Source organism: Electrona antarctica (assembly GCF_951216825.1).
Source record: "Electrona antarctica genome assembly, chromosome: 21".
In the NCBI taxonomy this organism is placed as follows: Eukaryota; Metazoa; Chordata; class Actinopteri; order Myctophiformes; family Myctophidae; genus Electrona; species Electrona antarctica.
Window position 1 is genome coordinate 5,473,337 of NC_136802.1, and position 72,089 is coordinate 5,545,425.

Consider the following 72,089-nt stretch of genomic DNA (forward strand, 5'->3'; position numbering starts at 1 on the left):
TACTGTACTGTACTGTACTGTACTGTACCATACTGTACTGTACTGCAATGTACCATACTGTATGTTACTGTACCATACTGTATGTTACTGTACCGTACTGTACGTTACCGTACCGTACCATACTGTACTGTACCATACTGTGCTGCTGCGTGTGTGTGTGTGTGTGTGTGTGTGTGTGTGTGTGTGTGAAGTGAAAAGGGGAGGGGTCGGTGAATGTGGAAATTGTGATATAATTTGCGTCACAGCAAAATGTTGCACAATAACAGTATGGCACACAAAAGCAATATTTGTACAATACATATGACAGGTGAGCGGAGGCAATGTAGTGCAGATGGATTCCTGTGGCATGTAGAATTTGTTTGTGCTTCTTCTGTAGTATATGTCGTTAGACCTTCAGCTCCATTGCAGCAAGCCAGTCCAGTGTGTCATTGTCTAGGTCAATTAAGCCTTGATCACTATTTGGTGGCCGGTATGTGGGGAAGCTGGTCAGCACGTGTTCAACAGTCTGTAATGGATCCCCACATTCTCAGTGGGCACTGTCTGTGAGACCCCACTTGTGCATGGATGCACCAAAGCGTCCCACACCCGTCCTCAGGCGGTTGAGGGTTGTCCACTCCCTGCGGGGGAGGCGCTGGCCAGGAACATCTGTGAGATCCTCGATGTAGTAGTGAAGCCTGGAAGGATCTGCTGCCTTCCACTGGTCCCTCCATCTTGCCTTCACCCAGGAAGCCTTGGAGGTGTCGGCTGGTGTTGTGCCGAGCAGTTCCTGGGCCTGTGTGGCAAAGGGCCGCCGGGACTTGAGATGCGTACGCTGTGGTGTCTCCGTGACGACCTTGTGGAGGAGGTGAGATTTGCTCAACTGTGCCTTCCGAGTGAGGGCCAGTGTGGCTGCTTCTCGCCTGACCTCCTTCAGGTATGAAGAAAGGGTGTTCAATTCCTCCGAGAGGCCTTCCCCTATACTGCTTCCCAGGATGGCTTGCTGAGCAGAATTGCCAAGTTTCGTAGGAGAAGCCGGACGGATAAATATATTGGTTTGCTCCCCCTTTCCATTATAGTACAAGGATATGCATCATAGTGTGAAACAAAGCTGTGCTTTCTGCCTAGCTGTCACAGTTGCATTTGCAAAGTGGGGAACAGTCCAAATTTGTATTACTGCATTTTCAGGTACTACACTACAGTCACCTTTACAGGTGCATCTGATCAGCTCTCTGCAAGCTCTGGAAACCTCTGGAATGGTCAGCCAAACTGGCACCCATGACCCTTCTTCCTTAACCCACCCATAGTTCTGTGGAGAAGGAATCACTTGGTGGCTTCGTGTGCTGGTGGCCCAGATGCCCGCTTGGTAGACTGCAATAGCCTAGGCCCTAGGGGAACCCAAATCTCAAGCCCTGCCTATGTTTCACGCATATTCCGGTTGTGACACAACATATGCCTTAATAGCCGGGGAGCCAGTCACCCAAAATTTGAGAGGACCTGTGATGTCATAACATACTTTTTATTTGTGTTTTTTTTCTATTCATTTGGTCAGAGCAGACCTCTCATTCTGTGTTCCTTAATGACCAAGTTAATAGAAAAAACACAAATAAAAAGTATGTCATGACATCACAGGTTCATCTCTATTCCCGCTCCCCGGCTATTAATGGAAAGGGTAAGAAGTCAGCTTGGCGGACCTGGCAAGCCTATGATGCTGCCTGCGACAGAAACATTCGTCAATCTGGCAAAGCATCCCTTCCAGCAACTAGATGTTGACTGCCAGCACTTCCGGGAGCTTGAAAGACTGACAGTAATTTTGTACGACAAATCCAGTCCTTTGAGCTCCATCAACGAAAAAAGAAAATAACTCTTCTGTGAACAAAATCGAACAATAGAGAAATTACCTCCCACCCAGGGTGCACTCACATGTGAAACGAGCAGTCTACCAAGCAGGCATCTGGGCCACCAGCACACAAAGCCATCAAATGATTCCTTCTCCACAAAACTATGGGCCAAGGAAGAAGGGTCATGGGTGCTAGTTTACTGACCATTCCAAAGGTTTCCAGAGCTTGCAGAGAGCTGATCAGATGCACCTGTAAAGGTGATGTATACCTGCCAATGCAGCAATGCAAATTTGGACTGTTCCCCACTTTGCAAATGCAATTGTGACAGCTAGGCAGAATGCGCACAGCTCTATAACATGTTTCGCACTATGATGCATATTCATTTGTATTCTTCATTGCAATAAAGGTGTTATTGATGATATTTCATGTTCTGTGACTTTAATAATGTCAAAATAAGTCAACTTTATCACATTTGGAAGTAATCTGATCATTTTATGATGTATATAGTCTGAAAAATACTAGGCGGATTTTCACATATTTCACATATTTCATTGATATTGATAGTCTTGCAATTTGATATTTAAAATAGATATTTGACAAGGGCTCCTAGGCTAAAATCCTTTAGCATGACATAAAGAAGCCTCATACAAAATTTGGCGCTTTTATCCGCAAGTGCACTATTCTCCTAAAAAAGTGCACTAAGCCTCTGGACTAGAATGACCTGATCCAGACATCCTCTTTAAATTACCCATGATGTGAAGCTATAAACTAATTGCTCCTATTTCCTGCCACCAATAAATGTGACCTGAACGTCTCGGTGACAAATTGGAATTGATTTCAGTCTTGGCAGACCATTCTGCAGGGGTTGCGACCCCAGATGCTAAAAAAGCTTCTTTTAAAACATAAATCCATATTAGAATTCTGCTCATTGCAGCTTCTGGCTCACAAGTTTCTCGCCCATATAGCTCGCCGTGTGACGCGTCTTTTTTTTCAAATAGCTATTTGTGAGCTGTTTTCTAATAGCTGTATAGGGTTGAAGTGGTGTAATAATAATCAAAATCAACAAAGTGGAAAATATTGCATTTATATAGTGCCTTTATCCAAGGTGCTTTAGTTTAGTTTATTTGCACATATGTACATAATAACAACAATATGGTAAAATAAAAGAAATACAAGCAAATATTTCAATAAGAAACAAGATTAGTTACATACATGATGTGCTGGAAGTGCCAAAAAACCCCAAAGGGGCTTATCGAGTGGCCTTCCTATAGAAGGGCTTATCGAGTGGCCTTCCTATAGAAGCTACCAGTTGAGCTTTAGAGAGCTGTTTCAGTGTACAATGTAAGTCAACCAGGAGCATATTTTGAATGATCAACTTCTAATCACTGGAGCAATTGTTTTTTATTTCTTGTCCACATTTGGAGTTCCATCATGGCAAGGTAACTACTACACAACCCAAATATCATGGCAAGGTAACTACTACACAACCCAAATATCATGGCAAGGTAACTACTACACAACCCAAATATCATGGCAAGGTAACTACTACACAACCCAAATATCATGGCAAGGTAACTACTACACAACCCAAATATCATGGCAAGGTAACTACTACACAACCCAAATATCATGGCAAGGTAACTACTACACAACCCAAATATCAACACAGTGGTCTTACTCTTTAAGGACGTTATTGAAAAGTGCAGGACAACGACATTATTCAAGGTCCTTCTGTTTTGGCACAAGTATGAACTGAGCAAATCTGCACCATTCTTAAGTCAATAAAGTAGCACCCTGGGCAAGACCTACACTGAAAAGACTATCATTTGTTTGGGCGGAAGTCGCGGGATTTTAGCGGAAGTATCGCCCAAGGAAATGACGTTGATGCTTTACAAATCAGTTTACATTCTCCGCGAATGAAACAAGTGTTGTGATTGGTCGGGAAAATATCGTATCCGGGGTGATTACATCTGACGGATGTTCCGGAGGATACATCCGCCGATAGCTTCTCTGCCTTACGTTGTGACCAGGCTTTACTTTTGGCAGATAAGTAAGCCTGGGACCGAGGCTAATAAAGATAAGTAAGCCTGGGACCGAGGCTAATAAAGATAAGTAAGCCTGGGACCGAGGCTACATCAGATAAGTAAGCCTGGGACCGAGGCTACATCAGATAAGTAAGCCTGGGGCCGAGGCTAATAAAGATAAGTAAGCCTGAGGCCGAGGCTAATAAAGATAAGTAAGCCTGGGACCGAGGCTAATAAAGATAAGTAAGCCTGGGACCGAGGCTAATAAAGATAAGTAAGCCTGGGACCGAGGCTAATAAAGATAAGTAAGCCTGGGACCGAGGCTAATAAAGATAAGTAAGCCTGGGACCGAGGCTAATAAAGATAAGTAAGCCTGGGACCGAGGCTAATAAAGTAGTATGGAATAGCATGGAAAAGTCACTGTTTACAAGCTCCGTCATGTCACTCTAGCAACGTGATTGATCTGTGTCTGTCAGCCCTCACTTGCTCCATACAGCAGGGCTCTGCGGGCTCCCAAAGGACAAGTTAACGCCCTCCCACCAAATTCTGCTGGGCCCTGTAGTCCACGGGTGGGTCAAGGAATAAGAGATAAAGTCCAAGTCAACTCGTTTTTAGCCTCGGTCCCAGCCTTGAAGTGGTTGCACATTGGACGCGTTTTTCGGGAAACCGATGGAGAAACGCCGCCAGAAATCCGATAAAAGCGCTGGGTGTGTGGAGACATAGCCGGTAGCGTCGGTCCGGAACATCCGTCAGATACATACAGTAAACACAACACATTACATTCACGGAGAATGTCATCAGATTTATAAAGCGTCAACCTCATTTCCTTGAGCGGTACTTCCGCTCTTCAACGATGCACTCTACCAGTGTTGTTTTTGGCAGCAAATTAGTTTTAGTCGCAGTCTCTTGAAACGTTTTCATTTAGTTTTAGTCACATTTTAGTCACCTGGAATGTTTTAGTGTTTAGTCTAGTTTTAGTTGACTAAATATAAGATTTTTGTCGACTAAATCTACAGTTGATAAAATGTATTTTGGCGGGCCTTGATGCCGTCGTAATGGCTGATTTTACACTTGCTGAAAATAGCCGATCTACAAGCTCACAACGCGTCGCAGCTGACTATTTTCAGCATGCAACCAAGTGTAAAATGACTTAGTTTTAGTCACCATAGCTTAGTTTTCATTTAGTTTCTATTTACTTTTCGGCAGTGAAAAAAGGTAGACGACGAACATTTTTCGTCATAGTTTTAGTCGAAGAAAACAACACAGCGTATATTGTGGCCCTGCAGCGTGACTCGTTCTGGACATACAAGGTTTCCAGCCTCTACGTTATACATAATGTAGTGAAGTGGAACTTGTGCTGATCTGGTCGTCTCAAAGCATGTAATCACAGGTGAATTATCTTCACCTTGATGTAGTCTACTACAGTAATTAATTATCCATGCCGACATGAATAAAAAGCATAAATGTGTGTGCGTGCGTCCGCGTGCGTGCGCGTGTGTGCGTGCAAGCGAGTGTGTGCGTGCTTGCGTGCAAGCGAGTGTGTGCAGTGTGTGTGCGAGCGGGTGCGTGCGTGTCTGTGTGTGCGAGTGTGTGCAGTGCGTGCGCCGTGCGTGTCTATGTGTGTGTGCACGTGACGTGTGCATGCAGTGTGCCTTTTCCATAGGTGCCGTAAGCTGCCATAAGCCTCAACCAAGCACCACATGTAGTCCAGTGTCCTTTTGTGATGTCTGATGGGGGGGGGGGGTCAAGGGCGTGGGGGTGGAGGCGGTGTCTCTCTTTATCTGCTTACCCAGCTGGTTGCTTCAGAAGACTCAGCACTGGTTTTGCCTGCGTGCGTGCGTGCGTGCACATGCGTGCACAATGTGTGTGCATGCGTGTACCTGCTTGCTTGCATGCCTGTGTATATGAAGCGCGAGCACTAGCCCATTTTGGGACGGGAACCCCTTTTGGTGTTTTAAGCATTATGTTATACTTTAGCTATTGAAAAATAGCAGATCTACAAGCTCGTAGCGTGGCACCGAATGCTGCGCTACGAGCTTGTAGGTCTGCTATTTTTGAAAAATCGTGTGGCGCAAATTTGGAATATATATAGGCCTATATATATTCTTTCAGAGCGAACATTTTTAACTCAAATCTTTGCTTCTGGAACAACATAACATATTTTCAGATTGGAGTCGGAGGCCAAATACATATTATTTTTAGGGGTCCTTGATGTGAAATAGTTTGAGAACCACTGACATGGAAACATAGGGTTTTCCAGAAAAATATTTAGGAGACCATTTGTAGGCTTTGTGTATCATTTCGCCTCTAGTGGCTCCAATGAAGTTCACCCATCTTCATACATAGACCATCTTTGCTGGTACTACCCACATTTTGAACAAACATGGGAAAATACTCATTCCTAAAAAAAAAAATGAAGACATTTTGTAGAATCGAGCTCAGGTCTAAACTAAGGCATATATGAATGATCACAGGCCCATATAGTTATGGATGCGGTTTACATAAAGACATGTTGGACACAGACCTCAGTGAAGGTGTTTCTGTTCTGAGTATCAATGTCATATTGATCTGTGTGAACGCTGGTGAAGCCACAGCTGATTCTAAAGTGTGTCCTTGGGGCGTCCTCTCTGCCCTGCGTGCACGCGGCGGGAGGGACATGCATGGAAATTAGATCTTGTTTGGATATCATGTAAACTGGACTGGATGCAAAAATGTCAAGGCAGGGAATTGCGAATTCTATTGTTGTTGAAGGAGTGGTGTGCGTGCCGAGTGTGCGACTGTGCGTGCGTGCGACTGTGCGTGTGTGCGTGCGACAATGAAGATGATTTAAAACTTGAGGACCCGATTCTAAATATCGTCTGAATCTTCTTAAAAATAAAACTCAATGAGAATAGTATGTTGCTTCATTAGTGGCTTTTCATTTTTTTGACACTTTTTCATTTCAAGGATTTGAGTTAAAAATGTTTGCTTTAAAAAAAAAGTAGGCCTATATTCAAAGATTTGCTCATTTGCACATTTTTTTTTAAATAAAATAGCAGATCTACAAGATCATAGCACATAGTAGTCCGCTATGAGCTTGTAGAACTGCTTTTTTCTTAATAGCCAACCAATTTAATTAAATTAAAACAGAAGTAAGTAAATAACGTAGGTGAATCTAAACTTCCCCAAACTATACTATATATCTACAATTCTTCATTTACTTTCAGACATCTGTCTTTGTCCTGTTTTTCTTCTCCTTCTTTTTGGAAGACTTTTCCACCAGGCTGTTTCTTCCATGTCAGCTTGACGTCTCCACTCACCCCTCGCTGCTTCAGTTTCTCTTTCATCTGAGAGACAGAGAACAGACATTATAATAATAAACTTTATTTATATAGCACCTTTCGTACATAAAATGCAACCCAAACTGCTTCACATAAAACAAAAAATAACAAGCAGCGGAGTGCCGAAAAACTAAAAAAGCAGGTCAAATATATACAAATTAGCAAATAAAAATAGCAATACAAAAGGAAAATGGGTTCATGTGTTTGGTCCGACGGAGCATTGGTCCGAACGACAACCTTCCTCAAACCCTCACCCTAACCCTAACCTCCCCCGGGGCAGCACACCTAAACCTAACCCCAACCCTCTCCCGACCCCCAAAGCACCTCGGACCAATGCTCCTTCCAACCAATGCTCCGTCGGATCATAGTATGCGCTCGGTGCTTCGCAAGGAATCTCGGGGAAAGTTTTGCCCTCCCTTGAGCACATACGCTCCAGAGCCGGAAATATGTCTACGCTAAAGACACTCACCTGCTTCAAGATGGCCTCCATCACGGCAGGATCATTCAGGTCCACAGTGGGGTCGTCCAGGGTCACCTTCAGTTTCAACACCTGCTTCGGCTCTGTGGGAACGACGGGGGACTCTGTGGGAACGACGGGGGACTCTGTGGGAACGACGGGGGACTCTGTGGAGACGAGTGTTTAGTTAAGAGACGAGACGAGGGGGGGACTCTATGGAGGCTGTGTTGATGATGATGCTAAATCTTCTCTACGTCAAGCATCAGCATTTCTGAACTAGTTGTAATTTGAGCAGACTTTGTTGAGAAACACACGCGCACACACACACACACACACACACACACACACACACACACACACACACACACACACACACACACACACACACACACACACACACACACACACACACACACACACACACACACACACACACACACACACACACACACACACACGTGTACAGTGACGTGCACTAATCCAGACTGGATGCTACTGATGCTCAATAACAGAACAGTAAACGGTAAGCCTGGGAACGTCCACATCTACTGTAGCTAAACTCAGTTTCTCTGTAAACAGTAACAGCTACCTGGCCTGGGAGCGTCTTCACATCTGGGCACCGGGCAGTAGTCAAAGCGTGCGTCTGTTATGGTGAAGCACCATGGCATACTCCCACCGTCTGGATTACGGCAGTAGTTCCTGTCCAGGCCGCTGACAAAAATGTAGGTACAGTATTACTGACAGACAGACAGACAGACAGACAGACAGACAGACAGACAGACAGACAGACAGACATTTTGGCAGGGTGTTCTTACTCGCGTGGGGACTTTTCAGGCAGGTAGCCGTGACTGTGAGGTGTCTGGGCCGACCAGTTCTGGCACGTTTCGCCAGAGACCGTCTGGGCAATGGTCCCCCGATAGTTTTTACCATTGGAAGTGTAGCAGGTCAGCTCGGGTTCGATGGTAGAAGTCTCAGATGCTGAGGACAGGGGAAAAGTAGACGGATGGAGAGGGAAGTCAAGGACCACTAGTGTTGTGGGAGAGAGGCTAGTCTGGGAAACAGAAAGGTGTCCAGTTCTCACCCTGGCCGTGGTCTGTGTGTCAATAAGACCCTTAACCACTAACTGCTCCCCACTCACTTTATTAATAGTGCTCACTGCTACTAATAGTTGTGATGGTAAATGACAGTGCCCTCAATACCCTCATACCTGTCTAACTAGTTCTACTTCTCCAAAGTGAGTGACAGCCAGACCCACAACACTAGGGAGCGACCATGATCTGGTACCACCCGACTTTAGAATGAAAATGAGTTTTCATTCTACTAATCTGCCACCAACGTGGAATGCTGACACAATCTTTTTATTCTTTATACCTTGGCGAAAGGAGGGTCCGGCCGAAAGGAGGCTGAGTAATGTGATACCTCTGTAATTGGCACACACCCTCTGATCCCCCTTTATAAACCGTGGGACCACCACCCCGGTCTGCCACTCCCTCGGCACTGCCCCAGACTTCCACGCAATGTTGAAAAGGCGTATCAACCAAGACAGCCCCTCAACACCCAGAGCCTTCAGCATTTCTGGACGACCGCATCAACCCCCGGAGCTTTGCCACTGTGGAGCTGCTTAACTACCTCAGTGACTTCCTAGCGGGAGATTGACGACGATCCCCCATCATCATCAGGCTCTGCTCCTGTCAGGGAGGGTGGGTCTGATATCTAATGTAATCCTGGGTGCTACACTCCCTATGCCAACCTGGGGAGAGCAACGGACTGACCTCATGCCTCTTTCTATGCACAAGGAGTCCAAGCCGCTTCTTTTCACCCAATCTGGGACCCATCTGCACATTTTTTTAAGGAAAAACTGATCCCAGTGTGAGCTCCCCCAGAGTTAGTGTCGAAGTGTCAAGCAAGACACTGAACCCCTAATTGCTCCCGATGTGCAGGTGCCTTGCATGGTTTCCTCTGCCGTGAATGGGTGAATGTAATCTATTTAAATCGCCTTGCATAAAGGCGCTATATAAATGTGCCATTTATACCACCCTGGCTGGCTCCAATGAAGTTCACCCATCTTCATACATAGACCATCTTTGCTGGTACTACCCACATTTTGAACAAACATGGGAAAATACTCATTCCTATACTCTGCCACCTACCTATGTGGAAGGAATGCCCCGACATTATCCTTTAGTTTAAAGGATATGTTTCATTGGATTTCTTTCAAATTTGTAAACATCGATTGCATCTCTAAATTCAAGTCTGATTTTGAGTTTATGGAGACAGTATTGTAGGATCTTTGGAATAGCACAATGTCAGCTAAAATCTGTTTTTGGGGTGGATTTTCTCTTTATGTAAATAAATGGCCATGAATGTTGTAGCCTCTATGCTAGCTACTTACCTGACGAAACACTGAAGAACAGAAAGAGCTGGCAAAACATGATGCACGATGCCGCCACTGAGAGGCGCTGTTTGTCTTAACTTGTAGAACTGAAAATATAACAAGATTCAAGAACATTGCATGCAAATAAACCTCTGGTCCTTTTACTTTCCTCAAATACAATAATGAACACCAAGCAATGACATTTTACTTAAACAACAACAACATGGTTAAATGGATAGAATGTTTTCATGAGTGAATTTCTATGTTTTATGTGTGTAGTAGAAAAAGTGTAGGCCTAATATGCAAATATGTCTATTTGCATTACCTGCTTTTAAACATCCTTAGCCTGCATAGGCCTATAGAGGCTATGCGCATGCATAAAGTCAATGGCAAATCGAGTGGCAAAGTGAGTTTAACATTGTTTAACATTGTTTGACAAATATTGTTTGACAAAATACAGTCAAATGGGCTAGTTATTTACAGCAGGGTGAAATCCACCCTGACCAGGCTGATATTATACACAACACATTGATATTATACTTTAGAAATGTGGGCCACACAAGATAGGCCTTTATTTGATTATTATTTTCCCAACATTTTTAACAACTCATTATTTTTTGAAAACGTTTAGGACGACTAGTTTTAGGCTGTATTGTTGCACAATGCCGTAAATCTCTTTGAGGTCCATATACACATGAAATAATAGGCTACTTTATTCATTATTATTATACTTATTAGCCTATTACTATTATAGTACTACTACTACAAATAGAAGCATTCTATGACAGAAGTGGGCTGTGTAAGGCCAATAAACCAACTATTACCTTGTTTAAAGCGTGAATTTCAATCAATCATTTGCCTTGATTCCTTGATTCCTTGCAGCTTGATGTAATCCCTTTACATGTCTTAACCCATTTTGACCTGAGATCAGATTCTAAAAATGTCTTCTACATCCTGACAGTTTTGAGCTTGTAGATCTGCTATTTTTCAATAGCTAAAGCATAACATAATGCTAACACCAAAAGGGGTTCCCGCCCAAAATGGGTTAAGACTCTTTTTTTAATCTTCCTCCTTCCCTTGTCTCTCATGTAAAACGATCTCAGAGCATTATGTAAAACATCAGAAGACCGTCACGCATGCGTGCATTTTAATCGGGGGTTGCATCATGCTACATAGGGCTCAGGAGGTACCGTTTCAGTCTTGGACTCGGAAGGTTCCCGATTTCAAGAAGTGTCCTTGAGCAAGACACTGAACCCCAAGTTTGGTGCCTTGCATGGTTTGGGGGGAGAACATAGGGCACTTGAGATAACTCCATTTAGGCAGGGTCGACGTGCAGAGAGCACTGACGGGGCAGGGGCCCAAACACAAGAAAAGGGCACGTGTGTGTGTGTGTGTGTGTGTGTGTGTGTGTGTGTGTGTGTGTGTGCGCATAGTGCTCGCCGATTCTTTTGGGGATGGTCTTTTTGTGGGGTCTGTCCCTACGTGCCATTTCACACATTTCCTAGGCTAATGGAGCAAGATGTTTCACAATAACTTAATGGGCCATGTCATTGGACAGTCAATTAAGCAATAATTATGTTCTCATTACAATGTAATCGTTAAAATATATAATATTGATAAAGGCCATGGATCATATGTGGTCCTTATTTTTTCCCCCCCCACAGCCTGTCATTTTGTTTAGGGGGGTGAAAGGGGCACTTTGAGGCAAAAGGGCACATGCCCCAAAAGAAAAGAAAAATCTTAAAAAAAAAAGAATAATGAAGAAGAGAGGTCGGTGCTGTCAGGGTTTTAAATACAGTTAAATGAACATAGAAAACAAATTGCATAATACTAAAGTGTTCCTCAGTGCAACTGCTGTAAATAAACGTCAAAAAAGAAGAAGAAAAGAAGTCTTCTGAAAGAATATATATATTTATTCAAAGATTTGTGCCGCATTTTCACAACTTTTCAAAAATAGCAGACCTACAAGCTCGTAGCGCGCCACTCGGTGGCGCGCTATGAGCTTGTAGATCTGCTATTTTTCAATAGCTAAAGCATAACATAATGCTAACACCAAAAGGGGTTCCCACCCAAAATGGGTTAAGTAAAACTTCCCTGAACTATACTAATATATCTATTCTTCACACATAAGAATTTATTTTCTGTTCTTCTCCTTCTTTTTTAAAGACTTTTCCACCAGGCTGCTTCTTCCATGTCAGCTTGACGTCTCCACTCACCCCTCGCTGCTTCAGTTTCTCTTTCACCTGAAAGAGAGAGACAGTCTTGTTATTCTCCTCAACAGACAGATTAGTCCTCTGGTCTGTGATGTTGGACATGGACTTGAACCCAGAGAATTTAATCTAGAGAATCTTCAATCTAGAGACACTGACCTGCTTCAAGATGGCCTCCATCACGGCAGGATCATTCAGGTCCACAGTGGGGTCGTCCAGGGTCAGCTTCACTTTAAACACCTGCTTCGGCTCTGTGGGAACGACGGGGGATTCTGTGGAGACGAGGGGGGGACTCTGTCTCTACGTCAAGCATCAGCATTTCTGAACTAGTTGTAATTTGAGCAGACTTTGTTGAGAAACACACACACGTGTACAGTGAGTTGCACTAATCCAGACTGGATGCTACTGATGCTCAATAACAGAACAGTAAACGGTAAGCGTGGGAACGTCCACATCTACTGTAGCTAAACTCAGTTTCTCTGTAAACAGTAACAGCTACCTGGCCTGGGAGCGTCTTCACATCTGGGCACCGGGCAGTACTCCCAGCGTGTGTCTGTTATGGTGTAGCACCATGGCATTCTCTCACCGTCTGGATTACGGCAGTATTTCCCATCCAGGCCTCTGACAAAACATGTATGTAGATACAGAGAAAAGCAGGTATAGGCAGTCATGGATGGACAGAGTGACCAGTGTTGATTTCGTCGACTAATACTATGACAAAAAAATGTTTGTCGACTACCTTTTTTCACTGCAGAAAACTGAATGGAAACTAAGCTATGATGACTAAAACTAAGACTAAATATATTGACAATTTTGTCAACAAATAAAAACTAGACTAAAATGTTAGGAAGGGACTATAGTGGACAAGAGATCCAGTATAAGTCATTTTACACTTGGTTGCATGCTGAAAATAGCCGATCTACAAGCTCACAACGCGTCACAGCGTAGTGTAAAATCAGCTATTACAACGGCATCAAGGCCCGCCAAAATATATTGTAGTCGACTAAATCAACCGTAGATTTAGTCGACTAAAATCATATGATATTTAGTCGACTAAAACTAGACTAACACTAAAACATTCCAGGTGACTAAAATATGACTAAAACTAAATGAAGTTTCATTCTAAAAGACTACGACTAAACTAAAATCAAAATTTGCTGTCAAAAACAACACTGGGACAGACAGACAGACAGACAGACAGACAGACAGACAGAGAGATATTTTGGCAGGGTGTTTCTTACTTGCTCGGGTGGGATTCTGGCCTGTTGGTGTGTACGTGAGGTGTCTGGGACGACCAGCTCTGGCAGGTTCTGCCAGAGACCGTAATGGCGACGGTCCCCCGGTAGTTTCTGCCATCGAGAGTGTAGCAGGTCAGCTCGGGTTCGACGGCAGATGCTGAGGACAGACGGGGAAAAGTAGATGGATGGAGAGGGAAATCAAGGACCAGGGTCATTATTGACCTGGCATCATGTCTACATAGCATGCATCTAATTCTAAATATGATCTGGTCCGACCCAAATTTAAAACAAATGTGGGAAAATTCTCATTCTACTACTCTTCCACTAAAATGTGGACTGCCCTCCTTTAAATGTTTTTTTTTGGCTGGGAACCCCCAGAAATGCGTTGGCCATGTCTTGTGCCCGGCGCCCCCTCCCCACCCCCAAATTCCCAATACAAACTGACCACTACGAGCTTGTAGGTCTGCTATTTTTGAAAAATCGTTAAAATGTGGCGCAAATCATTGAATATATATATTTCAGAGCGAACATTTTTAACGAAAATATTTGCTTCTGGGTGGGGGGGGGGGGGGGGGGGACCCTGGAACTACATATTTTGAGATGGGGGGTCCGGGGCCCAATAGAGATAATTCTGGTGGTCCTTGACATGAAAAAGGTTGAGCACCAGAAGGTTTTTCAGAAAAATGTTAGGATTTAGAAGCCTTTTTTTATCGACCTCAGTCCAAAATGGGTTAATAATTATGAGTAGCCTACTGTAGAGTATTATGACTTATTCTTTGACTAAATAAGTATGGGCTAGATCACAGCAGGGTGAAATTACTAGAGAGAGGATCCGGGCACTCAAAGTTTAAAACGCCTTTATTAAATTAAAAAAGGCAACTGCCAACATGTTTCGACCAACAAGGTCTTCATCAGGGCAAGAATGGCCGCTACAATAACCTTAATAATAGGCTAGAGAAAATACATCATAAATAAATACTGAAACCAGATATAAATATAATCATTAAGGAAAGTTTATGCATGTACTATGTGTACTGTATGTAAACTCTTAATTTCCATTTCCCATCCATTCAGATGCAAAAAATTAAAAAGATAATCCCCCCAAAATAATTTGGCAACAGACCCCCCGAGGGGTCGCGACCCCCAGGTTGAGAACCCCTGCTTTAAAGCACTGTTTCCCAGACAGTGAGTCGGGACCCATTTGTGAACGTTGTGGGCCTACTTACCTGACAAAACATTGAAGAGCATGAAGAGCTGGCAAAACATGATGCACGATACCGCCACTGAGAGGCGCTGTTTGTCTTAATTTGCAGAACTGAAATTTCAAGATTCAACAAGTGCAACTGTCACATTGCACGCATATAAACCTCTAGTACCTTGTCGTCATTTTCCTCAACTACAGGTGGTGTTTTTTGGGGTTTTTTGTCAATTATCTATTGTAATCCTGGGCTCTACACACCCTCCACCCACCTGAGGAGAGCAACGGACTTGAACACATGCTTCCTTCATGCATGAGTGTCCAAGTTGCTCCTTTACACCTGACAGCGGGGGGAGTTTCCCTGGTTGGACGTAGCGCGTGGAAGGAACACGTTATTCCAACCATTTCCTTTCCCCTCCATCAGGCGCCCCGGCTGGCCAGGGGGAGGCAGTTTAGAGACCAGGATTACTGCATGTTTTTTGTGGGGGTACCTACCCTAGGGGACACGGGGAGAACATGTGAGGGTACCTCCCCTAGGGGACACGGGGAGAACATGTGAGGGTACCTACCCTAGGGGACACGGGGAGAACATGTGAGGGTACCTACCCTAGGGGACACAGGGAGAACATGCAAACTCCACACAGAAAGGCCCTTTCGCCAACCCCGCCTCGGGTATGGGCACTGATGACACAACACGCCCCCCAGCGCCCACAGCGTCCCCAGCGGGAAATTACACTTTACTTAAAAAGAACAACAACAATGGAATTGTTAAAATATACACTAGATAGAATGTTTTAAATGTTTTAATCAGTGATTTGTTTTAAGTGTATGGGTAGTAGAAAAAAAACATATTCAAGCCAATGATATTGATATATAATATAATAAAATAATAATAATATAATATAGAATGATATATTCATGCCTACCTGACAACAGCCATACTCAAGTTTATGAAAATATGTCTGTTTGCATTTCCTGCTTTGAAACATAGGCCTACAGTGAGCCAAGCAGAGCCTCCAGTAGGACTTACAGGACTAATTCATTTCACTGCATAGTCTGTCAAATATAGGCAATTCATGTGTTCTCCTGGAATTGTCATTTTCAAAAGTGACATTAATTTAGCATATGCACTTTGTTTGAACTTTGTTTTAAACATCGTTATAATTTAGCTATTGAAAAATAGCAGATCTACAAGCTCATAGCGCGCCACCGAGTGGCGCACTACGAGCTTGTAGGTCTGCTATTTTTGAAAAAAATCGTTAAAATGTGGCACAAATCATTGAATATATATATTTCAGAGCGAACCTTTTTAACGAAAATATTTGCTTCTGGGGGGGGGGGGGGGGGGGGGGGGGGGTCCCTGGAACTACATATTTTGAGATGGGGGGGTCCGGGGCCCAATAGAGATAATTCTGGTGGTCCTTGAAATGAAAAAGGTTGAGCACCAGAAGGTTTTTCAGAAAAACTTTGGGATTTAGAAGCCTTTTTTTTATCAACCTCAGTCCAAAATGGGTTAATAATTATGAGTAGCCTACTGTAGAGTATTATGACTTATTCTTTGACTAAATAAGTATGGGCTAGATCACAGCAGGGTGAAATTACTAGCCTATTTACTACTACTACTATTACTACTACAAATAGAATCTATGAATCTATAACAGAACTATGGAGAATAATCCAACTATTACCTGTTTAAAGTGTGAATTTCAATCCGTATTTTGCGTTGATGATTCCAATTGCAGCTTGTTTGTAATCACCTTTACACACTATAGCTTCTGCATGTCATAAGAGTACGACTCATCATCTCCCTCTCCCTCGGACCCCTCCCATGTCTCTTATGTAAAACACTCGAAGAACCATATGTAAAACATCATGGACCAGACAGTGGCCTTGTGACCAGACAGTGGCCTTGTTGACCAGACAGTGGCCTGGTGGTCAGAGTGTCCGCCCTGAAACTGGGAGGTCAGGGGTTCGATCCCCGGCCGGGTCATACCAAAAACAGTAAAAATGGGACCCAATGCCTCCCTGCCTTGCACTCAGCATCAATGGGTTGGATTAGGGGTCAAATCAACTAATGATTCCAGAGCGCGGCGCACGCTGCGGCTCACCGTTCCAAGAGATGGGTCAAATGCGGATTACAAATTTCACTGCGGTAACGTCTGTGACTAATCGTACGACTTTGACTTTAATCATAAGGCGTTTTGTTGGGTCAAGCAAGCAGGGTCCCGCAGGGCTGCGTTTCTATCGGGGTTCCATGGTGCATCAGGGGCTCTGCAGGATGGTAGTTATAGAGCTTCTGTCTTGGAATCTGAAGGTTAGTTCCAGCAGTTTCACTCAGGATTAAGACCTTTAGTTGATGCATGTTGTTTTCACTGTTGTGGTTTGAGCGTCAAGAAGCTGATCCTCAGATCCACTGCCAAAGTAGTTTTCCTAAAGAAAACTCACAACCTGCAGTCCAGTTATCTCAAGACAAGTGCCCTGCAGTTCTCGCCCCCCAAAACAAAACGGGTCCAATTCTTTCTCTCATTAAGTCCACAGTTCTGCAGTTACCACCTATAATTTGCATGGAATGGCAGGAGGCAGCCATCCAGAAAAGAAGTGTTTATCACACCCACATGGGGAGGATGTGTTTAGCAGAGACACACATTGCCCGTGTCATTATTATTGCGTTTGGGTCCTGCTGGCTGGGGGTTCAAGTCCGTTCTAATCATGAGTGGCAGACGATACCGATTTTTTCCGATCCAATAATTTATATTTTATAGAACACGTTTATCATATCACAATAGTACAATATCCCAAATCACAGACAATTTCCCGTCTAATATCATGATATGGATATAATATTGATACTAGGGATGTCCCGATCACGTTTTTGGATCCTGATCCGATTCTGATCATTTGAAAATGACGTGATCGGCTCCCGATTTCCGATCACCCGATCCAATCGGGTCAACCCTACTGACAAAGACCACACCGCCTGTCTCCTGTCAATGTAGCTTCACATCCACACACAGGTCACCAAGGGCAAAGGAAACCCATGCAAGGCATTGTTTTACATAAAGATTAAGGGAAGGAGGGAGAAGGAGGAGATATAGATCTCATGACATGCAGAATAGTTATAGTGTAAACCAGGGTTACAACAACCTGCAAACGACGGATTGAAGTTCACGCTTGAAACAGGTAATAGTTTACTTTATTCTCCTTATAGGCTCATAGAATGCTTCTATTTGTAGTAGTAGTAGTAGTAGTAGGCTAATAATTATAATAATAATAATGTTGTGTTGTAGCCTAACACAAAAAGCCTAAAACTAGTCATCCTATACAAACACTTTCAACAAGGAATGAGTTGTTAAAAATGTTGGGGGGGGGGGGGGGGACACACCCTGCTGTGAATAAATAGCCCATGTGATAATGTATTTTGTCAAAGAATAAGTCATCACACAGTAGAGTACAGTACAGTACAGTACAGTACAGTACAGTACAGTACAGTACGTATTTATTTCCAAGCTTCAGAATCATATTGACCTTTAGATTTAATCACTTATATGTATGTATGGAACATTAGTAGCACTTTGAAATCCCAGAACACATTGCCTATAATATGCAGTGAAATGAATTGGGAACGGATTCATTGGTCCTAATCAGAGCCATCTGCAGGCTTCAGGAAAGGAAGAGGGTGCACAGATCAAATATTCACAATAAGGAACATCATTGAGCAATGCCTGGAGTGGAACAGTCCATTATACATCAACTTCATAGATTTCCGGAAAGCTTTTGATAGCTTGCACCGTGATACGTTGTGGAAGATTGTAGAATCCTATGGCGTCCCTCCAAAGATGACTGCATTGATTAAGATGTTTTATCATCAATTTCAGTGCAGTGTCATTGTCAATGGCAATCTCACAGAATCGTTCCCTGTGGAATCTGGTGTACGCCAGGGATGTATCATCTCCCCCATACTCTTCCTGATCGCCATTGACTGGACCATGCGTAAGACCATCTCAGATAAGCCCAGAGGCATCCAGTGGACTCTCTTCACCCAGCTAGAAGATCTTGATTATGCTGATGACCTTGCTGTTCTCTCCACCAATCACACCCACCTGCAAGAGAAGACGGATAGGACTGACCGATTTGCTAAGCAGATAGGTCTGAACATCAACATCTCCAAAACCCAAGTGATGTGCACACACCCAACACCACATGTACCAATCACTGTGGATGGTAACCCCCTTGACTACTTTGAGGAGTTCACGTATCTGGGAAGTCTCCTCAGTAAGGACAATGCGTGCAGCAGGGACATCAGTATAAGGCTCGGAAAAGCTTGCAGCACATTTGCAAGCCTCCAGACCATCTGGAAATCTAAGCAATACGGCTTAAAAACGAAGGTCAAACTGTATAACAGCAACGTTAAGTCAGTTTTGCTGTATGGCTCAGAATGCTGGCGAGTGGTGGAGAGAGCGACATGAATAAAATCAACTCATTCCACAATGGGTGCCTCCGGAAGATATGTCGCATCTTTTGTCCAGAAAAGATCTCCAACGAGGACCTGTACCTAAAGACAAACTGTTACAATGTGGTACTGGAAATCAAACACAGACGGCTCAGATGGCTCGGACATGTCCTTCGAATGGATCAGAACAGCATTCCTAAAGTAGCCCTAAGATGGACCCCACCTGGAAAGAGGAAACAAGGGGGGCCAAAAACAACCTGGCGGAGAACTGTGACCTCAGAACTGAAGATGGCAAATCTGACATGGGGCGATTAGGCTCAACATGCTGCACAGGATAGGACCAGATGGAAGCAGATCGTCAGCCTTATGTTCCACCGGAACCAAGAGGATTAAGGAAGTAAGTAATCAGAGCCATCTAATAGAAGAGTTGCGATGTTGAGAGGCAGAAACCGAGCGCTCGAGCGCTGTTCATGCAGCCTGAACTGAGACAAGCTGGAGTTGGAAATACATTGTTTTCAAATAAGAGCTATTTTAAGTGTGCAACATGACAATGGTTTTAAAGTAGCCTATTATACAGTGACAACTAAAGTCTCTTTAATGTTTATGTTGTACTATTACTATACAAAACAATTTAAAATAAATGGATTTAAGATCATTAAAGCTTGGCTTTTGCCCTGAGTCCAATGCATTTCTGCCTACATCCAGTCCAGGACTTGTCCCAGTTGGTTGTCCTCACGCTCAATGCGTAGTCTATGTAGAAGAGCCGCCATTGGACTGAAGCCCCATGAAGGGAACACAGTTTGCGTAACTCTGTCTATATCTAAGGCTCTGGTCCTAATGTAGCCATGATGATGACCTCATGTCTGCACCAAAGACATGGTTCACTAGAGGCCTATAAGGATGTTTCAAAGCAGGAAATGCCTAACACCAAAAATGCCATTGATAATGAATGGCCAGTTTTGAGTGTTGAGTGTTGTCGTGTAAACAATCTGATTAATGATTGGCAGCATTTGCCAGAATGAGATGATGTATGATGACATATGATGATAAGAGCGCCCCTCGCTTAACACAGGTGTGATTTTAATAACATTGAGTGGCTATGGATAATGTAATGTATAATATTATTTACTACCCATGCTCCAAGTCTAAAACACAGAAAATCACTCTTTAAAACATTCTACTGTATGTACTTGTGTATATGTTAATCAAGTTGTTGTTAATTTGCATGCAATGTGATTGACTATACTTCTTGAATCTTTTTCAGTTCTACAAATTAAGACAAACAGCGCCTCTCAGTGGCGGCATCGTGCATCATGTTCTGCCAGCTCTTCATGTTCTTCAGTGTTTTGTCAGGTCAGTAGTTCAACATTCATGGATATTTACATAAAGGGATAATCCACCTCAAAACAGAATTTAGCCGACATTGTGCTATTCCAAAGATCCTACAGTAGCCTATTGTCTCCCTGAACTCAAAACCAGACCACGAACATTTTAATTTATGATGCCATCGATGTATACTTGTTTTCTTTTAGCTTATATTATTTTTGAGGGGTGCTAGCCTCTCCTATGGTAAATGGTAAATAGTGCATTTATATAGCGCCTTTATCCAAGGCGCTTTACATAGATTGTGCATTACATTCACCCATTCACACACACACACACATTCATACACCGATTGCGGCGGAAGCCATGCAAGGTAAAAACCAGCACATCGGGAGCAATTTGGGGTTCAGTGTCTTGCCCAAGGACACTTCGACATGTAAACAGGAGGAGCCGGGATTCGAACCGCCGACCCATGGATCATTGGACGACCTGCTCTACCTCCTGAGCCACAGCCGCCCAGCTTTGCCCAGCTTTGTCTATTTGTGTGAACACAAACACGATGATTTGATTGGCTGATCACCCATAGCGATGATTTGATTGGCTGAGCCAAGTACATATTGGGAATTTGGGGATAAAAAGTTAGGGCAGAAAGATGAAGACACCAAAAGTGATTTGCCGGAATGATTTGTGATGATATGATGATAAGAGCGCCCCTCAATTCACACAAGTGTGATTTTTGAGAGGCGCTTGCCCCTCCTATATACAGCTTTTGTCCCCACAAAATGTCCACAACACAAACATTAAATGCCATTGACAATGAAGGGAAGATTTACGTTAAAAAAAAGGTAAAGAATAAAAAGATTGTGTCAGCATTCCACGTTGGTGGCAGATTAGTAGAATGAAAATGAGTTTTCATTCTAAATTCGGGTGGTACCAGATCATGGTCGCTCCCTAGTGTTGTGGGTCTGGCTGTCACTCACTTTGGAGAAGTAGAACTAGTTAGACAGGTATGAGGGTATTGAGGGCACTGTCATTTACCATCACAACTATTAGGAGCAGGGAGCACTATTATTTGGAGTCCAAAACACAGCCTTGGGCTGGTTTGAATCTTACCTCAAGGACTCTTTCTCTGTCAATATGGGTACCTTCTCCTCTCCCCCTGCCCACCTCTCCTGCGGAGTCCCCCAAGGATCCATCCTAGGCCCCATCTTGTTTTCCCTCTATATGCTCCCCCTTGGTCATATCATCAGACAATATAACATCTCATTCCACTGCTACGCAGATGACACCCAACTATATATCCCTCTGAAACCCAACGATCAATCCACACTAAACAACCTAAATAAATGCCTCACCGACATCAAAAGATGGATGGCACAAAACTTCCTACAACTAAATGACAGTAAATTTGAAATAGTACTATTTGGTCCACCTGACTCCATCACACAAATAAAAAATGACCTTGGCGACCTCGCCCCCCTTGTCAAACCACACGCTAAAAACCTTGGGGTGCTTTTTGATTCCGCCTTTAAATTCGACAAACAAATCAACACCATAGTCAAAACCAGCTTTTTCCACCTCCGCTCCATCACCAAAATTAAGCCATTTCTCTCCACACACGACCTCGAAATTGTCATCCATGCACTCATTTCATCCCGTCTAGATTATTGCAACTCCCTCTACACCGGAATTTCCCAGTCATCCCTATCCCGTCTCCAACTGGTGCAAAATGCGGCTGCCAGACTCCTGACTGGCACCAAGAGGCGAGACCATATCACCCCTGTCCTTGCCTCTCTCCACTGGTTGCCAGTCCGGTTCAGAATTAAATTCAAAACCCTTCTCTTCACATACAAAGCACTAAACGGACTGGCCCCCTCCTACATCTCTGACCTCCTATCATACTCCTCCTCCATCAGGACCCTCAGGTCAGCAGACAGACGACTCCTAGTAGTCCCAGCAACAAGGAAGAGGCTCAGGGGCGACCGAGCCTTTGCTGTCGCAGCTCCTATACTTTGGAATAGCATTCCTCTCGCTGTCAGATCTGCCCCCTCCACTGAGAGTTTTAAGTCTAGGCTCAAAACGTTCCTCTACTCTCAAGCCTTCCAGTCCCCCTAATACTCGTGCACTTTATACCTAGGATACGTTTTTTTCGTACTGCCTTTTAACTGCTTAACATCTCTCTTGACTACTGTACCATAACTATGCATTTTTATAATTTTATTTTATTTATTTTATTGTTTCACTGATGTACTGTATTGCACTGTATCGTATTGTTTTTCTGTGACCTGTGAAGCACTTTGGTACGATGAGAGTCGTTTTTAAATGTGCTATACAAATAAAATTGATTTGATTTGATTTGATTAATAAAGTGAGTGGGGAGCAGTTAGTGGTTAAGGGTCTTATTGACACACACAGACCACGGCCAGGGTGAGAACTGGACACCTTTCTGTTTCCCAGACTAGCCTCTCTCCCACAACACTAGTGGTCCTTGACTTCCCTCTCCATCCATCTACTTTTCCCCTGTCTTCAGCATCTGAGACTTCTACCATCGAACACGAGCTGACCTGCTACACTTCCGATGGTAAAAACTATCGGGGGACCATTGCCCGGACGGTCTCTGGTGAAACGTGCCAGAACTGGTCGGCCCAGACACCTCACAAGCACAAATGCCCGCCCGAAAAGTACCCACACGCGTAAGAACACCCTGCCAAAATGTCTGTCTGTCTGTCTTTCTATCAGTAATACTGTACCTACATTTTTGTCAGCGGCCTGGACGGGAACTACTGCCGTAATCCAAAGGATGAGAGAAGGCCATGGTGCTACACCATAACAGACACACGCTGGGCCTACTGCCCGGTGCCCAGATGTGAAGACGCTCCCAGGCCAGGTAGCTGTTACTGTTTACAGAGAAACTGAGTTTAGCTACAGTAGATGTGGACGTTCCCAGGCTTACCGTTTACTGTTCTGTTATTGAGCATCAGTAGCATCCAGTCTGGATTAGTGCACCTCACTGTACACGTCTGTGTCTCAACAAAGTCTGTTCAAATTACAACTGTTTCAGAAATGCTGATGCTTGACGTAGAAGGTTTAGTGTCATCAACACAGCCTCCATAGAGTCCCCCCCTCGTCTCCACGGGGTGCATGCATTGGTTAGACATAAAAACAGTCCTACAGTTATTAGTCAGACAAACCCGTGATGCGGGTTAAAAATCAACTGTGCTGCGGGTTAAAAACCAACGTAGAACAGTAGGGTTAGGTTAGGGTTTGGGGGTTTGAGGGTGTCTGACTGTTGGTATGTCTAACTAAACACATGCACCCGGCCGTCTCCACAGGACCAAAGCAGGTGTTTAAACTGAAGGTAACCCTGGACGACCCCACTGTGGACCTGAATGATCCTGCCGCGATGGAGGCCATCTTGAAGCAGGTCAGTGTCTCTAGACTGTCTGTAAGTCCAAGTCCAACAACACAGCTGGAGAGCGAAACCATCTGTGTGAATGTATGTTATATGTGCACGTTTGAGTTCGTAAAGAGAAGCGATTATTGGAACATTTAGTTCAGCTGTGCGTGTTAGTCTCTAACAATCTGTTTGTATCTTGGGGCCCGTCGGAGCCAGGCTCAATCTCACCGAAAACCGAACACTGCTGGACTAGAGGACTAATGTCTGTTGAGGTGAATAACGATAGGCCTATCTCACAGCCCGTTTTTCACGCCCACTTCCGGTAAATAGTGGTGACTTTAACATGAGCATTTACACGTTTTTTTCTCTGGAGAATCTAAGTAAATTTTCTAATGTAAAAATGTGACAGACCAATATTATTATGAAGCAAACAATATGGTAAATCAGCTCGAACAGATAGAACAAACCTTACCTTGAGAAAACAAAAGTTGTAGACTTCTTAAATTACCTCTGTTAACATGAAGCGTCTATGGAGTGACGTCACGCTATCACCACTAACCCCGAAAGGGGGCGTATTAAGGGGGGCGGGGAAATTCTGTGAGATAGGCTTATTAAGACTGTATTTTTCTCTCAGATGAAAGAGAAACTGAAGCAGCGAGGGGTGAGTGGAGACGTCAAGCTGACATGGAAGAAGCAGCCTGGTGGAAAAGTCTTCCAAAAAGAAGGAGAAGAACAGGACGAAGACAGATGTCTGAAAGTAAATGAAGAATTGTAGATATATAGTATAGTTTGGGGAAGTTTAGATTCACCTACGTTATTTACTTACTTCAGTTTTAATTTGTATTATGCATGTTGTTGTTCATTTTACTAAGCTGTATTTAAAACCCTGATATCACTGACATCTCTTCTTCATTCTACAAGTGGTTTGAACGTCAAGGAGCTGATCCACGACGTATTGCCTCCCACCCTGTAGGCCCCACCAAATATACTGACAATATAGTTTTCCTAAAGAAGTTGTCTCAAGTTCTCCCCCCATAACAACGAACCATGCAACCATGCAACGAACCATGTGCAACCCAGATTCGGCACAAACAAGGGACTAAATTATTTTCACTCCTATGCCACCAAAATGTGGAACGCCCTACCAACAATCATTAAGACATGCAAATCCCTTGACTCCTTCAAAACCGCTCTCAAAGGGCACCTACGGACGGCTGCAATTCGAAACTGGCCTCCGTAAATCTGAATCCCCCCCCCCCACCGCCCACCCCTTTTTCCCCTCACTGTATATGTTTCTTTTCCCTTTTTACCTCCCTTATGATGAATTCCTGTTCTGTTCTTTGACTATATATAGACGTGTCTATTTGTACGTCTCTAAATGTTTTGATGAATTGAACAAGGTGGACCCTCTTGTAAACAAGTGTAATGCTTAATTGGGTTGTCCACTCACAGTTAACAGTCTTTGTATTGAGTTTGTGCTTGAAATGTACTGTAATTCTGCAAACTGTTAATAAATATTTAAATCAATCAATCAACATGTCCTCATTTGAGAATTGAGAACCACTAGTAGTAATAAATAATTGCCATACTTATTCTGGTGAAAACCTGGAGATTGACATTCAGTAAGTCAGTGTTATGGTCAAAATACTGTAAGAACATTATAATGGTGTGTAAAACAGAAAATCAAAAAATTTGCCACGAACACGACCAAGTCTGTACGGACACGTTGGTGAGCCCTGATCATAATTGCTGACGAAGACGGTGAAGGTGAACAAGCCATTGTCAGAGGATGGGTGTGGTAAACAAATAGTTTCTGGGTGGCTGCAGTGCATCCTGCCAGCTCATGTAAATGAGCCGTCACCGGAGAACTGTGGACTTAAGGGAATTGTTTTGGATGGGCTTACTGTGCTTGACAGAACTGGGCCTTGTTGTTTTAGGTGGCAACTGTTTTGGCAGTAAGTACATTTGGTGGGGGGAATCCTACTGTTGATCAGGTCTTTAATTAAGATGCCATTCTGCCAGATGGCCAGCAGATGGGGTCGTTGCCCGTGCCAGCCGTATTTGTATAACATGTCCCAAAAAGTAGCGGATGTTATTGTTTATCAGTGTAGCAGACCGAGCTGGTAAATGAGGTTGAAGCCGACTGATGATGTATGATGGTTCTTTATTAATCAACGTGAAAACTAAAATCAAAGCAGAGAACATATAATCAATATAAAGCAATCATATAAACAAATACATTTCCAAAAATGACCAATAAAAGTGCATATCAAAAACACCAAACTACAACAATAAAATCCCACAACAATATGACACAAACCAATAACCATAAATTACATTATTCACCTTGTTCCCTCTTCCAGCTAGGTGCTAAACTGCCATTATCAGGTGTCCCAGAAGCATGGCATCAACGCCCATATGAGTTTCAGGAAAGCCACTAAACCAAGTAAATCATTAAAATCCAAATTGTTCCATTTCAATTTCATATCTGTGATATTTTTCTGCACTCACTTTGATCCATTTGGATGTCCGTTTCGTCCCGTTCCTCAGATGATAGACTTCTTTCATTGATCTGTTCCAAACATGACCAAACATTTCCCCCCTATTCACACTGGGTTGTTTTTATCTGTCATTGTGTCTCTGGTGAGTGAGCGTGCTTCCTGTGAGCCTGAACAGCCTTTCAAAATAAAAGCATTTTGTCTCAGGGTCTGTTACAATCAGTTTGAACCGGAAGTGAAAGGGGGCCTGTGAAAGACGGCTTGTGCGTGTGAGAGACGAAGGCCCTCATTTATCAATTGAGTGTAAATTCTGCCCCAAATTCGAGTGTAGTTTTCGTAGTACACCCACGTCGGGTCGGCATTTATAAAGTGATCGCAGACAGCTGATCCTTCCTAATTTCATTCCTAGCAGTAATAAATGTGATGGCTGAAATCAATCTGGCACGCCCTATGAAATCAAGCCTCGCACTCGTTTTTGCGACATGAACAACTGCAATACGACCTGGAAACCATGGTTACAGGAAAAAAAGGTTCCCTCGCTGCCCCCTCTCTCATACACAGACGCACGCACACGCAACTAAGGCAACTTGTTGTATCTTAAATAAATAAACCTGCATGAATTAAATAAAGCTGTATAAAGGCCTACCCTGTCTGTTTCTCCTCTCGCTTCGCTTCCCTTCTGCCCGCCTCACCCCCCCCCCCCCCCCCCCGCACGCACGCACGCACGCACGCATCGCAATTTGCAAGCAACTGTCACTGTGTGTTGTTAGTTGTATATTAAATTTAAGTCTTTTTAATTTAAAATACAACAAGATATATTAGTGAACGAAAACCTGAACCTGTGAACCATGAATTAAATAACAAATAGGCACACACACGCTGCTGTTTTGCATAGGTGCTCCTCCTGTCCTGTCTGTCTGTCTCTCTCTATCACTGTGGTCCGTCCGTGACCGTGACCAACTGACCATTGCCTCGCAGTCGCTGCAGTGGCTGGGCACTGGTGGTGGTGGGCTGGCTGGGTAGCCTACCTATCTCCGATGCGGTTCGCTGGCACGGTACATTTGGCATTCGAGCGACGCGTCGGGTTTATTAAACGAGGAGGAGATTGCACATACCGTAACTCCAGAAAGACATCGGCCTGCTGTAGATTAGGCTACAGTAGGCTACCCACGTTGGGACTCTCCGCAGCTGCACTAGCCTATAGTAGCCTACTCTCCAACGTCCCGTCATGGAAATATTTCAGCACAGACAGCCCAAATCCTCGCATGTATGCGCTCATGCAAAACACTATTAAATGGCTTAAGCATCTAACTTGCAACATTGTTTTTAATTGCGCGATTTTAATTACTTGTAAAGTTGGAAATCTCCTACTAATTTCATATGACACAAAGACACATCTTATATGTATTTAGCCCATATATACCTATACAGTTTTATATAAACATTTTAGGAGTGAATACATATGTTTAGATGCCTGTGACAGCCTCTCAGCTGGTCAAACAATGCTGCTCCGCTGTTCTACGACAGAAAAACAGGTGAGGACAAAGCGTACGACAGCTCCCGACCAGACGTGATTTTTGTCTTGGCTCAAGTTCAAATTCAAACTTTGGCGCAAATCGTAAAAAAAATCGTAAAAATTGCGGTAATTTCGGCGTACACCCATATTTTGGCGTACGCACAGTTGATAAATGAGGGCCTCCCTCTCCCTCGGACACCTCCCGCATCTTATGTAAAACACTCTAAGAACCTGTATGTAAAACATTGTGGTCTTGCACAATCCATATCTTCACAATATTCAAAACAATTAGGCTATGTCAATAATAATGTTGCAAACAAGTGGGTGCTATTCGCATTCTCTAAAAGCCTGGGATAATGACACCTATACTGTGACCTTTTGTGCCTATGCCCAAATATGTAAAATCACCCAGTCTGAAGTAACTCCACCCTGCCTGTATTCAACTTCTATGCAAAAGTATATATTGTCTCAGTAACTGCAACGATTCACTAGTCTTAACTGGCCGCCCAGGCGGTGAGAACAGGGGTCCTGAGTATCTGCCCAGGGCCCACGGCGAAGCTCTCTGTCTTTGTTTCAATAAATACAACTCTGATGAGACCGTCATTTTCTCTCCGCCTGCTTTTCTTCATCTTCATCAGTCCTGTTTTTGAGAACTCCATACTTCTCTGGTTTAGTTAGTAGCTTAGAATGGTAATCAATTATGCCGTTTCTAATATACAACATCATAAGACGTTTTATCGGGTCCAAAACGGGTCCAATTCTTTCTCTCATTAAGTCCACAGTTCTCCAGTTACCACCTCTAATTTACATGGAATGGCAGGAGGCAGCCATCCAGAAAAGAAGTGTTTATCACACCCACATGGGGAGGATATGTCACCCAAAAATGGGCGAGTCTTTAGCAGAGACACACATTGCCTGTGTCATTATTATTGCGTTTGGGTCCTGCTGGCTGGGGGTTCAAGTCCGTTCTAATCATGAGTGGCAACGTATATGTGTGTATATATATATATATATATATATATATATATATATATGTGAATATATATGCTAAATTGTTGTTTATGATATGCTGACAAATAGCCGATACCGATTTTTTTCCGATCCAATAATTTATATTTTATAGAACACGTTTATGCCATATTATCACAATAGTACAATATCCAAAATCACAGACAATTTCCAGTCTAATATCATGATATGGATATAATATTGAATACTAGGGATGTCCCGATCACGTTTTTTGGCTCACAATCCGATTCTGATCATTTGAAAATGACGTGATCGGCTCCCGATTTCCGATCACCCGATCCAATCGGAACAACCCTACTGACAAAGACCACATCGCCTGTCTCCAATAGTGACGTCAATGTAGCTTCACATTCACACACGGGTCAACCAAGGACAAAGGAAATCATGCAAGGCATTGTTTTACATAAAGATTGAGGGAGGGAGGGAGAAGGAGGTGACATAGATCTCATGACATGCAGAATAGTTATAGTGTAAACCAGGGTTACAACAAGCTGCAAACGACGGATTGAAGTTCACGCTTGAAACAGGTAATAGTTTACTTTATTCTCCTTATAGGCTCATAGAATGCTTCTATTTGTAGTAGTAATAGGCTAATAATTATAATAATAATAATGTTGTGTTGTGAAACACAAGCCTAAAACTAGTCATCCTACAAACACTTAACAAGGAATGAGTTGTTAAAATGTGGGGGGGGGGGAAACCCCTGCTGTGAATAAATAGCGTGATATATGTGATAATGTATATTGTCAAAGAATAAGTCATCACACTGTACAGTACAGTACAGTTATATGTATTTATTTCCAAGCTTCAGAATCATATTGAACTTTAATATTTAATCATGTATATGTATGTATGGAACATTAGTAGCACTTTGAAATCCCAGAACACATTGCCTATAATATGCAGTGAAATTGGGAACGGATTCATTGGTCCTAATCAGAGCCATCTAATAGAAGAGTTGCGATGTTGAGAGGCAGAAACCGAGCGCTCGAGTGCTGTTCATACAGCCTGAACTGAGACAAGCTGGAGTTGGAAATACATGAGCATGTGTGCAACATGACAACTGTTTTAAAGTAGTGTACAGTGACAACTAAAGTCTCTTTAATGTTTATGTTGTACTATTACTACAAAACAATTTAAAATAAAGGGATTTAAGATCATTAAAGCTGGGCTTTTGCCCTGAGTCCAATGCATTTCTGCCTACTTCCGGTCCAGGACTTGTCCCAGTGGGTTGTCCTCACGCTCAATGCGTAGTCTATGTAGAAGAGCCGCCATTGGACTGAAGCCCCATGAAGTGAACACAGTTTGCGTAACTCTGTCTATATCTAAGGCTCTGGTCCTAATGAAGCCATGATGATGACCTCATGTCTGCAGACTCTGCACCAAAGACATGGTTCACTAGAGGCCTATAAGGATGTTTCAAAGCAGGAAATGCCTAACACCAAAAATGCCATTGATAATGAATGGCCAGTTTTGAGTGTTGTCGTGTAAACAATCTGATTAATGATTGGCAGCATTTGCCAGAATGAGATGATGTATGATGACGTATGATGATAAGAGCGCCCCTCGCTTCACACGGGTGTGATTTTAATAACATTGAGTGGCTATATGGCTAATGTACTGTATAATATTATTTACTACCCATGCTCCAAGTCTAAAACACAGAAAATCACTCTTTAAAACATTCTACTGTATGTACTTGTGTATATGTTAATCAAGTTGTTGTTAATTTGCATGCAATGTGATTGACTATACACTCTTGAATCTTTTTCAGTTCTACAAATTAAGACAAACAGCGCCTCTCAGTGGCGGCATCGTGCATCATGTTCTGCCAGCTCTTCATGTTCTTCAGTGTTTTGTCAGGTCAGTAGTTCTACAACATTCATGGATATTTACATAAAGGGATAATCCACCTCAAGACAGAATTTAGCCGACATTGTGCTATTCCAAAGATCCTACAGTAGCCTATTGTCTCCCTGAACTCAAAACCAGACCACGAACATTTTAATTTATGATGCCATCGATGTATACTTATGTTTTCTTTTAGCTTATATTATTTTTGAGGGGTGCTAGCCTCTCCTATGCCCAGCTTTGTCTATTTGTGTGAACACAAACACGATGATTTGATTGGCTGATCACCCATAGCGATGATTTGATTGGCTGAGCCAAGTACATATTGTGAATTTGGGGATAAAACGTTAGGGCAGAAAGATGAAGACACCAAAAGTGATTTGCCGGAATGATTTGTGATGATATGATGATGTACGATGATAAGAGCGCCACTCACTTCACACAAGTGTGATTTTTGAGGGGCGCTTGCCCCTCCTATATACAGCTTTTGTCCCCACAAAATGACCGCAACACAAACATTAAATGCCATTGACAATGAAGGGAAGATTTACGTTAAAAAAAAAGTAAAGAATAAAAAGATTGTGTCAGCATTCCACGTTGGTGGCAGTAGTAGAATGAAAATGAGTTTTCATTCTAAATTCGGGTGGTACCAGATCATGGTCGCTCCCTAGTGTTGTGGGTCTGGCTGTCACTCACTTTGGAGAAGTAGAACTATAGTTAGACAGGTATGAGGGTATTGAGGGCACTGTCATTTACCATCACAACTATTAGGAGCAGTGAGCACTATTAATAAAGTGAGTGGGGAGCAGTTAGTGGTTAAGGGTCTTATTGACACACAGACCACGGCCAGGGTGAGAACTGGACACCTTTCTGTTTCCCAGACTAGCCTCTCTCCCACAACACTAGTGGTCCTTGACTTCCCTCTCCATCCGTCTACTTTTCCCCTGTCCTCAGCATCTGAGACTTCTACCATCGAACCCGAGCTGACCTGCTACACTTCCAATGGTAAAAACTATCGGGGGACCATTGCCCAGACGGTCTCTGGCGAAACGTGCCAGAACTGGTCGGCCCAGACACCTCACGGTCACCGCTACCTGCCTGAAAAGTACCCACACGAGTAAGAACACCCTGACAAAATGTCTGTCTGTCTGTCTGTCTGTCTGTCTGTCTGTCTGTCTGTAATACTGTACCTACATTTTTGTCAGCGGCCTGGACGGGAACTACTGCCGTAATCCACACGGTGAGAGAATGCCATGGTGCATCACCATAACAGACACAGTCTGGGCCTACTGCCCGGTGCCCAGATGTGAAGACGCTCCCAAGCCAGGTATACTGTTACTGTTTACAGAGAAACTGAGTTTAGCTACAGTAGATGTGGACGTTCCCAGGCTTACCGTTTACTGTTCTGTTATTGAGCATCAGTCTGGATTAGTGAACTCACTGTACACTATAGGGTTTAATATTTTCTCGGATTTGGCTCATTTTCTAAAAAAAAGAAAAGAGAAGAATGCATATATATGTATAGATACTTCATATGTTCAATACACTGACACCACGGCGCGTAATCTGCGCCTCAAACTGTGACTCCGCCCACCCCCTGGGGAAGTTGTGATTTGCGCTCGTTCACTGCAATGCAATTTTGCAGCATTTTCAAAACAATATTGAGCAGAGTAGCGATTATCAAACGTATTTGCAATGCCATACGTTGAAAGATCTGTTGCCCGTGGACAAGGCACGCTACCTCCGCAAGTTATAGATAGCATAGATAGTATGTGATTAAGGATTGGACCAAGTTGCATTGGCAGCCATAGAAAATTCTTACCCCAGGCTAAAACCGGATGTGACGTTTTTGTGCGTTCCTGTCTAGCTTGGTGTCAGTGTTAACGTTTTATTTGAACGAAATATGAACATATAGCCTACAATAAAATTATTAAATTAAAATATTAATAATGTTATAGGCCTACTACGCTATTCAGAAAAAGTGACACTTAAGGAGTTTGCACTAATGTGACTGTCGAAGCACGGGGAAAAAAATAAACAACCTCACGTTTTTCACATAGATTAGCTATGGGAGGCCCGGAATCTCGGCATTAAACCCTATACTGTACACGTCTGTGTCTCAACAAAGTCTGTTCAAATTACAACTGGTTCAGAAATGCTGATGCTTGACGTAGAAGGTTTAGCGTCATCAACACAGCCTCCATAGAGTCCCCCCCTCGTCTCCATTCCACGGGGTGCATGCGTTGGTTAGACATCAAAATCACACCCGTGTGAACTGAGTGGTGTAAGGTCTTATATAGACTGATCAGCTGTGGTCTGACGTAATGTCTGACGTAATGAAATCACACCCGTGTGAACTGGGTGACCATAGCAACCATGCTCATTTTTTTGTCATTTTACAGTCATTAGTCAGACAAACCTGTGCTGCGGGTTAAAAATCACCCGTGCTGCGGGTTAAAAATCACCTACAACAGTAGGGTTAGGTTAGGGTTTGGGGGTGTCTGACTGTTGGTATGTCTAACTAAACACATGCACCCGGCCGTCTCCACAGAACCGAAGCAGGTGTTGAAACTGAAGCTGACCCTGGACGACCCCACTGTGGACCTGAATGATCCTGCCGTGATGGAGGCCATCTTGAAGCAGGTCAGTGTCTCTAGACTGGATGTTCAAGTCCAAATCAAGTCCAACATCACAGACCAGAGGACTAAGGGTCCCTGGAACAACATATTTTCAGATGGGGGTCCGCGGAAAAAAATAGAATTGAAATGAAATAGTTTTAGAACCACTGAGGTAAATAACGAGACTGTTTTTGTTCTTCTCTCAGATGAAAGAGAAACTGAAGCAGCGAGGGGTGAGTGGAGACGTCAAGCTGACATGGAAGAAGCAGCCTGGTGGAAAAGTCTTCAAAAAGGAGGAGAAACATAGGAAGAAGAAGACAGAGCTTTGAAAAAAATAAATACCGTAAATCAGGGGTTTTTGGCTGGGGACCCCCCGGAAATGCTTTGGCCATGTCTCGCGACCTCCGCCCTGCCCCCGCCCCTCGCCCCGCCCCCGTCCCCACCCCCAATACAAATTGACCTCTACAATAACCTCAATAATAGTTATTACGGTGCTGGCACAGTCGGTAGTGCTGTCGCCTCACAGCTAGAAGGTCCTGGGTTCGATTCCCGCTCGGGACGCTGTGGGTGCTGGCGGCGTGTTTCCTCCACTGCCTCATCAGTGCCCATACCCGAGGCGGGGTTGGCGAAAGGGCCTTTCTGTGTGGAGTTTGCATTTTCTTCCCGTGTCCCCTAGGGTAGGTACCCTCACAAAAAAACATGCAGTAATCCTGGTCTCTAAACTGCCTCCCCCTGGCCAGCCGGGGCGCCTGATGGAGGGGAAAGGAACTGGTTGGAATAACGTGTTCCTTCCACGCGCTACGTCCAATCAGGGAAACTCCCCCCTGTCAGGTGTAAAGGAGCAACTTGGACACTCAGGCATGAAGGAAGCATGAGTTCAAGTCCGTTGCTCTCCCCATGTCCCCCATATATGGGGACTAGGTTGGCGGAGGGTGTGTAGAGCCCAGGATCACATTAGATAATTGACACAGGGGTGAAAAATGGGTTACAAAATCGTGGGATAAAAAATATTTTTAAAAAAAAAACCTTAAAGGAGCATTCAGTGATTTGGGTGATTTGGAAAACCCCCGGTCTGCCCCAGTAACAAGATGTGCATATTTATGCAATACAGTGGGGGGGCACATGACAGGCCAACAGCACGCACACCAAGGCCCGAACTATGTGTACTATGTAAACTCTTAATTTCTATTTTCCAGCCATTCAGTTGGGGGGGGGGGGCAAAATAATGTGGTGACCCACCGGGGGGTCGCGACCCACGGGTTGAGAACCCCTGCCGTAAATAATAATTCTAAAATAAGAACTCCACTGAATTACTTCTTAAAATGAATGTGTGAAGAATAGTAGAGGTAAAATAGTTTGGGGGAATTTTAGATCGCTGAAAGCTCAGGAAAACTTTAGTTTATGAATAGTGGCCTGTTACAGAAAGATGTCAATGTCCCCCGCCACGATCGGCTTCTGGTTGAGGAATTTAACGTCCAGTCTCCTAGCACATGAGAAACTAACCTATACATGTAATTAGGAAGAAACCTGCTGTATGTTTTTTTCGTGTGAGAGACTAAGGGCAATATTATGCGTGTCTTAAGTACCAGGTCTTATTACTTAACTTAAGACCTGGAGGCGTGGTCAATGCTGTTTGCTGCCACTCAGAATAGCCAAATGGCATTGATCACGCCTCCAGGTCTTAAGTTAAGTAATAAGACCTGGTACTTAAGACACGCATAATACTGCCCTAAGACTCATAATCTCCCTCTCCCTCAGACCCCTCCCATGTCTCTTATGTAAAACACTCTAAGAACCTGTGTGTAAAACATTGTGGTCTCGCACAATCCATATCTTCACAATATTCATAATAATTAGGCTATGTCAATAATGTTGCAAACAAGTGGGTGCTATTCACATTCTCTAAAAGCCTGGGATAATGACACCTATACTGTCACCTTTTGTGCCTATGCCCAAATATGTAAAATCACTCAGTCTGAAGTAACTCCACCCTGCCTGTATTCAACTTCTATGCAAAAGTATATATTGTCTCAGTAACTGCAACGATTCACTAGTCTTAACTGGCCGCCCACTGGCGGTGAGAACAGGGGTCCTGAGCATCTGCCCAGGGCCCACGGCGAAGCTCTCTGTCTTTGTTTCAATAAATACAACTCCGATGAGACCGTAATTTTCTCTCCGCCTGCTTTTCTTCATCTGATGCAGTCCTGTTTTTGAGAACTCCATACTTCTCTGGTGTAGTTAGTAGCTTAGAATGGTAATCAATTATGCCGTTTCTAATATACAACAACATCATAAGACGTTTTATTGAGTCAAGCAAGCAGGGTCCCGCATGGCTGCGTTTCCATCAGGGTCCCATGATGCATCAGGGGCTCTGCAGGATGGTAGTTATAGAGCTTCTGTCTTGGAATCTGAAGGTTAGTTCCAGCAGTTTCACTCAGGATTAAGACCTTTAGTTGATGCATGTTTATTCATTGTTGTGGTTTGAGCGTCAAGAAGCTGATCCTCAGATCCACTGCCAAAGTAGTTTTCCTAAAGAAAAGAAGTGTTTATCACACCCACATGGGGAGGATATGTCTGGGGGTTCAAGTCCGTTCTAATCATGAGTGGCAACGTGAATGTATATATATATATATATATATATATATATATATATATATATATACATACATGATTTTGAGCATCTGCCGATACTGTTTTTTCCCGATCTGATAATTTCTATTTTATAGAACATGTTTATGCCATATTATCACAATAGTACAATATCCCAAATCACAGACAATATCCAGTCTAATATCATGATATGGATATAATATTGAATACTAGGGAACCCCGATTACCGATCACCCGGTCCAATCGGAACAACCCTACTGACAAAGACCACATCGCCTGTCTCCAATAGTGATGTCAATGTTGCTTCACATCCACACACGGATCAACCAAGGACAAAGACCACATCGCCTGTCTCCAATAGTGATGTCAATGTAGCTTCACATCCACACACGGATCAACCAAGGACAAAGACCACATCGCCTGTCTCCAATAGTGATGTCAATGTAGCTTCACATCCACACACGGATCAACCAAGGACAAAGACCACATCGCCTGTCTCCAATAGTGATGTCAATGTAGCTTCACATTCACACACGGGTCAACCAAGGACAAAGACCACATCGCCTGTCTCCAATAGTGATGTTAATGTAGCTTCACATCCACACACGGATCAACCAAGGACAAAGACCACATCGCCTGTCTCCAATAGTGATGTCAATGTAGCTTCACATCCACTCACGGATCAACCAAGGACAAAGACCACATCGCCTGTCTCCAATAGTGATGTCAATGTAGCTTCACAATCACACACGGATCAACCAAGGACAAAGACCACATCGCCTGTCTCCAATAGTGATGTCAATGTAGCTTCACAATCACAAACGGATCAACCAAGGACAAAGACCACATCGCCTGTCTCCAATAGTGATGTCAATGTAGCTTCACATCCACACACGGATCAACCAACGACAAAGACCACATCGCCTGTCTCCAATAGTGATGTCAATGTAGCTTCACATCCACACACGGATCAACCAACGACAAAGACCACATCGCCTGTCTCCAATAGTGATGTCAATGTAGCTTCACATCCACACACGGATCAACCAAGGACAAAGACCACATCGCCTGTCTCCAATAGTGATGTCAATGTAGCTTCACATCCACACACGGATCAACCAAGGACAAAGGAAATCATGCAAGGCATTGTTTTACATAAACAATTAAGGGATTAAGGGATTAAGGGAGGGAGGGAGAAGGAGGTGATATAGATCTCATGACATGCAGAATAGTTATAGTGTAAACCGGGGTTACAACAAGCTGCAAACGACGGATTGAAGTTCACGCTTGAAACAGGTAATAGTTTACTTTATTCTCCTTATAGGCTCATAGAATGCTTCTATTTGTAGTAGTAATAGGCTAATAAAACTAAAACTAGTCATCCTACAAACACTTAACAAGGAATGAGTTGTTAAAAATGTTGGGGTAAAAAACCCTGCTGTGAATAAATAGCGTGATATATGTGATAATGTATTTTGTCAAAGAATAAGTCATCACACTGTACAGTACAGTACAGTGCAGTATATATGTATTTATTTCCAAGCTTCAGAATCATATTGAACTTTTTAATCACTTATATGTATGTATGTATGTATGTATGTATGTACTTATATGTATGTATGGAACATTAGTAGCACTTTGAAATCCCAGAACACATTGCCTATAATATGCAGTGAAATGAATTGGGAACGGATTCATTGGTCCTAATCAGAGCCATCTAATAGAAGAGTTGCGATGTTGAGAGGCAGAAACCGAGCGCTCGAGTGCTGTTCATGCAGTCTGAACTGAGACAAGCTGGAGTTGGAAATACATGAGCATGTGTGCAACATGACAACTGTTTTAAAGTAGTGTACAGTGACAACTAAAGTCTCTTTAATGTTTATGTTGTACTATTACTACAAAACAATTTAAAATAAAGGGATTTAAGATCATTAAAGCTGGGCTGTTGCCCTGAGTCCAATGCATTTCTGCCTACTTCCGGTCCAGGACTTGTCCCAGTGGGTTGTCCTCACGCTCAATGCGTAGTCTATGTAGGAGAGCCGCCATTGGACTGAAGCCCCATGAAGTGAACACAGTTTGCGTAACTCTGTCTATATCTAAGGCTCTGGTCCTAATGAAGCCATGATGATGACCTCATGTCTGCAGACTCTGCACCAAAGACATGGTTCACTAGAGGCCTATAAGGATGTTTCAAAGCAGGAAATGCCTAACACCAAAAATGCCATTGATAATGAATGGCAAGTTTTGAGTGTTGATTGTTGTCATGTAAACAATCTGATTAATGATTGGCAGCATTTGCCAGAATGATGTATGATGACATATGATGATAAGAGCGCCCCTCGCTTCACACAGGTGTGATTTTAATAACATTGAGTGGCTATATGGCTAATGTACTGTATAATATTATTTACTACCCATGCTCCAAGTCTAAAACACAGAAAATCACTCTTTAAAACATTCTACTGTATGTACTTGTGTATATGTTAATCAAGTTGTTGTTCATTTGCATGCAATGTGATTGACTATACTTCTTGAATCTTTTTCAGTTCTACAAATTAAGACAAACAGCGCCTCTCAGTGGCGGCATCGTGCATCATGTTCTGCCAGCTCTTCATGTTCTTCAGTGTTTTGTCAGGTCAGTAGTTCTACAACATTCATGGATATTTACATAAAGGGATAATCTACCTCAAAACAGAATTTAGCCGACATTGTGCTATTCCAAAGATCCTACAGTAGCCTATTGTCTCCCTGAACTCAAAAACAGACCACGAACATTTTAATTTATGATGCCATCGATGTATACTTATGTTTTCTTTTAGCTTATATTATTTTTGAGGGGTGCTAGCCTCTCCTATGCCCAGCTTTGTCTATTTGTGTGAACACAAACACGATGATTTGATTGGCTGATCACCCATAGCGATGATTTGATTGGCTGAGCCAAGTACATATTGGGAATTTGGGGATAAAACGTTAGGGCAGAAAGATGAAAACACCAAAAGTGATTTGCCGGAATGATTTGTGATGATATGATGATGTACGATGATAAGAGCGCCCCTCACTTCACACAAGTGTGATTTTTGAGGGGCGCTTGCCCCTCCTATATACAGCTTTTGTACCCACAAAATGTCCGCAACACAAACATTAAATGCCATTGACAATGAAGGGAAGATTTACGTTAAAAAAAAAGTAAAGAATAAAAAGATTGTGTCAGCATTCCACGTTGGTGGCAGTAGTAGAATGAAAATGAGTTTTCATTCTAAATTCGGGTGGTACCAGATCATGGTCGCTCCCTAGTGTTGTGGGTCTGGCTGTCACTCACTTTGGAGAAGTAGAACTATAGTTAGACAGGTATGAGGGTATTGAGGGCACTGTCATTTACCATCACAACTATTAGGAGCAGTGAGCACTATTAATAAAGTGAGTGGGGAGCAGTTAGTTAGTGGTTAAGGGTCTTATTGACACACAGACCACGGCCAGGGTGAGAACTGGACACCTTTCTGTTTCCCAGACTAGCCTCTCTCCCACAACACTAGTGGTCCTTGACTTCCCTCTCCATCCGTCTACGTTTCCCCTGTCCTCAGCATCTGAGACTTCTACCATCGAACCCGAGCTGACCTGCTACACTTCCAATGGTAAAAACTATCGGGGGACCATTGCCCAGACGGTCTCTGGCAAAACGTGCCAGAACTGGTCGGCCCAGACACCTCACAAAAACAACTACCCGCCTGAAAAGTACCCACACGAGTAAGAACACCCTGCAAAAATATCTGTCTGTCTGTCTGTCTGTCTGTCTGTCTGTAATACTGTACCTACATTTTTGTCAGCGGCCTGGACGGGAACTACTGCCGTAATCCAAGCAAGGGGCTGAGGCCATGGTGCTACACCATAACAGACACAGTCTGGGCCTACTGCCCGGTGCCCAGATGTGAAGACGCTCCCAGGCCAGGTATACTGTTACTGTTTACAGAGAAACTGAGTTTAGCTACAGTAGATGTGGACGTTCCCAGGCTTACCGTTTACTGTTCTGTTATTGAGCATCAGTCTGGATTAGTGAACTCACTGTACACTATAGGGTTTAATATTTTCTCGGATTTGGCTCATTTTAATTCCCGGGAATTTGCGGACCTTTTCCCGGGCTCCGGCGGGAATTCCTGTCAGAAAAAAAATAAAAGAGAAGAAAAAAAGTGCCCACCAAAATGCATATATATGTATAGATACTTCATATGTTCAATACACTGACACCACGGCACGTAATCTGCGCCTCAAACTGTGACTCCGCCCACCCCCTGGGGAAGTTGTGATTTGCGCTCGTTCACTGCAATGCAATTTTGCGGCATTTTCAAAACAGAGTAGAGTAGCGATTATCAAACGTATTTGCAATGCCATACGTTGAAAGATCTGTTGCCCGTGGACAAGGCACGCTACCTCCGCAAGTTAGATAGCATCGGCATAGATGTTTGTCCGTATGTGATTAAGGATTGGACCAAGTTGCATTGGCAGCCATAGAAAATTCTTACCCCAGGCTAAAACCGGATGTGACGTTTTTGTGCGTTCCTGTCTAGCTTGGTGTCAGTGTTAACGTTTTATTTGAACGAAATATGAACATATAGCCTACAATAAAATTATTAAATTAAAATATTAATAATGTTATAGGCCTACCGCTTACTACGCTATTCAGAACAAGTGACACTTAAGGAGTTTGCACTAATGTGACTGTCGAAGCACGGGGAAAAAAATAAACGACCTCACGTCTTTCACATAGATTAGCTATATGGTCTTTCACCCTTTGAGCAGTGCTGCTAGGTCCCCTTCTCCTTCTATATGGTCTTTCACCCTTTGAGCAGTGCTGGGTCCCCTTCTCCTTCTATATGGTCTTTCACCCTTTGAGCAGTGCTGCTGGGTCCCCTTCTCCTTCTATATGGTCTTTCACCCTTTGAGCAGTGCTGCTGGGTCCCCTTCTCCTTCTATATGGTCTTTCACCCTTTGAGCAGTGCTGCTGGGTCCCCTTCTCCTTCTATATGGTCTTTCACCCTTTGAGCAGTGCTGGGTCCCCTTCTCCTTCTATATGGTCTTTCACCCTTTGAGCAGTGCTGCTGGGTCCCCTTCTCCTTCTATATGGTCTTTCACCCTTTGAGCAGTGCTGGGTCCCCTTCTCCTTCTATATGGTCTTTCACCCTTTGAACAGTGCTGCTGGGTCCCCTTCTCCTTCTATATGGTCTTTCACCCTTTGAGCAGTGCTGCTGGGTCCCCTTCTCCTTCTATATGGTCTTTCACCCTTTGAGCAGTGCTGCTGGGTCCCCTTCTCCTTCTATATGGTCTTTCACCCTTTGATCAGTGCTGCTGGGTCCCCTTCTCCGCTGCAGATAATGTTGAGAATATGATCATCCCGCTTTGTAGGCCTACTTTATGAAAAGTCTGGGGGTTTAGAAGTGACAATGTCCATCACGGGGAAAGGTAGCCCTGGTCCAGTGCTTACAGCGAGTCTCTCTCTGACGCCCTGTGGAAGTCCCTTCCGCAGCCCTCTGGTCATATTCTCACTCCCGTGCGCGGGTTTTCAAATACCAGCAAATAAACAAAACGACGTAACTACTCACCGAAACAAAGCCTGCTAGACCTTGGTAAAAGTCTATTCTCGTAGCTGGGAAGCGTCTCAGGTCCCCAGCTTCTCTCTAAAATGCACTTTGTGCCATTTTAATAACGCAATGTACCCTGAATTTACCGGGCAGAGTCATTTCTTCTACTATGGCATTTCCGGGTTTTGCCTGCGCCGATCTGGTTAGATTTATTTTATTCAATGATTAAAATAGTGCATTTTAGAGAGAAGCTGGGGACCTGAGACAGGGCTAGGGGAAAGGTAACTCAGCTTGCTCCGTCGGTAAAACACACTTCTCACAGAGACTGATTAGGCTACTAATGATTGACAGGTGCAGCAGCTTTGGGAGCGTGCCTGAAGATGTCCAACACAGTTCTGGAGAGAGTGACTCGGTGCTTGTCCATTATACGTTCTCCTCCTACATTCATATTTTGCTAAAGTGTATATGCTCTGTATCTGGTTAATTGCGGGAGGATGCAGGATTCGCGGAGTCCCGCTGATTTTAGTTTTTTTTCCTCTACGAGAGTCTAAATGTTTGGGCTATGACCGCCTGTGCCCGCAGGTATTTAAATACCGCCCGTGCCGCCAACATTTACGTTGGGTCCCGCTGGCTCCCGTTCCCGTTGCAGCCCTTCGAGTGTGATCCATAATTCCATATAAATATCATCAAACATGTTTGAAATGATGGGAGGGTTCAGATTGGACATTTGACCACTCATAGATCAGGGGAAAGAACGTGCACCTATGTGTGAAAACTCCTTTAGTGTAATTTCTAACAAGAAAAAACAACCTCCTCCGGGACGACGGGTCCCGAAGCCATTTCCGGGCGGGAAATTGCATGCCCTGTACCCGGGAGCAGGGACAAATTAGCCATTGGGCCAGTGGGGCCGTGGCCCAGGGGCCCTTGGCTCTCAGGGGCCCTTCAGGGAAATTGGACCGTCAGGTACTAGGTTTGACACCCTGAAATGGGCTCCTGGGGCCCTTCATTGGCCATTTATTTTGTTAAATTTAGGTAAAAAAGGTGATAAAAACACTGAAAAACATAAAAATGTCGCACTCACGCGCGCTATGGGGGCCCTGCAAAGATTACCGGCCCAGGGGCCCTCGTGGGGGTTAATCCGTCCCTGCCCGGGAGGCCCGGAATCCCGGCATTAAACCCTATACTGTACACGTCTGTGTCTCAACAAAGTCTGTTCAAATTACAACTGGTTCAGAAATGCTGATGCTTGACGTAGAAGGTTTAGCGTCATCAACACAGCCTCCATAGAGTCCCCCCCTCGTCTCCAGTCCACGGGGTGCATGCGTTGGTTAGACATAAAAATCACACCCGTGTGAACTGAGTGGTGTAAGGTCTTATATAGACTGATCAGCTGTGGTCTGACGTAATGTCTGACGTAATGAAATCACACCCGTGTGAACTGGGTGACCATAGCAACCATGCTCATTTTTTTTGGTACAGACAGACACGCAAACTAACAAAGCCAGTTGTAGGAGTGGTTTACACCACTCAAAAACAGTCCTACAGTCATTAGTCAGACAAACCTGTGCTGCGGGTTAAAAATCACCCGTGCTGCGGGTTAAAAATCACCTACAACAGTAGGGTTAGGTTAGGGTTTGGGGGTTTGAGGGTGTCTGACTGTTGGTATGTCTAACTAAACACATGCACCCGGCCGTCTCCACAGAACCGAAGCAGGTGTTGAAACTGAAGCTGACCCTGGACGACCCCACTGTGGACCTGAATGATCCTGCCGTGATGGAGGCCATCTTGAAGCAGGTCAGTGTCTCTAGACTGGAGGTTCAAGTCCAAGTCAAGTCCAACATCACAGACCAGAGGACTAAGGGTCCCTGGAACAACATATTTTCAGATGGGGGTCCGCGGAAAAAAATAGAATTGAAATGAAATAGTTTTAGAACCACCGAGGTAAATAACGAGACTGTTTTTGTTCTTTTCTCAGATGAAAGAGAAACTGAAGCAGCGAGGGGTGAGTGGAGACGTCAAGCTGACATGGAAGAAGCAGCCTGGTGGAAAAGTCTTCAAAAAGGAGGAGAAAAATAGGAAGAAGAAGGCAGAGCTTTGAAAAAAAAAAATACCGTAAATTAGGGGTTTTTGGCTGGGGACCCCCCGGAAATGCTTTGGCCATGTCTCGCGACCTCCGCCCTGCCCCCGCCCCTCGCCCCGCCCCCGTCCCCACCCCCAATACAAATTGACCTCTACAATAACCTCAATAATAGTTATTAAGGTGCTGGCACAGTCGGTAGTGCTGTCGCCTCACAGCTAGAAGGTCCTGGGTTCGATTCCCGCTCGGGACGCTGTGGGTGCTGGCGGCGTGTTTCCTCCTCCGCGTCATCAGTGCCCATACCCGAGGTGGGGTTGGCGAAAGGGCCTTTCTGTGTGGAGTTTGCATGTTCTCTCCCCATGTCCCCCATATATGGGGACTAGGTTGGCGGAGGGTGTGTAGAGCCCAGGATCACATTAGATAATTGACACAGGGGTGAAAAATGGGTTACAAAATCGTGGGATAAAAAATATTTAAAAAAAAAAAAACCTTAAAAGAGCATTCAGTGATTTGGGTGATTTGGAAACCCCCCGGTCTGCCCCGGTAACAAGATGTGCATATTTATGCAATACAGTGGGGGGGGCACGTTACAGGCCAACAGCACGCACACCAAGGCCCAAACTATGTGTACTATGTAAACTCCTAATTTCTATTTTCCAGCCATTCAGTTGGGGGGGGGGGGGGGGGGGGGAAATAATGTGGTGACCCACCGGGGGGTCGCGACCCACGGGTTGAGAACCCCTGCCGTAAATAATAATTCTAAAATAAGAACTCCACTGAATTACTTCTTAAAATGAATGTGTGAAGAATAGTAGAGGTAAAATAGTTTGGGGGAATTTTAGATCGCTGAAAGCTCAGGAAAACTTTAGTTTATGAATAGTGGCCTGTTACAGAAAGATGTCAATGTCCCCCGCCACGATCGGCTTCTGGTTGATGAGAAACTAACCTATACATGTAATTAGGAAGAAACCTGCTGTATTTTTTTTTTTTTTTTTGAGAGACTGTTTTTTTCGTGTGAGAGACTAAGGGCAATATTATGCGTGTCTTAAGTACCAGGTCTTATTACTTAACTTAAGACCTGGAGGCGTGGTCAATGCTATTTGCTGCCACTCAGAATAGCCAAATGGCATTGATCACGCCTCCAGGTCTTAAGTTAAGTAATAAGACCTGGTACTTAAGACACGCATAATACTGCCCTAAGACTCATAATCTCCCTCTCCCTCAGACCCCTCCCATGTCTCTTATGTAAAACACTCTAAGAACCTGTGTGTAAAACATTGTGGTCTCGCACAATCCATATCTTCACAATATTCATAATAATTAGGCTATGTCAATAATGTTGCAAACAAGTGGGTGCTATTCGCATTCTCTAAAAGCCTGGGATAACCTATACTGTGACCTTTTGTGCCTATGCCCAAATATGTAAAATCACTCAGTCTGAAGTAACTCCACCCTGCCTGTATTCAACTTCTATGCAAAAGTATATATTGTCTCAGTAACTGCAATGATTCACTAGTCTTAACTGGCCGCCCACTGGCGGTGAGAACAGGGGCCCTGAGCATCTGCCCAGGGCCCACGGCGAAGCTCTCTGTCTTTGTTTCAATAAATACAACTCCGATGAGACCGTCATTTTCTCTCCGCCTGCTTTTCTTCATCTGATGCAGTCCTGTTTTTGAGAACTCCATACTTCTCTGGTGTAGTTAGTAGCTTAGAATGGTAATCAATTATGCTGTTTCTAATATACAACAACATCATAAGACGTTTTATTGAGTCAAGCAAGCAGGGTCCCGCATGGCTGCGTTTCCATCAGGGTCCCATGATGCATCAGGGGCTCTGCAGGATGGTAGTTACAGAGCTTCAGTCTCTTAGTTCCAGCAGTTTCACTCAGGATTAAGACCTTTAGTTGATGCATGTTTATTCATTGTTGTGGTTTGAGCGTCAAGAAGCTGATCCTCAGATCCACTGACAAAGTAGTTTTCCTAAAGAAAAGAAGTGTTTATCACACCCACATGGGGAGGATATGTCTGGGGGTTCAAGTCCGTTCTAATCATGAGTGGCAACGTGAATGTATATATATATATATATATATATATATATATATATATACATACATGATTTTGAGCATCTGCCGATACTGTTTTTTCCCGATCTGATAATTTATATTTTACAGAACATGTTTATGCCATATTATCACAATAGTACAATATCCCAAATCACAGACAATATCCAGTCTAATATCATGATATGGATATAATATTGAATACTAGGGATTAGGGAACCCCGATTTCCGATCACCCGGTCCAATCGGAACAACCCTACTGACAAAGACCACATCGCCTGTCTCCAATAGTGATGTCAATGTAGCTTCACATCCACACACGGATCAACCAAGGACAAAGACCACATCGCCTGTCTCCAATAGTGATGTCAATGTAGCTTCACATCCACACACGGATCAACCAAGGACAAAGGAAATCATGCAAGGCATTGTTTTACATAAACAATTAAGGGATTAAGGGAGGGAGAAGGAGGAGATATAGATCTCATGACATGCAGAATAGTTATAGTGTAAACCAGGGTTACAACAAGCTGCAAACGACGGATTGAAGTTCACGCTTGAAACAGGTAATAGTTTACTTTATTCTCCTTATAGGCTCATAGAATGCTTCTATTTGTAGTAGTAATAGGCTAATAATTATAATAATAATAAGTTTGTGTTGTGAAACAAGACTAAAACTAGTCATCCTACAAACACTTAACAAGGAATGAGTTGTTAAAAATGTTGGGGTAAAAAACCCTGCTGTGAATAAATAGCGTGATATATGTGATAATGTATTTTGTCAAAGAATAAGTCATCACACTGTACAGTACAGTGCAGTATATATGTATTTATTTCCAAGCTTCAGAATCATATTGAACTTTTTAATCACTTATATGTATGTATGTACTTATATGTATGTATGGAACATTAGTAGCACTTTGAAATCCCAGAACACATTGCCTATAATATGCAGTGAAATGAATTGGGAACGGATTCATTGGTCCTAATCAGAGCCATCTAATAGAAGAGTTGCGATGTTGAGAGGCAGAAACCGAGCGCTCGAGTGCTGTTCATGCAGCCTGAACTGAGACAAGCTGGAGTTGGAAATACATGAGCATGTGTGCAACATGACAACTGTTTTAAAGTAGTGTACAGTGACAACTAAAGTCTCTTTAATGTTTATGTTGTACTATTACTACAAAACAATTTAAAATAAAGGGATTTAAGATCATTAAAGCTTGGCTTTTGCCCTGAGTCCAATGCATTTCTGCCTACTTCCGGTCCAGGACTTGTCCCAGTGGGTTGTCCTCACGCTCAATGCGTAGTCTATGTAGGAGAGCCGCCATTGGACTGAAGCCCCATGAAGTGAACACAGTTTGCGTAACTCTGAAGGCTCTGGTCCTAATGAAGCCATGATGATGACCTCATGTCTGCAGACTCTGCACCAAAGACATGGTTCACTAGAGGCCTATAAGGATGTTTCAAAGCAGGAAATGCCTAACACCAAAAATGCCATTGATAATGAATGGCCAGTTTTGAGTGTTGATTGTTGTCATGTAAACAATCTGATTAATGATTGGCAGCATTTGCCAGAATGATGTATGATGACATATGATGATAAGAGCGCCCCTCGCTTCACACAGGTGTGATTTTAATAACATTGAGTGGCTATATGGCTAATGTACTGTATAATATTATTTACTACCCATGCTCCAAGTCTAAAACACAGAAAATCACTCTTTAAAACATTCTACTGTATGTACTTGTGTATATGTAAATCAAGTTGTTGTTCATTTGCATGCAATGTGATTGACTATACTTCTTGAATCTTTTTCAGTTCTACAGATTAAGACAAACAGCGCCTCTCAGTGGCGGCATCGTGCATCATGTTCTGCCAGCTCTTCATGTTCTTCAGTGTTTTGTCAGGTCAGTAGTTCTACAACATTCATGGATATTTACATAAAGGGATAATCTACCTCAAAACAGAATTTAGCCGACATTGTGCTATTTCAAAGATCCTACAGTAGCCTACTGTCTCCCTGAACTCAAAAACAGACCACGAACATTTTAATTTATGATGCCATCGATGTATACTTATGTTTTCTTTTAGCTTATATTATTTTTGAGGGGTGCTAGCCTCTCCTATGCCCAGCTTTGTCTATTTGTGTGAACACAAACACGATGATTTGATTGGCTGATCCCCCATAGCGATGATTTGATTGGCTGAGCCAAGTACATATTGGGAATTTGGGGATAAAAAGTTAGGGCAGAAAGATGAAGATACCAAAAGTGATTTGCCGGAATGATTTGTGATGATATGATGATGTACGATTATAAGAGCGCCTCACTTCACACAAGTGTGATTTTTGAGGGGCGCTAGCCCCTCCTATATACAGCTTTTGTCCCCACAAAATGTCTGCAACACAAACATTAAATGCCATTGACAATGAAGGGAAGATTTATGTCCCCAAAAAAGAGTAAAGATTACAAATATTGTGTCAGCATTCCACGTTTGTAGCAAATAATAGTAGAATGAAAATGAGTTTTCATTCTAAATTCGGGTGGTACCAGATCATGGTTGCTCCCTAGTGTTTTGGGTCTGGCTGTCACTCACTTTGGAGAAGTAGAACTAGTTAGACAGGTATGAGGGTATTGAGGGCACTGTCATTTACCATCACAACTATTAGGAGCAGTGAGCACTATTAATAAAGTGAGTGGGGAGCAGTTAGTGGTTAAGGGTCTTTTTGACACACAGACCACGGCCAGGGTGAGAACTGGACACCTTTCTGTTTCCCAGACTAGCCTCTCTCCCACAACACTAGTGGTCCTTGACTTCCCTCTCCATCCGTCTACTTTTACCCTGTCCTCAGCATCTGAGACTTCTACCATCGAACCCGAGCTGACCTGCTACACTTCCAATGGTAAAAACTATCGGGGGACCATTGCCTGGACGGTCTCTGGCAAAACGTGCCAGAACTGGTCGGCCCAGACACCTCACGGTCACCGCTACCTGCCTGAAAAGTACCCACACGAGTAAGAACACCCTGACAAAATGTCTGTCTGTCTGTCTGTCTGTCTGTCTGTCTGTCTGTCTGTCTGTCTGTCTGTCTGTAATACTGTACCTACATTTTTGTCAGCGGCCTGGACGGGAACTACTGCCGTAATCCAAGCAAGCTTCTGAGGCCATGGTGCTACAAAACAGACACAGTCCGGGCCTACTGCCCGGTGCCCAGATGTGAAGACGCTCCCAAGCCAGGTATACTGTTACTGTTTACAGAGAAACTGAGTTTAGCTACAGTAGATGTGGACGTTCCCAGGCTTACCGTTTACTGTTCTGTTATTGAGCATCAGTCTGGATTAGTGAACTCACTGTACACTATAGGGTTTAATATTTTCTCGGATTTGGCTCATTTTCTAAAAAAAAGAAAAGAGAAGAATGCATATATATGTATAGATACTTCATATGTTCAATACACTGACACCACGGCGCGTAATCTGCGCCTCAAACTGTGACTCCGCCCACCCCCTGGGGAAGTTGTGATTTGCGCTCGTTCACTGCAATGCAATTTTGCAGCATTTTCAAAACAATATTGAGCAGAGTAGCGATTATCAAACGTATTTGCAATGCCATACGTTGAAAGATCTGTTGCCCGTGGACAAGGCACGCTACCTCCGCAAGTTATAGATAGCATAGATAGTATGTGATTAAGGATTGGACCAAGTTGCATTGGCAGCCATAGAAAATTCTTACCCCAGGCTAAAACCGGATGTGACGTTTTTGTGCGTTCCTGTCTAGCTTGGTGTCAGTGTTAACGTTTTATTTGAACGAAATATGAACATATAGCCTACAATAAAATTATTAAATTAAAATATTAATAATGTTATAGGCCTACTACGCTATTCAGAAAAAGTGACACTTAAGGAGTTTGCACTAATGTGACTGTCGAAGCACGGGGAAAAAAATAAACAACCTCACGTTTTTCACATAGATTAGCTATGGGAGGCCCGGAATCTCGGCATTAAACCCTATACTGTACACGTCTGTGTCTCAACAAAGTCTGTTCAAATTACAACTGGTTCAGAAATGCTGATGCTTGACGTAGAAGGTTTAGCGTCATCAACACAGCCTCCATAGAGTCCCCCCCTCGTCTCCATTCCACGGGGTGCATGCGTTGGTTAGACATAAAAATCACACCCGTGTGAACTGAGTGGTGTAAGGTCTTATATAGACTGATCAGCTGTGGTCTGACGTAATGTCTGACGTAATGAAATCACACCCGTGTGAACTGGGTGACCATAGCAACCATGCTCATTTTTTTGTCATTTTACAGTCATTAGTCAGACAAACCTGTGCTGCGGGTTAAAAATCACCCGTGCTGCGGGTTAAAAATCACCTACAACAGTAGGGTTAGGTTAGGGTTTGGGGGTGTCTGACTGTTGGTATGTCTAACTAAACACATGCACCCGGCCGTCTCCACAGAACCGAAGCAGGTGTTGAAACTGAAGCTGACCCTGGACGACCCCACTGTGGACCTGAATGATCCTGCCATGATGGAGGCCATCTTGAAGCAGGTCAGTGTCTCTAGACTGGATGTTCAAGTCCAAATCAAGTCCAACATCACAGACCAGAGGACTAAGGGTCCCTGGAACAACATATTTTCAGATGGGGGTCCGCGGAAAAAAATAGAATTGAAATGAAATAGTTTTAGAACCACTGAGGTAAATAACGAGACTGTTTTTGTTCTTCTCTCAGATGAAAGAGAAACTGAAGCAGCGAGGGGTGAGTGGAGACGTCAAGCTGACATGGAAGAAGCAGCCTGGTGGAAAAGTCTTCAAAAAGGAGGAGAAAAATAGGAAGAAGACAGAGCTTTGAAAAAAATAAATACCGTAAATCAGGGGTTTTTGGCTGGGGACCCCCCGGAAATGCTTTGGCCATGTCTCGCGACCTCCGCCCTGCCCCCGCCCCTCGCCCCGCCCCCGTCCCCACCCCCAATACAAATTGACCTCTACAATAACCTCAATAATAGTTATTACGGTGCTGGCACAGTCGGTAGTGCTGTCGCCTCACAGCTAGAAGGTCCTGGGTTCGATTCCCGCTCGGGACGCTGTGGGTGCTGGCGGCGTGTTTCCTCCACTGCCTCATCAGTGCCCATACCCGAGGCGGGGTTGGCGAAAGGGCCTTTCTGTGTGGAGTTTGCATTTTCTTCCCGAGTCCCCTAGGGTAGGTACCCTCACAAAAAAACATGCAGTAATCCTGGTCTCTAAACTGCCTCCCCCTGGCCAGCCGGGGCGCCTGATGGAGGGGAAAGGAACTGGTTGGAATAACGTGTTCCTTCCACGCGCTACGTCCAATCAGGGAAACTCCCCCCTGTCAGGTGTAAAGGAGCAACTTGGACACTCAGGCATGAAGGAAGCATGAGTTCAAGTCCGTTGCTCTCCCCATGTCCCCCATATATGGGGACTAGGTTGGCGGAGGGTGTGTAGAGCCCAGGATCACATTAGATAATTGACACAGGGGTGAAAAATGGGTTACAAAATCGTGGGATAAAAAATATTTTTAAAAAAAAAACCTTAAAGGAGCATTCAGTGATTTGGGTGATTTGGAAAACCCCCGGTCTGCCCCAGTAACAAGATGTGCATATTTATGCAATACAGTGGGGGGGCACATGACAGGCCAACAGCACGCACACCAAGGCCCGAACTATGTGTACTATGTAAACTCTTAATTTCTATTTTCCAGCCATTCAGTTGGGGGGGGGGGGCAAAATAATGTGGTGACCCACCGGGGGGTCGCGACCCACGGGTTGAGAACCCCTGCCGTAAATAATAATTCTAAAATAAGAACTCCACTGAATTACTTCTTAAAATGAATGTGTGAAGAATAGTAGAGGTAAAATAGTTTGGGGGAATTTTAGATCGCTGAAAGCTCAGGAAAACTTTAGTTTATGAATAGTGGCCTGTTACAGAAAGATGTCAATGTCCCCCGCCACGATCGGCTTCTGGTTGAGGAATTTAACGTCCAGTCTCCTAGCACATGAGAAACTAACCTATACATGTAATTAGGAAGAAACCTGCTGTATGTTTTTTTCGTGTGAGAGACTAAGGGCAATATTATGCGTGTCTTAAGTACCAGGTCTTATTACTTAACTTAAGACCTGGAGGCGTGGTCAATGCTGTTTGCTGCCACTCAGAATAGCCAAATGGCATTGATCACGCCTCCAGGTCTTAAGTTAAGTAATAAGACCTGGTACTTAAGACACGCATAATACTGCCCTAAGACTCATAATCTCCCTCTCCCTCAGACCCCTCCCATGTCTCTTATGTAAAACACTCTAAGAACCTGTGTGTAAAACATTGTGGTCTCGCACAATCCATATCTTCACAATATTCATAATAATTAGGCTATGTCAATAATGTTGCAAACAAGTGGGTGCTATTCACATTCTCTAAAAGCCTGGGATAATGACACCTATACTGTCACCTTTTGTGCCTATGCCCAAATATGTAAAATCACTCAGTCTGAAGTAACTCCACCCTGCCTGTATTCAACTTCTATGCAAAAGTATATATTGTCTCAGTAACTGCAACGATTCACTAGTCTTAACTGGCCGCCCACTGGCGGTGAGAACAGGGGTCCTGAGCATCTGCCCAGGGCCCACGGCGAAGCTCTCTGTCTTTGTTTCAATAAATACAACTCCGATGAGACCGTAATTTTCTCTCCGCCTGCTTTTCTTCATCTGATGCAGTCCTGTTTTTGAGAACTCCATACTTCTCTGGTGTAGTTAGTAGCTTAGAATGGTAATCAATTATGCCGTTTCTAATATACAACAACATCATAAGACGTTTTATTGAGTCAAGCAAGCAGGGTCCCGCATGGCTGCGTTTCCATCAGGGTCCCATGATGCATCAGGGGCTCTGCAGGATGGTAGTTATAGAGCTTCTGTCTTGGAATCTGAAGGTTAGTTCCAGCAGTTTCACTCAGGATTAAGACCTTTAGTTGATGCATGTTTATTCATTGTTGTGGTTTGAGCGTCAAGAAGCTGATCCTCAGATCCACTGCCAAAGTAGTTTTCCTAAAGAAAAGAAGTGTTTATCACACCCACATGGGGAGGATATGTCTGGGGGTTCAAGTCCGTTCTAATCATGAGTGGCAACGTGAATGTATATATATATATATATATATATATATATATATATATATACATACATGATTTTGAGCATCTGCCGATACTGTTTTTTCCCGATCTGATAATTTCTATTTTATAGAACATGTTTATGCCATATTATCACAATAGTACAATATCCCAAATCACAGACAATATCCAGTCTAATATCATGATATGGATATAATATTGAATACTAGGGAACCCCGATTACCGATCACCCGGTCCAATCGGAACAACCCTACTGACAAAGACCACATCGCCTGTCTCCAATAGTGATGTCAATGTTGCTTCACATCCACACACGGATCAACCAAGGACAAAGACCACATCGCCTGTCTCCAATAGTGATGTCAATGTAGCTTCACATCCACACACGGATCAACCAAGGACAAAGACCACATCGCCTGTCTCCAATAGTGATGTCAATGTAGCTTCACATCCACACACGGATCAACCAAGGACAAAGACCACATCGCCTGTCTCCAATAGTGATGTCAATGTAGCTTCACATTCACACACGGGTCAACCAAGGACAAAGACCACATCGCCTGTCTCCAATAGTGATGTTAATGTAGCTTCACATCCACACACGGATCAACCAAGGACAAAGACCACATCGCCTGTCTCCAATAGTGATGTCAATGTAGCTTCACATCCACTCACGGATCAACCAAGGACAAAGACCACATCGCCTGTCTCCAATAGTGATGTCAATGTAGCTTCACAATCACACACGGATCAACCAAGGACAAAGACCACATCGCCTGTCTCCAATAGTGATGTCAATGTAGCTTCACAATCACAAACGGATCAACCAAGGACAAAGACCACATCGCCTGTCTCCAATAGTGATGTCAATGTAGCTTCACATCCACACACGGATCAACCAACGACAAAGACCACATCGCCTGTCTCCAATAGTGATGTCAATGTAGCTTCACATCCACACACGGATCAACCAACGACAAAGACCACATCGCCTGTCTCCAATAGTGATGTCAATGTAGCTTCACATCCACACACGGATCAACCAAGGACAAAGACCACATCGCCTGTCTCCAATAGTGATGTCAATGTAGCTTCACATCCACACACGGATCAACCAAGGACAAAGGAAATCATGCAAGGCATTGTTTTACATAAACAATTAAGGGATTAAGGGATTAAGGGAGGGAGGGAGAAGGAGGTGATATAGATCTCATGACATGCAGAATAGTTATAGTGTAAACCGGGGTTACAACAAGCTGCAAACGACGGATTGAAGTTCACGCTTGAAACAGGTAATAGTTTACTTTATTCTCCTTATAGGCTCATAGAATGCTTCTATTTGTAGTAGTAATAGGCTAATAAAACTAAAACTAGTCATCCTACAAACACTTAACAAGGAATGAGTTGTTAAAAATGTTGGGGTAAAAAACCCTGCTGTGAATAAATAGCGTGATATATGTGATAATGTATTTTGTCAAAGAATAAGTCATCACACTGTACAGTACAGTACAGTGCAGTATATATGTATTTATTTCCAAGCTTCAGAATCATATTGAACTTTTTAATCACTTATATGTATGTATGTATGTATGTATGTACTTATATGTATGTATGGAACATTAGTAGCACTTTGAAATCCCAGAACACATTGCCTATAATATGCAGTGAAATGAATTGGGAACGGATTCATTGGTCCTAATCAGAGCCATCTAATAGAAGAGTTGCGATGTTGAGAGGCAGAAACCGAGCGCTCGAGTGCTGTTCATGCAGTCTGAACTGAGACAAGCTGGAGTTGGAAATACATGAGCATGTGTGCAACATGACAACTGTTTTAAAGTAGTGTACAGTGACAACTAAAGTCTCTTTAATGTTTAAGTTGTACTATTACTACAAAACAATTTAAAATAAAGAGATTTAAGATCATTAAAGACTCAATGCGTAGTCTATGTAGGAGAGCCGCCATTGGACTGAAGCCCCATGAAGTGAACACAGTTTGCGTAACTCTGTCTATATCTAAGGCTCTGGTCCTAATGAAGCCATGATGATGACCTCATGTCTGCAGACTCTGCACCAAAGACATGGTTCACTAGAGGCCTATAAGGATGTTTCAAAGCAGGAAATGCCTAACACCAAAAATGCCATTGATAATGAATGGCAAGTTTTGAGTGTTGATTGTTGTCATGTAAACAATCTGATTAATGATTGGCAGCATTTGCCAGAATGATGTATGATGACATATGATGATAAGAGCGCCCCTCGCTTCACACAGGTGTGATTTTAATAACATTGAGTGGCTATATGGCTAATGTACTGTATAATATTATTTACTACCCATGCTCCAAGTCTAAAACACAGAAAATCACTCTTTAAAACATTCTACTGTATGTACTTGTGTATATGTTAATCAAGTTGTTGTTCATTTGCATGCAATGTGATTGACTATACTTCTTGAATCTTTTTCAGTTCTACAAATTAAGACAAACAGCGCCTCTCAGTGGCGGCATCGTGCATCATGTTCTGCCAGCTCTTCATGTTCTTCAGTGTTTTGTCAGGTCAGTAGTTCTACAACATTCATGGATATTTACATAAAGGGATAATCCACCTCAAAACAGAATTTAGCCGACATTGTGCTATTCCAAAGATCCTACAGTAGCCTATTGTCTCCCTGAACTCAAAAACAGACCACGAACATTTAAATTTATGATGCCATCGATGTATACTTATGTTTTCTTTTAGCTTATATAATTTTTGAGGGGTGCTAGCCTCTCCTATGCCCAGCTTTGTCTATTTGTGTGAACACAAACACGATGATTTGATTGGCTGATCCCCCATAGCGATGATTTGATTGGCTGAGCCAAGTACATATTGGGAATTTGGGGATAAAAAGTTAGGGCAGAAAGATGAAGACACCAAAAGTGATTTGCCGGAATGATTTGTGATGATATGATGATGTACGATGATAAGAGCGCCCCTCACTTCACACAAGTGTGATTTTTGAGAGGCGCTTGCCCCTCCTATATACAGCTTTTGTCCCCACAAAATGTCCGCAACACAAACATTAAATGCCATTGACAATGAAGGGAAGATTTACGTTAAAAAAAAAGGTAAAGAATAAAAAGATTGTGTCAGCATTCCACGTTGGTGGCAGATTAGTAGAATGAAAATGAGTTTTCATTCTAAAGTCGGGTGGTACCAGATCATGGTCGCTCCCTAGTGTTGTGGGTCTGGCTGTCACTCACTTTGGAGAAGTAGAACTAGTTAGACAGGTATGAGGGTATTGAGGGCACTGTCATTTACCATCACAACTATTAGGAGCAGTGAGCACTATTAATAAAGTGAGTGGGGAGCAGTTAGTGGTTAAGGGTCTTATTGACACACAGACCACGGCCAGGGTGAGAACTGGACACCTTTCTGTTTCCCAGACTAGCCTCTCTCCCACAACACTAGTGGTCCTTGACTTCCCTCTCCATCCGTCTACTTTTCCCCTGTCTTCAGCATCTGAGACTTCTACCATCGAACCCGAGCTGACCTGCTACACTTCCGATGGTAAAAACTATCGGGGGACCATTGCCCGGACGGTCTCTGGTGAAACGTGCCAGAACTGGTCGGCCCAGACACCTCACAAGCACAACTGCCCACCCGAAAAGTACCCACACGCGTAAGAACACCCTGCCAAAATGTCTGTCTGTCTGTCTGTCTGTCTGTGTGTCTGTCTATCAGTAATACTGTAACTACATTTTTGTCAGCGGCCTGGACGGGAACTACTGCCGTAATCCAAAGGATGAGAGAAGGCCATGGTGCTACACCATAACAGACACACGCTTTGACTACTGCCCGGTGCCCAGATGTGAAGATGCTCCCAGGCCAGGTATACTGTTACTGTTTACAGAGAAACTGAGTTTAGCTACAGTAGATGTGGACGTTCCCAGGCTTACCGTTTACTGTTCCGTTATTGAGCATCAGTAGCATCCAGTCTGGATTAGTGCACCTCACTGTACACGTCTGTGTCTCAACAAAGTCTGTTCAAATTACAACTGGTTCAGAAATGCTGATGCTTGACGTAGAAGGTTTAGCGTCATCAACACAGCCTCCATAGAGTCCCCCCCTCGTCTCCACGGGGTGCATGCGTTGGTTAGACATAAAAACAGTCCTACAGTCATTAGTCAGACAAACCCGTGCTGCGGGTTAAAAATCAACTGTGCTGCGGGTTAAAAACAAACCTACAACAGTAGGGTTAGGTTAGGGTTTGGGGGTTTGAGGGTGTCTGACTGTTGGTATGTCTAACTAAACACATGCACCCGGTCGTCTCCACAGAACCAAAGCAGGTGTTTAAACTGAAGGTAACCCTGGACGACCCCACTGTGGACCTGAATGATCCTGCCGCGATGGAGGCCATCTTGAAGCAGGTCAGTGTCTCTAGACTGTCTGTAAGTCCAAGTCCAACAACACAGCTGGAGAGTGAAACCATCTGTGTCAATGTATGTTATGTGTTTTGTTTAATAATAATGAATTAATAAAAGCCCTATAAAAAGCACGTTTGAGTTCGTAAAGAGAAGCGATTATTGGAACATTTAGTTCAGCTGTGCGTGTTAGTCTCTAACAATCTGTTTGTATCTTGGGGCCCGTCGGAACCAGGCTCAATCTCACCGAAAGCCGAACACAGCTGGACCAGAGGACTAATGTCTGTTGAGGTGAATAACAATTAAGAATGTATTTTTCTCTCAGATGAAAGAGAAACTGAAGCAGCGAGGGGTGAGTGGAGACGTCAAGCTGACATGGAAGAAACAGCCTGGTGGAAAAGTCTTCAAAAAAGAAGGAGAAGAACAGGACGAAGACAGATGTCTGAAAGTAAATGAAGAATTGTAGATATATAGCATAGTTTGGGGAAGTTTAGATTCACCTACATTATTTACTTACTTCTGTTTTAATTTGTATTATGCATGTTGTTGTTCATTTTACTAAGCTGTATTTAAAACCCTGATATCACTGACATCTCTTCTTCATTCTACAAGTGGTTTGAACGTCAAGGAGCTGATCCACGGCGTATTGCCTCCCACCCTGTAGGCCCCACCTATACTGACAATATAGTTTTCCTAAAGAAGTTGTCTCAAGTTCTCCCCCAATAACAACGAACCATGCAACCGTGCAACGAACCATGTGCAACCCAGATTCGGCACAAACAAGGGACTAAATTATTTTCGCTCCTATGCCACCAAAATGTGGAACGCCCTACCAACAGTCATTAAGACATGCAAATCCCTTGACTCCTTCAAAACCGCTCTCAAAGGGCACCTACGGACGGCTGCAATTCGAAACTGGCCTCTGTAAAATCTGAATCCCCACCACCCACCCCTTTTTCCCCTCACTGTATATGTTTCTTTTCCCTTTTTACCTCCCTTATGATGAATTCCTGTTCTGTTCTTTGACTATATATAGACGTGTCTATTTGTACGTCTCTAAATGTTTTGATGAACAAGGTGGACCCTCTTGTAAACAAGTGTAATGCTTAATTGGGTTGTCCACTCACAGTTAACAGTCTTTGTATTGAGTTTGTGCTTGAAATGTACTGTAATTCTGCAAACTGTTAATAAATATTTCAATCAATCAACATGTCCTCATTTGAGAATTGAGAACCACTTGTAGTAATAAATAATTGCCATACTTATTCTGGTGAAAACCTGGAGATTGACATTCAGTAAGTCAGTGTTATGGTCAAAATACTGTAAGAACATTATAATGGTGTGTAAAACAGAAAATCGCAAAATTTGCCACGAACACGACCAAGTCTGTACGGACATGTTGGTGAGCCCTGATCATAATTGCTGACGAAGACGGTGAAGGTGAACAAGCCATTGTCAGAGGATGGGTGTGGTAAACAAATAGTTTCTGGGTGGCTGCAGTGCATCCTGCCAGCTCATGTAAATGAGCCGTCACCGGAGAACTGTGGACTTAAGGGAATTGTTTTGGATGGGCTTACTGTGCTTGACAGAACTGGGCCTTGTTGTTTTAGGTGGCAACTGTTTTGGCAGTAAGTACATTTGGTGGGGGGAATCCTACTGTTGATCAGCTCTTTAATTAAGATGCCATTCTGCCAGATGGCCAGCAGATGGGGTCGTTGCCCGTGCCAGCCGTATTTGTATAACATGTCAGCCGACTGATGATGTATGATGGTTCTTTATTAATCAACGTGAAAACTAAAATCAAAGCAGAGAACATATAATCAATATAAAGCAATCATATAAACAAATACATTTCCAAAAATGACCAATAAAAGTGCATATCAAAACCACATAAGAAAAACACCAAACTACAACAATAAAATCCCACAACAATAGGACACAAACCAATAACCATAAATTACATTATTCACCTTGTACCCTCTTCCAGCTAGGTGCTAAACTGCCATTATCAGGTGTCCCAGAAGCATGGCATCATGCCCATATGAGTTTCAGGAAAGCCACTAAACCAAGTAAATCAAAGAATTAAAATCCAAATTGTTCCATTTCAATTTCATATCTGTGATATTTTTCTGCACTCACTTTGTCCGTTTCGTCCCGTTCCTCAGATGATAGACTTCTTTCATTGATCTGTTCCAAACATGACCAAACATTTCCCCCCTATTCACACTGGGCTGTTTTTATCTGTCATTGTGTCTCTGGTGAGTGAGCGTGCTTCCTGTGAGCCTGAACAGCCTTTCAAAATAAAAGCATTTTGTCTCAGGGTCTGTTACAATCAGTTTGAACCAGAAATGAAAGTCGGCCAGGTCACAGTAGTGAAATGGGGCCTGTGAAAGACGTCTTGTGCGTGTGAGAGACTAAGGCCCTCATTTATCAATTGAGTGTAAAATCTGCCCCAAATTCGAGTGTAGGATTCGTAGTACACCCACGTCGGGTCGGCATTTATAAAGTGATCGCAGACAGCTGATCCTTCCTAATTTCATTCCTAGCAGTGATAAATGTGACGGCTGAAATCAATCTGGCACGCCCTATGAAATCAAGCCTCGCCCTCGTTTTTGCGACATGAACAACTGCAATACGACCTGGAAACCATGGTTACAGGAAAAAAAGGTTCCCTCGCTGCCCCCTCTCTCATACACAGACGCACGCACACGCAACTAAGGCAACTTGCAACTTGTTGTATCTTAAATAAATAAACCTGCATGAATTAAATAAAGCTGTATAAAAGCCTACCCTGTCTGTTTCTCCTCTCGCTTCGCTTCCCTTCTGCCCGCCTCACCCCCCCCCCCCCCGCACGCACGCACGCACGCACGCACGCACGCACGCATCGCAATTTGCAAGCAACTGTCACTGTGTGTTGTTAGTTGTATATTAAATTTAAGTCTTTTTAATTTAAAATACAACAAGATATATTAGTGAACGAAAACCTGAACCTGTGAACCATGAATTAAATAACAAATAGGCACACACGCTGCTGTTTTGCATAGGTGCTCCTCCTGTCCTGTCTGTCTGTCTCTCTCTATCACTGTGGTCCGTCCGTGACTGTGACCAACTGACCATTGCCTCGCAGTCGCTGCAGTGGCTGGGCACTGGTGGTGGGCTGGCTGGGTAGCCTACCTATCTCCGATGCGGTTCCCACTTGCGCTGGCACGGTACATTTGGCATTCGAGCCACGCGTCGGGTTTATTAAACGAGGAGGAGATTGCACATACCGTAACTCCAGAAAGACATCGGCCTGCTGTAGATTAGGCTACAGTAGGCTACCCACGTTGGGACTCTCCGCAGCTGCACTAGCCTATAGTAGCCTACTCTCCAACGTCCCGTCATGGAAATATTTCAGCACAGACAGCCCAAATCCTTGCATGTATGCGCTCATGCAAAACACTGTTTAAATGGCTTAAGCATCTAACTTGCAACATTGTTTTTAATTGCGCGATTATCTTATATGTATTTAGCCCATATATACCTATACAGTTTTATATAAACATTTTAGGAGTGAATACATATGTTTAGATGCCTGTGACAGCCTCTCAGCTGGTCAAACAATGCTGCTCCGCTGTTCTACGACAGAAAAACAGGTGAGGACAAAGCGTACGACAGCTCCCGACCAGACGTGATTTTTGTCTTGGCTCAAGTTCAAATTCAAACTTTGGCGCAAATCGTAAATGCTGAAAATTGCAGTAATTTCGGCGTACACCCATATTTTGGCGTACGCACGGTTGATGAATGAGGGCCTAAGACTCATAATCTCCCTCTCCCTCGGACACCTCCCGTATCTTATGTAAAACACTCTAAGAACCTGTATGTAAAACATTGTGGTCTTGCACAATCCATATCTTCACAATATTCAAAACAATTAGGCTATGTCAATAATAATGTTGCAAACAAGTGGGTGCTATTCGCATTCTCTAAAAGCCTGGGATAACCTATACTGTGACCTTTTGTGCCTATGCCCAAATATGTAAAATCACTCAGTCTGAAGTAACTCCACCCTGCCTGTATTCAACTTCTATGCAAAAGTATATATTGTCTCAGTAACTGCAACGATTCACTAGTCTTAACTGGCCGCCCAGGCGGTGAGAACAGGGGTCCTGAGCATAGATCTGCTCAGGGCCCACGGCGAAGCTCTCTGTCTTTGTTTCAATAAATACAACTCCGATGAGACCGTCATTTTCTCTGCTTTTCTTCATCTGACGCAGTCCTGTTTTTGAGAACTCCATACTTCTCTGGTTTAGTTAGTAGCTTAGAATGGTAATCAATTATGCCGTTTCTAATATACAACAACATCATAAGACGTTTTATCGGGTCCAAAACGGGTCCAATTCTTTCTCTCATTAAGTCCACAGTTCTCCAGTTACCACCTCTAATTTGCATGGAATGGCAGGAGGCAGCCATCCAGAAAAGAAGTGTTTATCACACCCACATGGGGAGGATATGTCACCCAAAAATGGGCGAGTCTTTAGCAGAGACACACATTGCCCGTGTCATTATTATTGCGTTTGGGTCCTGCTGGCTGGGGGTTCAAGTCCGTTCTAATCATGAGTGGCAACATGAGTGTGTGTATATATATATATATATATATATATATATATATATATATATATATATATGCTAAATTGTTGTTTATGATATGCTGACAAATAGCCGATACCGATTTTTTCCGATCCAATAATTTATATTTTATAGAACACGTTTATGCCATATTATCACAATAGTACAATATCCAAAATCACAGACAATTTCCAGTCTAATATCATGATATGGATATAATATTGAATACTAGGGATGTCCCGATCACATTTTTGGCTCACAATCCGATGCTGATCATTTGAAAATGACGTGATCGGCTCCCGATTTCCGATCACCCGATCCAATCGGACCAACCCTACTGACAAAGACCACATCGCCTGTCTCCAATAGTGACGTCAATGTAGCTTCACATCCTCACACGGATCAACCAAGGACAAAGGAAATCATGCAAGGCATTGTTTTACATAAAGATTAAGAGAGGGAGGGAGAAGGAGGTGATATAGATCTCATGACATGCAGAATAGTTATAGTGTAAACCAGGGTTACAACAAGCTGCAAACGACGGATTGAAGTTCACGCTTGAAACAGGTAATAGTTTACTTTATTCTCCTTATAGGCTCATAGAATGCTTCTATTTGTAGTAGTAGTAGTAGTAGTAGTAGTAGTAGTAGTAGGCTAATAATTATAATAATAATAATGTTGTGTTGTAGCCTAACACAAAAAGCCTAAAACTAGTCATCCTACAAACACTTTCAACAAGGAATGAGTTGTTAAAAATGTTGGGGGGGAAAAAAACCCTGCTGTGAATAAATAGCCCATGTGATAATGTATTTTGTCAAAGAATAAGTCATCACACAGTACAGTACAGTACAGTACAGTACAGTACAGTACAGTACAGTACAGTACAGTACAGTACAGTACAGTACAGTACAGTACAGTACAGTACAGGGAAGATTTACGTCCCCAAAAAAAGAGTAAAGAATACAAATATTGTGTCAGCATTCCACGTTTGTAGCAGATAATAGTAGAATGAAAATGAGTTTTCATTCTAAATTCGGGTGGTACCAGATCATGGTTGCTCCCTAGTGTTGTGGGTCTGGCTGTCACTCACTTTGGAGAAGTAGAACTAGTTAGACAGGTATGAGGGTATTGAGGGCACTGTCATTTACCATCACAACTATTAGGAGCAGTGAGCACTATTAATAAAGTGAGTGGGGAGCAGTTAGTGGTTAAGGGTCTTATTGACACACAGACCACGGCCAGGGTGAGAACTGGACACCTTTCTGTTTCCCAGACTAGCCTCTCTCCCACAACACTAGTGGTCCTTGACTTCCCTCTCCATCCGTCTACTTTTCCCCTGTCCTCAGCATCTGAGACTTCTACCATCGAACCCGAGCTGACCTGCTACACTTCCAATGGTAAAAACTATCGGGGGACCATTGCCCAGACGGTCTCTGGCGAAACGTGCCAGAGCTGGTCGGCCCAGACACCTTACAAGCACAAATACCCGCCCGAAGACTACCCACGCGCGTAAGAACACCCAAACTATCAATCTATAGCCGGGGAGCCAGCACCAAACATTTGAGAGGACCTGTGATGTCATGACATACTTTTTATTTGTGTTTTTTCTATTCACTTTGTCATTAAGGTACACAGAATGAGAGGTCTGCTCTGCCGGCAATATCGCGAAAACAAGTTTTGGCCATTTTTGTATACCTCACCATAGACAACCAATATAAGGCAAAATGTCATCATACTTTAAGTAGCATGTGACGTGTCAAACTAGGGGGTTTTCATGATTCTGAATCCATTACAAGCATTATGCTTAGTTAATGCTTAGTTAAAACACCAAAAGGGGTTCCCGGCTACTATCTATAGGTCTGTCTGTCTGTCTGTCTGTCTGTCTGTCTGTCAGTAATACTGTATTCCTACATTTTTGTCAGCGGCCTGGACGGGAATTACTGCCGTAATCCAAGCAAGCAGCCGAGGCCATGGTGCTACACCATAACAGACACACACTGGGCCTACTGCCCGGTGCCCAGATGTGAAGACGCTCCCAGGCCAGGTAGCTGTTACTGTTTACAGAGAAACTGAGTTTAGCTACAGTAGATGTGGACGTTCCCAGGCTTACCGTTTACTGTTCTGTTATTGAGCATCAGTAGCATCCAGTCTGGATTAGTGCAACTCACTGTACACGTGTGTGTCTCAACAAAGTCTGTTCAAATTACAACTGGTTCAGAAATGCTGATGCTTGACGTAGAAGGTTTAGTGTCATCAACACAGCCTCCATAGAGTCCCCCCCTCGTCTCCACGGGGTGCATGTGTTGGTTAGACATAAAAACAGTCCTACAGTTATTAGTCAGACAAACCCGTGCCGCGGGTTAAAAATCAACTGTGCTGCTTGTTAAAAACAAACCTACAACATTAGGGTTAGCCCTATGCCCAAATATGCAAAATCACTCAGTCTGAAGTAACTCCACCCTGCCTGTATTCAACTTCTATGCAAAAGTATATGTCTCAGTAACTGCAATGATTCACTAGTCTTAACTGGCCACCCAGGCGGTGAGAACAGGGGTCCTGAGCATAGATCTGCTCAGGGCCCACGGCGAAGCTCTCTGTCTTTGTTTCAATAAATACAACTCCGATGAGACCGTCATTTTCTCTCCGCCTGCTTTTCTTCATCTGATGCAGTCCTGTTTTTGAGAACTCCATACTTCTCTGGTTTAGTTAGTAGCTTAGAATGGTAATCAATTATGCCGTTTCTAATATACAACAACATCATAAGACGATTTATCGGGTCAAGCAAGCAGGGTCCCGCATGGCTGCGTTTCCATCAGGGTCCCATGATGCATCAGGGGCTCTGCAGGATGGTAGTTACAGAGCTTCAGTCTCTTAGTTCCAGCAGTTTCACTCAGGATTAAGACCTTTAGTTGATGCATGTTGTTTTCACTGTTGTGGTTTGAGCGTCAAGAAGCTGATCCTCAGATCCACTGCCAAAGTAGTTTTCCTAAAGAAAACTCACAACCTGCAGTCCAGTTATCTCAAGACAAGTGCCCTGCAGTTCTCGCCCCCCAAAACAAAACGGGTCCAATTCTTTCTCTCATTAAGTCCACAGTTCTCCAGTTACCACCTCTAATTTACATGGAATGGCAGGAGGCAGCCATCCAGAAAAGAAGTGTTTATCACACCCACATGGGGAGGATATGTCACCCAAAAGTGGGCGAGTCTTTAGCAGAGACACACATTGCCCGTGTCATTACTTGCGCAAGCAGAGCGTGCAAGTCATGTTTTGGACAGTCCTGGACAGTCCTGGACAGTCAGCTCTCGTTCAAAACTCACATCACAGCTGTCACTCGATCCTGTAGGTTCACACTCTATAACATACGACGAATTAGACCGTTCCTCACCCAGGAATCATCCCAGCTCCTAATCCAGACAACAGTCCTGTCAAAACTTGACTATTGTAACTCTCTCCTTACTGGCCTACCGGCATGTGCACTGAAGCCTCTCCAACTGATCCAAAATGCCGCAGCTCGCTTGGTCTTCAACCAGCCAAAATTCTCACATGTCTCCCCCCTGCTCCGCTCCCTGCACTGGCTCCCGGTCGCTGCCCGCACAGAATACAAAACTCTGATGTTGGCATTTAAAGCAACCAAAGGTATGGCTCCCCCATATCTTGCCAGCATGATTGAACCCTACAAACCCTCCCGCGCACTCAGATCAGCCAACGCAGGGAAGCTGAAGTACCCTCACTAAAAACGCCGGGACAACGCTCCACACGTCCCAAACTCTTCTCCCTTCTGGCCCCAAAACTGTGGAATGCACTTCCCGTTGCAATCAGAACTGCAGCATCACTCCCGATCTTCCGCCGTAGTCTGAAAACCCACCTTTTCAGACTCCATCATGGCCCATAGCACTTACCCTACCCCCTTAGACAGCACTTCTTAGACTTATATAGCATTTGAAACAGACTTATAGCATGTCATGTAGACAGCACAATAAGTGCATTGTATGTAGTCATAGCACTTCATAGTATATATGTACAGCATAGTATAGCATATATGTGTAGTTTATATGTATAGTGTCATTATATAGATATGTTCTAGTTATAGTTTATATGTATAGTGTCATTATATAGATATGTTCTAGTCACGGTCTTAGCTTACGCATGTTTCGCGATAAATGCATTTTTCTTTTTTTTTTTTTTTTTTTTTTACATATGTGATGTATTCCCATGCTTTTTGTTCTTGCCTATTGTAAATCGCTCTGGATTAAGAGCGTCTGCTAAATGCCTAAATTGTAAATTGTAAATTGTATGTTTTCAGTCAGGTGCTACGATGCGCGTGTTCGGGGCCAGCACATGTTATGACGCCATATGCTGGCCCCAAGCTGACCGTGCAGGTATGTTTTCCGTCATCCTACGAACCATATGTCCCATGACGTGATGAAGATATGTACCAATGTCCCTTAGAATGCACGTGATATGATGTCATACGGACATACGGAAGCTGACCGTGCAGGTATGTTTTCTGTGAATCGTGATGAAGATTATGTACCAATGCCAGGGTATAATTGGTTGACGATGGTGACGTAATGATGATACGTTTCAGTGTCAAGTACATACGCATCAAACCACCCAGCCGATCACATTATACCACCAACCACTCAGAAAACTACATATACATACATATAGACATGTACACATATATGGACATATGAGCATATGACGTGATGAATATATGTACCAATGCCAGGGTATAGTTGACGGTGACGTAACGATGATTTTACCATACTTAAAAATACTACTTTTTTTCCTTCAGAAGCAAGGTACGTAGCAAATAGGTAAATCTAATAATTCAATATGTGAGACTAAGATTTGAAAGTTTATAGCGGTCTACAGCACTTGCACGCTCTGCTTGCGCACTAGTAGGCCATAAATGGCCTACTTGTGTGCAACAAGCAAGTAGGCACTCGACAGAGTGCAGTTCTAGTTATTATTGCGTTTGGGTCCTGCTGGCTGGGAATTCAAGTCCGTTCTAATCATGAGTGGCAACGTATATATATATATATATATGCTAAATTGTTTATGATATGCTGACAAATAGCCGATACCGATTTATCCCGATCCAATAATTTATATTTTATAGAACACGTTTATGCCATATCACAATAGTACAATATCCAAAATCACAGACAATTTCCAGTCTAATATCATGATATGGATATAATATTGAATACTAGGGATGTCCCGATCACTTTTTTGGCTCACAATCCGATTCTGATCATTTGAAAATGACGTGATCGGCTCGCGATTTCCGATCACCCGATCCAATCGGACCAACCCTACTGACAAAGACCACATCGCCTGTCTCCAATAGTGACGTCAATGTAGCTTCACATTCACACACGGGTCAACCAAGGACAAAGGAAATCATGCAAGGCATTGTTTTACATAAAGATTGAGGGAGGGAGGGAGAAGGAGGTGACAAATCTCATGACATGCAGAATAGTTATAGTGTAAACCGGGGTTACAACAAGCTGCAAATGACGGATTGAAGTTCACGCTTGAAACAGGTAATAGTTTACTTTATTCTCCTTATAGGCTCATAGAATGCTTCTATTTGTAGTAGTAATAGGCTAATAATTATAATAATAAGTTTGTGTTGTGAAACAAGACTAAAACTAGTCCTACAAACACTTTCAACAAGGAATGAGTTGTTAAAAATGTTGGGGTAAAAAACCCTGCTGTGAATAAATAGCGTGATATATGTGATAATGTATTTTGTCAAAGAATAAGTCATCACACAGTACAGTACAGTACAGTACAGTACAGTACAGTACAGTACAGTTATATGTATTTATTTCCAAGCTTCAGAATCATATTGAACTTTAGATTTAATCATGTATATGTATGTATGGAACATTAGTAGCACTTTGAAATCCCAGAACACATTGCCTATAATATGCAGTGAAATTGGGAACGGATTCATTGGTCCTAATCAGAGCCATCTAATAGAAGAGTTGCGATGTTGAGAGGCAGAAACCGAGCGCTCGAGTGCTGTTCATGCAGCCTGAACTGAGACAAGCTGGAGTTGGAAATACATGAGCATGTGTGCAACATGACAACTGTTTTAAAGTAGTGTACAGTGACAACTAAAGTCTCTTTAATGTTTATGTTGTACTATTACTACAAAACAATTTAAAATAAAGGGATTTAAGATCATTAAAGCTTGGCTTTTGCCCAGGGTCCAATGCATTTCTGCCTACTTCCGGTCCAGGACTTGTCCCAGTGGGTTGTCCCCACGCTCAATGCGTAGTCTATGTAGGAGAGCCGCCATTGGACTGAAGCCCCATGAAGTGAACACAGTTTGCGTAACTCTGTCTATATCTAAGGCTCTGGTCCTAATGAAGCCATGATGATGACCTCATGTCTGCAGACTCTGCACCAAAGACATGGTTCACTAGAGGCCTATAAGGATGTTTCAAAGCAGGAAATGCCTAACACCAAAAATGCCATTGATAATGAATGGCCAGTTTTGAGTCGTGTAAACAATCTGATTAATGATTGGCAGCATTTGCCAGAATGATGTATGATGACATATGATGATAAGAGCGCCCCTCGCTTAACACAGGTGTGATTTTAATAACATTGAGTGGCTATATGGCTAATGTACTGTATAATATTATTTACTACCCATGCTCCAAGTCTAAAACACAGAAAATCACTCTTTAAAACATTCTACTGTATGTACTTGTGTATATGTTAATCAAGTTGTTGTTAATTTGCATGCAATGTGATTGACTATACTTCTTGAATCTTTTTCAGTTCTACAAATTAAGACAAACAGCGCCTCTCAGTGGCGGCATCGTGCATCATGTTCTGCCAGCTCTTCATGTTCTTCAGTGTTTTGTCAGGTCAGTAGTTCTACAACATTCATGGATATTTACATAAAGGGATAATCCACCCCAAAACAGAATTTAGCCGACATTGTGCTATTCCAAAGATCCTACAGTAGCCTATTGTCTCCCTGAACTCAAAACCAGACCACGGACATTTGAATTTATGATGCCATCGATGTATACTTATGTTTTATTTTAGCTTATATAATTTTTGAGGGGTGCTAGCCTCTCCTATGCCCAGCTTTGTCTATTTGTGTGAACACAAACACGATGATTTGATTGGCTGATCCCCCATAGCGATGATTTGATTGGCTGAGCCAAGTACATATTGGGAATTTGGGGATAAAAAGTTAGGGCAGAAAGATGAAAACACCAAAAGTGATTTGCCGGAATGATTTGTGATGATATGATGATGTACGATGATAAGAGCGCCCCTCACTTCACACAAGTGTGATTTTTGAGGGGCGCTTGCCCCTCCTATATACAGCTTTTGTCCCCACAAAATGTCCGCAACACAAACATTAAATGCCATTGACAATGAAGGGAAGATTTACGTTAAAAAAAAAGTAAAGAATAAAAAGATTGTGTCAGCATTCCACGTTGGTGGCAGTAGTAGAATAAAATTGAGTTTTCATTCTAAATTCGGGTGGTACCAGATCATGGTCGCTCCCTAGTGTTGTGGGTCTGGCTGTCACTCACTTTGGAGAAGTAGAACTATAGTTAGACAGGTATGAGGGTATTGAGGGCACTGTCATTTACCATCAAAACTATTAGGAGCAGTGAGCACTATTAATAAAGTGAGTGGGGAGCAGTTAGTGGTTAAGGGTCTTATTGACACACAGACCACGGCCAGGGTGAGAACTGGACACCTTTCTGTTTCCCAGACTAGCCTCTCTCCCACAACACTAGTGGTCCTTGACTTCCCTCTCCATCCGTCTACGTTTCCCCTGTCCTCAGCATCTGAGACTTCTACCATCGAACCCGAGCTGACCTGCTACACTTCCAATGGTAAAAACTATCGGGGGACCATTGCCCAGACGGTCTCTGGCGAAACGTGCCAGAACTGGTCGGCCCAGACACCTCACAGTCACGGCTACGTGCCTGAAAAGTACCCACGCGAGTAAGAACACCCTGACAAAATGTCTGTCCGTCTGTCTGTCTGTCTGTCTGTCTGTCTGTCTGTAATACTGTACCTACATTTTTGTCAGCGGCCTGGACGGGAACTACTGCCGTAATCCAGAAGGTGGGAGTATGCCATGGTGCTTCACCATAACAGACACACTCTGGGCCTACTGCCCGGTGCCCAGATGTGAAGACGCTCCCAGGCCAGGTATACTGTTACTGTTTACAGAGAAACTGAGTTTAGCTACAGTAGATGTGGACGTTCCCAGGCTTACCGTTTACTGTTCTGTTATTGAGCATCAGTCTGGATTAGTGAACTCACTGTACACTATAGGGTTTAATATTTTCTCGGATTTGGCTCATTTTAATTCCCGGGAATTTGCAGACCTTTTCCCGGGCTCCCGCGGGAATTCCTGTCAGAAAAAAAAGAGAAAAGAGAAGAATGCATATATATGTATAGATACTTCATATGTTCAATACACTGACACCACGGCGCGTAATCTGCGCCTCAAACTGTGACTCCGCCCACCCCCTGGGGAAGTTGTGATTTGCGCTCGTTCACTGCAATGCAATTTTGCAGCATTTTCAAAACAATATTGAGCAGAGTAGCGATTATCAAACGTATTTGCAATGCCATACGTTGAAAGATCTGTTGCCCGTGGACAAGGCACGCTACCTCCGCAAGTTATAGATAGCATCGGCATAGATGTTTGTCCGTATGTGATTAAGGATTGGACCAAGTTGCATTGGCAGCCATAGAAAATTCTTACCCCAGGCTAAAACCGGATGTGACGTTTTTGTGCGTTCCTGTCTAGCTTGGTGTCAGTGTTAACGTTTTATTTGAACGAAATATGAACATATAGCCTACAATAAAATTATTAAATTAAAATATTAATAATGTTATAGGCCTACTACGCTATTCAGAAAAAGTGACACTTAAGGAGTTTGCACTAATGTGACTGTCGAAGCACGGGGAAAAAAATAAACAACCTCACGTTTTTCACATAGATTAGCTATGGGAGGCCCGGAATCTCGGCATTAAACCCTATACTGTACACGTCTGTGTCTCAACAAAGTCTGTTCAAATTACAACTGGTTCAGAAATGCTGATGCTTGACGTAGAAGGTTTAGCGTCATCAACACAGCCTCCATAGAGTCCCCCCCTCGTCTCCAGTCCACCGGGTGCATGCGTTGGTTAGACATAAAAATCACACCCGTGTGAACTGAGTGGTGTAAGGTCTTATATAGACTGATCAGCTGTGGTCTGACGTAATGTCTGACGTAATGAAATCACACCCGTGTGAACTGGGTGACCATAGCAACCATGCTCATTTTTTTTGTCATTTTACAGTCATTAGTCAGACAAACCTGTGCTGCGGGTTAAAAATCACCCGTGCTGCGGGTTAAAAATCACCTACAACAGTAGGGTTAGGTTAGGGTTTGGGGGTGTCTGATTGTTGGTATGTCTAACTAAACACATGCACCTGGCCGTCTCCACAGAACCGAAGCAGGTGTTGAAACTGAAGCTGACCCTGGACGACCCCACTGTGGACCTGAATGATCCTGCCGTGATGGAGGCCATCTTGAAGCAGGTCAGTGTCTCTAGACTGGATGTTCAAGTCCAAATCAAGTCCAACATCACAGACCAGAGGACTAAGGGTCCCTGGAACAACATATTTTCAGATGGGGGTCCGCGGAAAAAAATATAATTGAAATTAAATAGTTTTAGAACCACTGAGGTAAATAACGAGACTGTTTTTGTTCTTCTCTCAGATGAAAGAGAAACTGAAGCAGCGAGGGGTGAGTGGAGACGTCAAGCTGACATGGAAGAAGCAGCCTGGTGGAAAAGTCTTCAAAAAGGAGAAAAATAGGAAGAAGAAGACAGAGCTTTGAAAAAATATAAATACCGTAAATCAGGGGTTTTTGGCTGGGGACCCCCCGGAAATGCTTTGGCCATGTCTCGCGACCTCCGCCCTGCCCCCGCCCCTCGCCCCGCCCCCGTCCCCAATACAAATTGACCTCTACAATAACCTCAATAATAGTTATTAAGGTGCCGGCACAGTCGGTAGTGCTGTCGCCTCACAGCTAGAAGGTCCTGGGTTAGATTCCCGCTCGGGACGCTGTGGGTGCTGGCGGCGTTTCCTCCTCCGCGTCATCAGTGCCCATACCCGAGGTGGGGTTGGCGAAAGGGCCTTTCTGTGTGGAGTTTGCATGTTCTTCCCGTGTCCCCTAGGGTAGGTACCCTCACAAAAAAACATGCAGTAATCCTGGTCTCTAAACTGCCTCCCCCTGGCCAGCCGGGGCA

At 43.4% G+C, this 72,089-nt stretch overlaps 1 protein-coding gene across 6 annotated transcripts; it reads right to left on the reverse strand.

Moving 5' to 3' along the window:
- Window positions 1–11,884: 11,884 nt before the first annotated feature.
- On the reverse strand, window positions 11,885–59,360 carry LOC306914571 (putative apolipoprotein(a)-like protein 2). 6 transcript variants are annotated; one of them, XR_013788704.1, is made up of 8 exons: window positions 26,320–26,430; window positions 26,155–26,245; window positions 14,667–14,755; window positions 13,444–13,597; window positions 12,702–12,823; window positions 12,362–12,474; window positions 12,033–12,235; window positions 11,885–11,961 (listed from the first exon to the last, which is right to left on the reverse strand). XR_013788704.1 is itself a non-coding variant. In XM_079491667.1 (7 exons), the coding sequence occupies exons 3-7, from the start codon at window positions 14,704–14,706 to the stop codon at window positions 12,113–12,115; spliced, it is 552 nt and encodes a 183-aa protein (XP_079347793.1). In that variant the 5' UTR covers window positions 14,707–14,755; window positions 26,155–26,245; window positions 26,320–26,430; the 3' UTR covers window positions 11,927–12,112. The 6 variants fall into 6 exon arrangements, 4 of the variants coding, with proteins under 4 accessions (XP_079347793.1, XP_079347795.1, XP_079347794.1 ...); XM_079491667.1 differs by having other exon boundaries at window positions 11,927–12,235; XM_079491669.1 differs by lacking the exons at window positions 26,155–26,245; window positions 26,320–26,430 and adding an exon at window positions 59,315–59,360 and having other exon boundaries at window positions 11,927–12,235.
- Between the last annotated feature and the right edge of the window lie 12,729 nt (window positions 59,361–72,089).

Bases quoted from the DNA above. Each gene is read 5' to 3' on its own strand.
- LOC306914571 (XM_079491669.1), bottom strand. From the start codon at position 14,706: ATGTTTTGCCAGCTCTTCATGCTCTTCAATGTTTTGTCAG. The intron at 13,598-14,666 runs GTAAGTAGGCCC...GTCTGTCCTCAG, and splicing joins GCTCTTCAATGTTTTGTCAG to CATCTGCCGTCGAACCCGAG. The intron at 12,475-12,701 runs GTAGCTGTTACT...TCGTCTCCACAG, and splicing joins TGAAGACGCTCCCAGGCCAG to AATCCCCCGTCGTTCCCACA.